Below are 72089 nucleotides of genomic sequence, written 5' to 3' on the forward strand. Positions count from 1 at the left end.
GATATAGGGTGTTATTCTGGTTCACACGCAAAGAGGTGTAATACTAGTCCCTTGATTCTGAGTTAGACTGTCTCAGTCTTCTCGAGTTTCTCTTAGAGACCATCGTAAGGTTTTCCAATTGTTACATGAGCACCAACTGTTGATTTATCACCCTCAGTTAGGGACTACATGTTCTTTTCTCCTCCCCACTCCATGTACTCTCGCATTAATTGTTTCCCAACAGTCCAGGGGTGTAACTAGCCTGAGGCAACCCCCGCGGCCGCTTGGGGGAGCGGGGGCAGCGGGGGCGCCTGCACCCTCATACCCCACAGTGCAGTGCAGGGACTGGGTCGGGACGCGCTGTCAGTCAGCAGCGCCGGCAGCAGGAACTCTCTCTCCCCTCTGACGGCAGCTAAGCTCCGAGTGTCATAGAGACAGGCTGCCGCTGGCTGCAGATAGAGGGAGCTAGTGTGCACTGCAGATCCTCTAAGCTCCAGCCTCCAGCGTGTCCTGTGACTGTCCTGTACGAGAGAAGGCCTGCCCTGGAATCTTGTGGCCAGCAGCTGAGTAGGTACAGTACTACTGTAGGTAGTGGTACACTTTGCTGAAGTTTGAGGGAGTGGGGGAGGACTTGGAGGTGGTATGTTTGTGTGTATATGCTGTGTGTGTGCTTGTATGCATGTGTGTATGTATTCTATGTGTGTGTGTGACTGTGTACATGCTGTGTTTATGTATTCTGTGTGTATGTTTGCTATGTGTGTCTTCTGTACATGCTGTGTATCTTTTTTGTGTGTATGCTATGTGTTTGAAGTTATGCTGTGCTTGTGTGTGTGTGTGTGTGTGTGTGTGTGTGTGTGTGTATCTGATGTGTGTGTGTATCTATGTTATGTTGGTGTCTGTACATGGTGTGAGTGTGTGTGTGTGTGAATGTATGCTACAGTATGTGTGTGAATGTATGCTATGTGTGTGAATGTGTGCTATGTGTGTGAATGCCCCTGCTCTCCCCTCAGACCATTTGCACTACTAGCAGTAATGGAAGCTGAAGCTGCAGTCATACATATATTTACACAGCAGCTACAGTTAGTAAAGAGTAGACACAGCAGAAACTGAGGTATGTAGTGGGAATAAAGGGGGGGGGGGGACTTGTGTGCAGGGTGTGCATCATGTAAAGAGTGAATAAGATATTGTAGGTATAATGGCTAAGAGGGGTGGGAAATGGAATGTCATAAAATTCTGATGACAAATGATTGGCAAGGAGGAAATGTGCTAACATTATGATGAAAAATGTGAATGGTGGGAGGTGGGGGCATGTTATTAAAAATATGGACAGGTAACACAAATATCATGAGCAGGGGGCATGTGGGGACAATTGAGGATAATTGTGATGGGCAGGGGAGACATGTGAAGAAAAATGTGGGAATAGGGAAATTAAATGAAAAATGTAGTAGTGGGCCGTGAAGGAAAATTGAATAGGCAGGGTGTGTGCATGGATGAGAAGTTGATGAGCATGCAAGACTTTCAATATATTTTGTAAGGTCTTTGGTACTTTCTACAAATGGGCAACGGAGCCTGCCTTCGGTCCCCGCCCCCGTTGCCCTCAAACCCCCCACCCCGAGCGTCCCCCTAACCCTGCCCATCTCCCTGAAGTGGAGAGGGGCAGGGACATGCAGTGTCCCCGCCGAGAGACTGGGACGTGTGCGCGTGTGAAACGCACGCGCGTCCCAGTTCAGTGTAGCCCCTGCCGCCAGCGCTCGCCAGCGGGGAGGGTCTGGCGAGCCCCGGCCAAGGATGGCAGGGGCTCCATCTGTATATCCATGCCTCTTTCATTTCTTTACCTCTGCCACAATCTACATTTGTCCCTCTAGGCACCCCTCTCCCCACTCGTCCTTCCTCATCTGTACATCTGCTACCTCCTCATCCTCATGTGTGCCTGCGCCTCCCCCATCCATGGCTGGTGGCTGCCATTAAAAGTGACCAACAGAAACAAGAATTATGGCAGGTAAGCACAATTTACATAACACACATGTTGTTTGTGTGTGTGTGTGTGTGATATATATATATATATATATATATATATATACACACACACACACATACGTGAGATATGTCGTTACACATTGTGTCATATTGTGAAAGGGGGTCCTAAGGTAAGTCGCATATAGTGTAGGTGCACTATTTGGGGGGGGGGGGGCGCCAGAAAGTTTTTTGGCAGGGGGGAGCAAAATTTATAGTTACGCCACTGCAACAGTCATATAGGCCAAATGATGTGGTCTGACCATGCTCCATTTTATGCTTTGGTAGGATTTGCTAATGCACCTCCCAGGCCATGGACATGGCGTTTTAATGAATTCCTGCTGCAAGATCCCTGAATGAAAAATACCCTCCTTTAGACCATCACCGACTATATTTCCTCTAATAATATACCAGACACGTATATACGTTTAAAATGGTAGCTCTCTGGTATAGATGCCCAGTACAAATACATAAAATGTTTCCAAATGTATCTTCCTCATGCTGGAGATGTGACCAAGAGATTGGCACCCGGTCCATATCTGGTGGACTTGCCCAATACTGATTTTTTGGCAGATTGTTTGGGAAGTGACTAACACCATTATTGGTCTTTCCTCGCTGAATTTTGGCTATTTAATTTAATAGACATACCTATTTTGATATATAAAAAGGCTACTTCACCGATTGATGAATGCTGCAAGAGCGACTATACCCTGCTATTGGAGATAGTTTATTTGACCTCCTGTCTCTTGGTGGATCCAGACGATAAATACTTATATTTTAACGGAAGATTTGACCTCATTCATGAGATCACCCTCATCTGACTTTGTATCCATCTAGCAGAGCTGGCTAACCTGTAAAGGGACACCTGATTATCATTCTTAGTAGTGTAAATACACAGTGATTCCCTTCCCACTTCTATGCCCTTCCCTCCACCTTTGTATCTACTTCATTACTTTTCTTTTTTATTTGCTATTGAAATATTGATATTATATTGTATTAGATATGAAAGACCCTTGATTATTGTTCTGCACTAACCTAAAGTGTATATCTACTGTATTTTTCTATTTAATTGCTATATTTTAATTTGCACTGTTATGGGCCTATATTTGGCCATTTCTAAGAATTTTCCCAATAAAAACAGATTAAAAAAAAAATAATAGTAACAAAAGGAAAATATTAATAGTGAGGATAATTTCAACAGTTAAAAGGATCACTCAAAGTTAGTGCTAGAAGAATTGAAAATAAAGCCAATTTTGATCCACAAATGGTTAAGAACAAATGATATTACCCAGAATAATAACCAGCTATGAAAAAATGTTTCCAGCTTGATGAATGACAGTCCATCCTAGATAAGCAAGGAGTCCTGCATTGTTGTTACAAGGATGGCGGAGAAGGTAGCTATAGAATACCCAATCCAATTATGCTGGGTCTGAGGAATCAAAGAATCCAGTAAATACTGGAAGAAAAATGCATGATATAGCTCATTTTAGCTCTGCTGAGTGTTATCGTTCATTTTATCACCCACTGCGCACGCTGAACACAACCAGGGGCGGATTGGCCCACCGGGAAACCGGGCCATTTCCCGGTGTGCCGTCCCAAATCTCCGTAAAAACAGCCATCTGTGCGCCCTCCCTGGACTGTCTGGCCATGGGAGAGCTGCTACACATGCGCTATAGCGCACAGCACCACCCATGGGCCTTCATGACCCAACATTACATATGACCCCGCCTACCCCCCCAATTACATACCCCTGCCGCCAGCACCCCCCCAGGCCTGCCGCCACCGCCAGTACCAGCTCCCCCTCCACCCGGGCTGCTGCCAGAGTTTTTTCCCGGGCTGGATTGCAGTCCCAAACCGCCCCTTAACACAACGTACGATGTGTGCTCCTGTGGGTCATTAATAATATATTACTCCTATTTGATGCAATATTATTAGTTTATGCTGCAGGATTTCGGTATTAGGTTATCAAGCAGGAGCATATTTGGATGAAAAATCAGCTTGGGATGTTTCATTAAGACATGGTCTGTTAAATCTTGGGGTCTGTTGAAGGGGCGGGATCCATCCACAAAGGGACTAATTTTGAGTTGGATACAGTCGCAGCAGTTTTTGTGTCTTTTCCTGCAGTTGTGTCTGCTAATTCTACTAAAATGACCTTATGCCCTTTCCTGGTGTCATGGGCAGATTGAGAATGTAGTATCGCAAAAATGTTACTTAAATTAATTCTAAATTGCCTTTTAGACTTTTTCTTTTAATATACTGTAATGGCCTTTTTTTGTTATAATTATTGATCTGAGGTTTAAAAGAAAAAAATACACTTAAAGTCAGATTTTAACGTGTTAAGCCAAGCAGAAGTTATGTAACTATTTTTCATTTTCTCTCTCTATCAAGAAATATCAGAACACAAAAGGTTAACCCAATATGGAGTTTTTGCTTTGCTTAAAGGGCATTTGCATCAAAGCATCCGTGAATGCAATTCTCTAGTTTAATGAATTTTTTATGCTTATTTAATGAATTTCACCAAGGCTTCATGTTTTGTTTTTTTGTGCTTTTTTTTCTTCATAAAATGGATAAGGACTTCCAGTTTTATTAAATGATAAAAATGGCAATGAATTTATGAAGTGAACATACTCATTAGGTGTGATACATCCTTATAAAAATCTTCACAACCGGAAATATTACAAAGGAGCTTTGCAAATCTGCCACTCTTTATAAATACTGTTCTAAACTAAATATTCTGTCAGTTAACGTATCAAAAGATTACTGAATTAAATTACAATGAGCAGAGTTTAATTATTATCCAATTAAATGCTATTTTAATAAGCTCGTTTGGCATAGGTTTTAGTGTGTATGGTATATTATATTTAGATAGGTTAAATGTTTGAAACTTGTGTTTGGTCACCATTTTATATGGAAGGAGTTATTTGGGTTAAGAAATATCCCATGATATTTTGCTTATTATATATTTAGAGTTAGAATTGTTATATCTTTTAAGTTATCATTTTTTTTAATAAAACGATGTAATGATGAAGAATGAGAAGATAAGAAACAGTATAAATATTGAACACTTCTAAATTTAGCATGATTTGTGAGTTCAATTTGTTCAATTTTATTAAATATATTACAATACATATTTATCTTAATTTCTTCTTGCAAAGAAATAGAAGTATAACACTGGTGTGCAATCCGGATGCGGTCAATTTCCCGGCAGACGGAATCCCGGTGGTCAAAATCCCGACGCCGGAATCCCGACCATCGAAATCCCGAAACTTTCTCCCTCCGTAGGTGTCCACGACACCCATAGAGGGAGAATATATTAGGGTGCCTGTTAGGAGTCCCTTTGGACAGCACGATAGGTATAATTGCTGGAGGCACAGACAGACAGAGGCAGGATGGATGGAACTCACTGCTTTATCGTAGATCAGGAACAGGTACACGGTACAGGATACAATTACAGGAACAGATGCAAAAACACAATTACAGGACTCAGGATACAAGACAAAAACACGATTACAGGACTCAGGATACAGGACTCAGGATACAGGACTCAGGACTCAGGATACAGGACATGGCATAAGAAAGCTCTCAGCAAACTAACAGGAAGCTAACAAACAGAGAACTAACAGAGAACTATCAAAGGCCCTGAGCTCAGAGCCAATGCCTCTTTTAAAGGAAGCCCAGACCAATGGCTGCAGCACATAGAGACAAACCCACAATTATTCACATGTGCTGCAGCTGGGGATGGCACTCTGAGAACAGCCCAGCCCAGCTGATTACACCAGCTGGGACTGTCCTCAGAAACCACAACCCTGCATGCAGGGCCAAACAGCAGCACCCCTGGCCACACAGAGGCACTGCAGGATGCAAATAATAACAGCAGCACCTCTGAGTAACCAGAGGCACTGCAGACCACACAAGACCCAAATGGCAGTGCTGACATAACAGTGCCGAGCGTAGCGAGGCACCAGGACCGCTGCGTGGCCCGCAGGGGGGGCGATCCACGTCCCCCCTTGTCAGGATATCGGCGGTCGGGATTCCGGCGTCTGGATTTTGGCCGCCGGGATTCCGACCACCGGGATTCCATACCGAATTCGTGCAATCAGCTATTATAGTCTAAATACCAATGTGAAGGATTCTTTCCCCTTCACCAACAATGCAATACACAAAAAGAGGAACTGATGTACAAATGGCACAGGAGAGATGGATGAAATAGAGCGTCCTTATGTTAACCGAGTTTGCAGTGTTAACTGGGGCAAGGGGTGAACAGAAGAAGTGGCAGGGTGTGTATAGGGGAAAGGCACTGGGATAGTATAAGACAGAGGTGTAAAGAAGGGTGTGTGTATGTAATGATTCAGCTTTCAGATGGTGTGAAACTTATCTCTTATCTAATTTCTATGAACATTTTTAATCTGCCCTCAACTGCAGTGCAATATGGATGTTCCCATGGTTCATTTCTTTTTTGTTTTATTGCAGAACTTGTGCCAGAAATGTGAATGTTTGCATGCACCATACATAATAAACCCGAATTGCATAGTTCTTGAACTTTTAGGAATTTGGGGCCTGATTCAGACTTGATTGCTGATCTGCAAATTTGCAGTTCACTGCGAGTACATAGCCATCGCCCAGACAAAAAGAAATCCATATTCCTGAGCCATCTAATCATTTCGTAGAGTGGAGGTTCTTTTTTATATATAATCTTTATTTTTGCATGATTAAACATAGAATTGCTCGCTTTGGGGCCTCTCATAAAACATTTTTAATAACATTTTACATTTGCATTTCATGTAGTTACATCAAAAATATACAATCCCCCCTCGACCCCACCTCCCACCCACCCCGCACCCACCAACCCACCCACCCCCCCCCCCACCCCCGCTTGATAGAACTGGCATTGCAGAGTACCTTAATAAAAAGTTTCTATCTTTAATTGTGGATTCCTAGATTTCCCTACATAGTTGCCTATATATTCGCTGATCTACTGGGCTATAATGGTTATAACTAATTTGGCCACTTTACTTTCCCAGGATTATTGTCTACTCAACCCTTTTGGGGTCTTCTCCACTTCTAAACTGTGCAAATCTATTTTATACTTTGTGGATACATATCCTTAGTAGTTTATTTAGTGTAAAATTACATTTAGTGCTAACTTTCGTCTCAAGGACTAATTAATGGTGGTAGGAATGCTTATCCTTAGTGCTATAATTAGTGTAGGGTTACTTTTAGTGGAGGTTGCTGAAGGGGGGAGTGCTGTGAGAGAGCAACATCTGAACTGGCTCTTGCAAGACATCAGGAATCAGAGTAAACCTTCTAATTTCTTCCATATATGTTCCACACCTCCCCAATCGAGGGTGACATACTAAGAAATGACTAGAAGTATCATCACTATAAAGATACCTTTATAAGAGGACCACAGTGATTGGCTGTGTGAGTATGGTATGCACCTTAAAAGGAGAATTTTATATTGGTGATTACACTCCTGCTATTTCCTCATGAGGTGACCCTTAGGATTTCTAAAGAAACCTTTACAGACATATTACTACTCTTGTCTGTGTGAGTAGGATACGCTCAGTATATAGCTAGCAAAACCCTGCTTTTATTATTAATGAATTTTGAGTGCCCTGGCACCTATAGACTTTTTTTATGGTACTTGTGTAGTTTCACGGTGGCAGCTTACGCTACGTTTGAAGGTACATTATTAACGTAGCCCAACGGCTGCCTTACTTGTGTAGTTTCACGGCGGCAGCCTAAGCTACGTTGTCTGCGTAGCCCAAAGCCTGCCTAGCGTAGTAAGCATAGTGTCTCCACGGCAGCCCTGCGTAATTAGCCGTCACCGTACTGTCCCTGGGAGCTGCAGCTCTGTTCCTGGCATCCCTATCAAGCCTAGCGAGCACCTCTCACACAGCGCCAGTGCCCGCATAATCCCCTCTCAAAATAGAGAGGAAATAACATTTCCTCTCTATTTTGACAATCTTACAACTAACTGAACCAATATTGGCCAAAGGCTGGTTAACTAAACTTAGAAACAAAGCAGCAGCACAAACACACAACATTTGTTGTGTTCTGTTCAAAAAATCATTGCAATTAGTAATGTAAAGAATTTCTCCAATGCCCCCCCCCCCCCCCCCCCCAAAAAAAATATAGCCTATTATAAAAACAAAGTGGTACAAGATTCAATTGCCCTTCAATTCAATTGCACTATGTTAGATATTAAAAAGTAGGACATGTACAGTTTAATAATAAAGTAGCACATGAGCAACAGGGACTGCCACTTTTGGGGCTGAAGTGCTTGGTTTGTTTGGGCTCCCACAATCCTTTTTTTGGAAGGGCTTTCTCCGATTACTTATGAGGAGGGTATAAATTACATTATATCTTATAAAATTAATTTCATTAACTTGCTGCAAATTACAATACTTACAATAGGTTCCTAGATGGTTAACATTTAAGATTTGTGTAGAAATAATTCCTTAACCAATCGCTTTCTTTTTTTTCATAATGGGCAAGAACTTATGCAACTGGTAGCTGACTTACACAAACAAAATCATCAACATCATCCTCATTAGAGTCATATAGTAATAAAACCTAAAAAAACTAAACGAGGATAGACAGCATTTGATTGGTTACTATGGGAAACATCACCTCATTTCAATTTTAGAAGCTTTTCGACTATCCATATTTAGAACAAGATAGGAAAGAAAGTACTCTCTCTTTGTGGGGGCACGCTTTTTGTTAAATTTAAAACTTAGCTTTTAATTATTATTAGATAAGAAAAAGAAATGTCACAAAACTACATAACAGACAGCACAACGAAGAACATATAAGCCGATTGCGGCAGTGACTGAGAAACCATACCATACCACCATATCTCTTACACACTGTACGATATAGTACCTTTATCTATATACTTTCAAATTGTAACATCACTATATCTTTCTGTTGAAAATCTACAGGAACAGAATTCAACAGCCAAGTGTGTTTAAAGTTGTTGTGTAGTAACATAGTCTCTCTTTGATACAGTAGGAATTAAATGTTTTGTGAGACATGTACTGATTGAGGGTCATATTACAGATCTTGTCAATACACTGTATCATTTTTTTAGACTCTTTTTTGAGTGGTGGCTTTCAAATTATTATATTAGTCACACCTTAGCCGATTGCGGCAGCTACTGAGAACCATACCACACTACTGTATCTCCTACACACTGTACGATATAGTGCTTTGGATATAGTACTTTTTCCTATATATTTTTCGCGTGTTGTTAAACTTTTAGTGACATCGTATCACTAATTTAGAAAGGTTAAACTGTGCAAATTTGCACGTATATGTTCTTCGTTGTGCTGTCTGTTATGTAGTTTTGTGACATTTCTTTTTCTTATCTAATAATAATTAAAAGCTAAGTTTTAAATTTAACAAAAAGCGTGCCCCCACAAAGAGAGAGTACTTTCTTTCCTATCTTGTTCTAACTAACCATTACTCTCTGGGGAGCACCTCCACTACAGTGATACCGATATTAAAATCATAATTCATCAGTACAGTGGATCACAATAATATAATTCTGTACATGTCTGTTTTCTATTATATTTGCTACCTGTGCGGCAGTCACTTCCCACCTTCCCCCCTTTTCCCTTTTACGACTATCCATATTTATCTTGTCCATATTTTGACTATTAGTTTCTACTACAATACGACTCGCCCAATATGCAGAACAACAAGAGTCTAGAGTACATACAATAGAGGCAAGCAGGCAGTCTCCGCAAGTGCCAAATATGCTGAGGTCAGCTGCCACTTTATCAAATGATGCAAAGTAACTTATAGGTCAGGGCCAGGTCACAATATTTGTTTAGCGAACTGTAAATGTCTTAAGGTGATTCAAGAAGATGCATTGATTTATTTGCTTTTCTGAATATACATATATACAAATACAGGATATTCATGTGCATTGTGAATGATCTAAAGTATGTTTATATCTCTGTAAAAATTAAAACTTCCACATGAAGTGTCATTGGTAATAGATGGGTGGAGACAGTAAATGTAGACCAAGGGACAAATGAATAGATTTAACAGGGCCCTCTGGTGGGGCAGAACACACCATCATTTCCATTTGGCTCAATTAATATACTAGCCAGGGCCAATACAAGCAAGATCAATTAGTGAAGAAGGAAACTAAATATTTAATGCTAGTTGAGCTGTCATCTTTAATATTTGATGGGCATTAAGACATCTTGTGTAAAACATTAGCATACCATTTCAATTGTAGGTTGATTGTGGCCTTACTACAAACAACTCATCAACCTATAATAATGTGGTTCTAAGCCTTTGCCCTCTGGGATTGTTAAATTCTAATTCACAATATTGTAAATACTGTAATTTGGCACTGCCTGGGTGTTGTAGTTTAAGTTGCCAAGGCTCGCAGTGACAGAATAATAGCAGGGAAATATTTAGTTGAACAACACATTTGTTGAAAATCAGGGAATAGAGTTTTGCAATAGTAAATTGAAATTAATATTCTGTTCTCTCACCATGGTTGATGATTGTGGGTAAAGAAACCAGTGGCGTAGCTATAGCTCCGCAGCCCCCGCGGTGGCGGGGAGGCACAGAGAACAAATGAGCGCCGGGGGTCTGCGGGGCTATAGTTAACACTTACCCGCTGCTGTTTGGTGCCCTGCCGTCACGGTCCCGTCTCTCCCTGGCGCCGGCTCCTGCTGCTATAATGAAAACGGATACTTAGAAAATGGCTGCCCCCATACTGCAGACAGTTTTCTGTCTGCAGTATGGGGGCAGCCATTTTCTAAGAGCGAGGAGAGGGGACGGAGGGGAGGGGAGGGAGGGGAGGTGGGCGCCAAAAAATCTGTGGTGGGGGGCGAAAATTAGGTAGTTACGCCACTGAAAGAAACAAATACTTTACAGAAATGTGCTTAGAAAATATGCATATATATATATATATATATATATATATATATATATATATATATATATGCACCTATATGTACTTTAGATGCAAATACTTGTACAGTGGAGGTGATTCATGATGGATCAGTAAGCAGTGAAAATCGCTGTTTACCAAGTGATGAAACGCCCACTGAAATAGTTAAAATAGTTAAGTTAATGGGTGTGTGTTTGTATGAGTGTATGTAGAAGTGTCTTAAAACAATAAATAACAAAACAATTAAAACAATAAACTAACAAAAAAGTCAATCAATTAAAAAATGTTTTGTTAGAAATGATCTCTAGTGTTTTATTTTAATAAATGTGTAAAATATCAAACTGGTTTGTATGTTGTGATAATTGATAAATAGTAAGAGCTCACTTGGTCATTGGCAAAATTTACCAAATTTAAAACAGCAATAGAAATAAATTCTAAACAAGTCTTATTTACTTATCAATTATTCCTATTGCCATAATTAACACATACGTTGGGGGCAATGTTATAGTAGCACAATGACTTTACTCTACTACAGTATATCAACACAAGTTCTACAGTAGAAAGACTTGATTTAGTCTAGAAATTGATCAATGGGAGCTGTCTATATATATGTGAGTACCATACCTCCCAACTCTTGAGCTGATGGAGGCGGGACGGTGCTGCTGCGCGCCGAAGGCGCGCCGAAAATTCCGGAGGCGTGGCCTAATTCCGGGGGCGTGGCCTATACGCACTGCTCCCCGTGAGGCCACGCCCCCATTTTGCCGCTATGGGGGCATGACCCAGAGGCTCTGTGAGCCTCTAGCCATGCCCCCAGCCCCCTGGCTGCGGGAATAGACGCTGTGCGCATGCGCACAGCGTTCATTCCCCGCTGCTTAGCAGCTGACAGGGGGGACTCCCAACAGCCCCCCTCACCGCGGGACACTGCCGGCCACGGGAGGGACAGCGGGACAGGCCCTGATAATCGGGACTGTCCCTCTGAAATCGGGACTGTTGGGAGGTATGGAGTACTCGTGGTTGCTTATGTTATTTTAGAAGGTATTATGGGCTCAGTCTGTAGTACGGACATTCACCTCAAGGTGTTTCTTAGGTATCCTAAACAGATGTCCAGGATTGTAATACTGAGAAAGTTGTCAGCACACAATTCACCACATACTGTATAGTCATCCAGGGGGAGATGTATCAATCATTGCAGGAACATAAAGTGGAAACATTGCCCAAAGCAACCAAACAAGATCTGTAATCTAAATAATGGATGTGTACTGCGCTTAAAAATGAAAAAGCTGCTCTATTTAGGGAAAGGACACATGTATAATATAAAAAGTATTATTGTGGTAATGTTTACACTCCTTTTTAGGAGAAAGTGAGAGAGGCCTTCATCTGGATGCTGTCACTACCTTACCCTAACCCAGGGGTGGGGAACCTTCTTTGTTACCCAGGCCATTTTAAATGGATGAAATCCTTCCGGGGCCAGTACCTTGATTCCCTCATTGCATGATCCGGATGCCGCAGACTAACTGCTACGACTGCTCCTGCCGGACGTCTGTCGCGCTCCCGCCCACGTCACCACCTCACACAAGGCTCCCTTATTTGTCTCCCATGTAGATCGCTCGGTGGGGGGGTGGGCTACTAACAGAGCCTACGGGGGTCCTAACCAATGTAGTCAGTGATATTCCTCAGTGTGAAGTATTGTTTTTATACATATAAAGAGATATCGGCACTCACTCCTTATAATAAACACGGGCTCTGGGTGCCTTCCTAGGTATGCAGATAAATACTTTGGAGGAGATAGCGGCTCTCACTCCTCATAATAAACACAGGCTCCAGGTGCCTTCCTAGGTATGCAGATAAATACTTTGGAGGAGATAGCGGCACTCAGTACTTATAATAAACACGGGCTCCGGGTGCCTTCCTTGGTATGCAGATAAATACTTTGGAGGAGATGGCGGCACTCACTCCTTATAATAAACATGGGCTCCGGGTGCCTTCCTAGGTATGCAGATAAATACTTTGGAGGAGATGGCAGCACTCAGTACTTATAATAAACATGGGCTCCGGAGCCTTTCTAGGTATGCAGATAAATACTTTGGAGGAGATGGCAGCACTCAGTACTTATAATAAACACGAGCTCCGGAGCCTTCCTAGGTATGCAGATAAAAACTTTGGAGGAGATGGCGGCACTCAGTACTTATAATAAACACGGGCTCTGGAGCCTTTCTAGGTATGCAGATAAATACTTTGGAGGAGATGGCGGCACTCAGTACTTATAATAAACACGGGCTCCGGGTGCCTTCCTAGGTATGCAGATAAATACTTTGGAGGAGATGGCGGCACTCACTACTTATAATAAACATGGGCTCCGGTGCCTTCCTAGGTATGCAGATAAATACTTTGGAGGAGATGGCAGCACTCACTCCTTATAATAAACACGGGCTCCGGGTGCCTTCCTAGGTATGCAGATAAATACTTTGGAGGAGATAGCGGCACTCACTCCTTATAATAAACACAGGCTCCGGAGCCTTCCTAGGTCTGCAGATAAATACTTTGGAGGAGATGGCGGCACTCAGTACTTATAATAAACATGGGCTCCGGAGCCTTTCTAGGTATGCAGATAAATGCTTTGGAGGAGATGGCAGCACTCAGTACTTATAATAAACACGGGCTCCGGGTGCCTTCCTAGGTATGCAGATAAATACTTTGGAGGAGATGGCGGCACTCACTACTTATAATAAACATGGGCTCCGGTGCCTTCCTAGGTATGCAGATAAATACTTTGGAGGAGATGGCGGCACTCAGTACTTATAATAAACACGGGCTCTGGAGCCTTTCTAGGTATGCAGATAAATACTTTGGAGGAGATGGCGGCACTCAGTACTTATAATAAACACGGGCTCCGGGTGCCTTCCTAGGTATGCAGATAAATACTTTGGAGGAGATGGCGGCACTCACTACTTATAATAAACATGGGCTCCGGTGCCTTCCTAGGTATGCAGATAAATACTTTGGAGGAGATGGCAGCACTCACTCCTTATAATAAACACGGGCTCCGGGTGCCTTCCTAGGTATGCAGATAAATACTTTGGAGGAGATAGCGGCACTCACTCCTTATAATAAACACAGGCTCCGGAGCCTTCCTAGGTCTGCAGATAAATACTTTGGAGGAGATGGCAGCACTCAGTACTTATAATAAACATGGGCTCCGGAGCCTTTCTAGGTATGCAGATAAATGCTTTGGAGGAGATGGCAGCACTCAGTACTTATAATAAACACGGGCTCCGGAGCCTTTCTAGGTATGCAGATAAATACTTTGGAGGAGATGGCGGCACTCAGTACTTATAATAAACACGGGCTCCGGGTGCCTTCCTAGGTATGCAGATAAATACTTTGGAGGAGATGGCGGCACTCACTACTTATAATAAACATGGGCTCCGGTGCCTTCCTAGGTATGCAGATAAATACTTTGGAGGAGATGGCAGCACTCACTCCTTATAATAAACACGGGCTCCGGGTGCCTTCCTAGGTATGCAGATAAATACTTTGGAGGAGATAGCGGTACTCACTCCTTATAATAAACACAGGCTCCGGTGCCTTCCTAGGTATGCAGATAAAAACTTTGGAGGAGATAGCGGCACTCACTCCTTATAATAAACACAGGCTCCGGGTGCCTTCCTAGGTACACAGATAAATACTTTGGAGGAGATAACAGCACTCACTCCTTATAATAAACATGGGCTCCGGGTGCCTTCCTAGGTATGCAGATAAATACTTTGGAGGAGATGGCGGCACTCACTCCTTATAATAAACATGGGCTCCGGAGCCTTTCTAGGTATGCAGATAAATACTTTGGAGGAGATGGCGGCACTCACTACTTATAATAAAAACGGGCTCCAGGTGCCTTCCTAGGTATGCAGATAAATATTTTGGAGGAGATGGCAGCACTCACTCCTTATAATAAACACGGGCTCCGGGTGCCTTCATACTGTAGGTATGCAGATAAATACTTTGGAGGAGATGGCGGCTCTCACGGATAAGAAAGACACTGAAGCAGCTTGCTGCGCTTAACTTTTCAATTCATTTGTGAATTTTCATCAGAAGCAAATCAATATACAAAAGACATACCTTATATACCTTCACCAAGAAGAGTGTACAGCTGCCAGTCCCACCCTCCCGCTTCCGCCAACGTCCACGAGTGCAGGTAACATCACCGGCATCTGCCAGTTGCTAGGAAATGGCAAGCTGAAAAAGACAAAGAAAACAAAAGATATACAGCGCACCAAATGGCATACATAATTGCATATTTCTCACAGTGCAGCTAAGCAGGCAATGATATTAAATATAACAATAAAATAAGCAAAGGAGATCAAAGAGGCATAGGGAATCAAAAGAAGCAATTCAGAACCAGTTGTTAATTTAGTCTGTGTGGATTAACGGTATCCAACATGTTGTTATAAATCCTCGGGATGGAATTCGGCATTCCATCTATGGTGTTCACCCTCGATGTTGTGAAAGCTCTGATTGAAGGATTGACTGAGGGTGGATTCAGCAGAACACAGGATTTTAATACAGGTCTAGGGATATCAGTATCTTGGGATGTAATGTTCTCTTATTTGCCATAGAATTCCTTGAGTCGCAGCATTGCAAAAACAGAAGGCAAAGGACAGAGGCAAAAAGTAATTTACAATTTATTATAACCTCACCAACAGTAAATTGGCAGTGCTTGGACATGGCCTTGGTTTTGTCCCCACAAGTACACATGATCCCTTCCAAAGTAGAGTTGATCTTTGTTTTAATTGCCAACTGCGACTCAAGGAATTCTACGGCAACCAAGAGAACATTACATCCCAAGATACTGATATCCCAAAGAGAATGTTGTGGGGGCAAGACAAATGCCGTTTTCTTGAAAATGCAGGCATGTCCAGGCCACTTCGGGGGAGGTCTGCGGCAGCTGTGTGACATCAAATGTAGTCACTGCAACCCCAAACATGGCCACAAATTTTGCAGGTAAATTTTTGGGTGGCACCCACCATGCTTGGCAGCCTTGCCAGTGTTGGGCGGCCCCCCAAAAACTATCACTGGAGGTTGCAATTTTGCTAAATTTTGCAAAACTGTAACCAGGCCTGAATCAGACCCTATATCCACTGAATGTTCTTCTACAGAAAAATGCACATTGTAAGAGAATGTGAAAAAGCTTCCTAGAAATAAAATAAGTGATTGCATCTGATAAACTATTCACCCATTTTTATCCAAAACTGCCCATCACAAATAGGATGCCTCATCATATGGCATTGGATGTGTCACATCACAGTCCTTGATAGTAGCATAGATAGGATGCCTTATGTTTTATATGGGGAGTAAATACATTTCACCAATATTGTATGGACAAAAAGTTCACATTGATAACTGAAAATCAATCTTCAACCCTCAAAATGGTGTTCAAGCCATGACTGCAGCTGTTCAGCATCTGTCATTGTTTCTGGGTACACACACATTGCATTTAACTCAAATAAACTGCATGGTAATGCTGATGGTCTCTCATGCCACACTTGACCTAGTGAGGAGAGGGGTAGATATCAAGATATTGAGAAGGGCGCTATGATGTGTAATAAGAAAAGGGATAGTCACTCCCAATGATAAACATGCAAATACGGGAAGGTAGGAAACTGCGCTAGATGTATGACAACAGATGCAATCTTAAAATGGCTAATTTAATAGTACAGTACAGTTTCCGTGGCTCAGAAATTCTCTGGAGGAACGCCACCTCCCGGTTCCATTTCCAAAGAAGTGAGAGAAATTCCATTCCGCAAACAACTGGAATAATCGAACCATACATCCACAAAACTTGGACGGATTTCCCCAGTACTGGTGGCCAAAAGGGTGACTATCCAAGCATTCAGGTCATTGTACCTAATTCATTTCATTATTGACATTTTAACCATTCTTTTTATTATTGTTTTTTTATGTGTATTGTCTTTGTCTAATGTCACAATATATGTAATATTAAATTAGCCATTTTAAGACTGCACCTGTTGTCATACATCTGGCGCAGTTACCTACCTTCCTGTATTTCCTAGTGAGGAGAGCAATGGTAAAGACCACTGAAAGTGTGCCATCAATTACTGATTTACCAATGACATGCGGAATGACCCTGTGCAAAAGTAATGGACTTGACAATCAAAGGTTGGTGTTAAATAATAATAATAATATTAATAATAATAATAATAATAGAAGTAATACAGGTTGAGTATCCTGTATCCGTGCATCCATTATCCGAATTATTCCAAAAACCGTGTTTTTTGGAATCATTCGATTTTTTTTTTTTTTTTTTTACCCCCCAACCCTCTTTTCATACTTACCAAGTCCCAGGGCGTCCACAGCAGGCCTCCGGCATCTTCTCCAGGGTCTCCAGCGGTCCCAGGAATGCATTGCGCGAGGGTGACGTCAGAGACCCAGAGAAGATGCCGGAGGCCTGCTGTGGACGCCCGGGGACTGCGTGGACGCTGAGGGACCACCGGACACCATCTGGGGACAGGTAAGTATGGCAAAAAAAATTATTCCAAAAACCGAAAAATTCCCCTATCCGGAATGCTCGTGGTCCCGAGCATTTCGGATAGGGGATACTCAACCTGTAATACCAAATCTGCAAAACAGAGTTCTGGGAATTTTTCGTGAATGTTACCTGGGCATGGTGAAATAAAGAGTCTTGCTAGAAGCTACGTGTGGTGGCCATACCATCCAACCATTAATGGTTTGGCTGAGAGACATGTGCAATTGCAATACAAGTTTGGCAACTTCTTGTTTATGGTAGAACTACCATTCAGCCACTTGATGTGCTTTATGAAACAGAACTTGTGGTTTAAATGGGACTTAATAAGACCAAATTTTATACTAATAATAATAATACTATTTTTATTTACATAGTGTTCTTTCTCCAATAGCGCACATGACAATTTAGGCATTAAAATTAAAGCACATAGTACAAAGTTTAAGACAGTAATACAGAAATCCGCTCAGAGGTACAAGAGGTACTTTTCTATGATTGCAGGATAGACAAATGGCACAAGGAAGTTTCTTCCTAAGCAGGTCCTCTTATGTACATAATTGAAGTGATAGAAAAATTGGAAATGCCACTTTGACCAAATAATAGAGGCCAGGGCATAAACAGACTGCAAGTTGACACCTGAATATAGCAAGTCAAATGATGTGGGGGTTTATGTGTATGCAGTACTATTTTTCTGGAAAAATAGGTCCAGGAACTCCAGGTCTGGGGGTGGCTCAATTAAATAAAAAATCTATATATATAATAAAGAGAGGGAGAGATAGATGTTTACAAGGGCATAACTACCATAGGTGCAAGGGGTGCAGCTGCTATGGGGCCCAGAGCTGAAGGGGGCCCATCTTTGCTGTATAAGTGATATGTTTTACATACATTTATCATACATACATATATTGCTAAATAGGGGGCCCTTACAAATGTTTGCTATGGGGCCTACAAATATCTAGGTACGCCTCTGGATGTATATATTTTATTTAGAAACAAAGGCTCTCATAGGTGACTTTAAAATAAAACTTATCTTATGGAAAGTACATTTTCAGTTCCTGATGATGTCATATTTAATTAGAGGTTTAGGAACTGAGTTCCTGCTGGTTCCTGCTGAAAAATAGCACTGTGTACACCCATCTGTGTTTCCTACAGAAGCTGGGTAATGAAAAATATGTATTCCCATCTGCTACTAAAACCATTTCTGAGTCTTTTTTAAAGTCATCTCAGCATGAGTTGCCAAAGGTGACAATTGGCCTGAATCACTGCGATCACATAGCCACCGCTGCACCAGAATGAAATCCCAACTTGTGAAATGGGCTTGTGAAAATCACACCGATCACGCACCTATCTGCAAATCCATACACAACTCACCATCTAATGACTTCCCCAGTCTGTGCACAACCACAAACCCACTCTGCATGTCCAATGGCAACAGGCTGATCACGGCCGGAGCTGACGTCATACGCCCTTCCAGAAAATGCTTGGACACGCCTCTCTGACACTCCAAGATAATGGCCGGTTACCACCCCAAACGCCACGGACGAGTGGGCTACTGCTGAGCGGGTGGGCGCTCATCAATTTCTGTGGGTGCTTGGCCCCTCAAGCACCAACAGAATCGTACCTATGACCCCTACCCAATTCCCTTATCACTACCACCATCACTTCCATAACCTCCCCCGGCTTCTATGCTTTTCTACTACTAAACAAGGGCATTCACAGGTGACTTTAAAATAAAACTTAGCAATTGTACAATACATTTTGGCCCAGAACAGGTTCAGGAACTCAATTCATGATGATGTCATATTTAATTAGAGGTTCAGGAACTAAGTTGCTGGTTCCTGCTGAAAATTAGAACTGGCTTTACCGCAGTTTACAAGGGATGGATGAAAACAAACAAGCGAAAAAAATCCTGTAAAACAGGTATTAATCACAGTTTGAAGCCAACGTCAAGCATCCATCAATATAATACCCCATCCCCACGCCTGTATAACCTCACCCGACCCCTTTAGGCAATTTTTCACATTTCCATGGAGTTGTGTCTTTAATAACCATGAGCCAAAGTAGCATATTTATTTCACTCATTCTCTCATATAATTACTAGATTGAGCTTAATTGTCTAGAAAATGAATGATTTGCTTATGCAGCATGCACAAATAGTGCATCAGGGGTTAAGCGACAGGAAAAAAGCTTCCATTTAAAGGGATCATAATAAATAGTTTCATCTCAGAATTTAGCTGTTCCCTCTAATGCAGACATGGATGTTACAGTGGTTCTCCTTGTGATAGGGTTACGGGGTAATGAAATGTATTTTTTTGTTGATTATTTTGCTCTCTTCTGCGCTGAGTGATAAGTAGCTAACCAACGAAGCTTGTAATTACAGTCTTACAGAAATGGCTCTGATCTGTATATAAATCTCACCATCCAATTACAAGATGTAATAATTTTGCACTCAAGCTGGTAATGAGGTCTAATACGCGAGCATTTGATAATCCTCTCTGGATGCTGCCTTGATCAGATGTTGGCTTTGTAATTAGACTGGCAGAAAATCATTATTTCATGTTCAGAAAAAAAATTAGGTTTGTGGGAAGTTAATTTTCTCTCTGGTCTCTGAAGCGTATACACCAATTTAATGATTTTAATCGTGATTGTTAGCTCTTTTGCAATCGATTTGTAATGACGGTGTATAGGGAGCTCCATCATCCAATGTGCAAATAATTGTGTATGATGGATGGTAGGAGGATGTCATGTGATTAGAAAAATCATTAGTATAATAATCAGACCATTAGAATATATTTGCATTTGTTTAACTTATGTTATGACATGCCACTTCCCTTTAACTATTTGTATTAACTGCTCAATGGACCCTGCAGAGGGCTTCTCCCAGTCTACAAATCAGGCTTACCTTGGCTCAATACTCATGAGTTGAAATTCTAAAATACATGTTAGGCAGGGGAGGTACAGCAACTAAAAATGACTTTAAAGCAGTTTCACTGTTGCCCAACTTTGCTTTCTGAGGATATTTTTTGGACTGATTTATCAAGTGATAAAGTAATGGTATAGTGGCTGTGCAGCATCAGTTGTTCACTCACCAATGACATTGTTACGATCTAGGGTGTGAACCAAGCAGCTGTGACTGCTGTTTAGAGAGGCCACAGTGAAACCCAAATTAGGTCCGCCTCCACTTCGGTGCCACCAGGTCTTACATGGAGGATCTGGTGGAGAAATATTTTCAGTTGGTCATTTTTTAATTAATGTTTTGCCCAAGTTTATTTAGTGCCAGTGTGCCAACGTGTTAGTATTGGTATGAAGTAACACTGCTACAGACATCTTTTGCTTCACTTTAAGCCAAAAACAGGCGGAATGTCCATGAGCAGAGAGCTACAGGGTTTACAGATATATAATAGTTAATAGTAATACAGATATACAATAGTAAATCATCCACACAATCGTAGAGTTGTAGTTTGAGTTGTATCAACAAATACTGATGAAATGAAGAACTACTGTATTGGATCTTTGTTAATGTATCCAAAGCTAAATACGGTACATAGTGGATATCCATGTCTTGTCCCTAAAGTCATATCAATCTATTATACAGGCCCAACTGATGAGAGGTTAAAAGATAAAATGAATTGTTTGTAGCCTATTGACCATAACGTTATCCAGAATTGTATAATCCTGGTTAAGTAATGTGATTAGGAAGATACCAGGTGCATAGACTTATTATGTTTAAAAAGCGGCATTGCATTTTTCTAAATGGATTGTGAGAAGGGAAGCCAATATCAGGGCATTTATTTAACTTCTGTGATTCAGGATTGAAAAATAATCAATCCCGGGAGCCAGACGGTGCAGAGGTGAGCAAGATGGACGGTAATTTGGGGGCGGGCTGGTGGCACAGCTATGTGGTCTGTGCAGTGTGACCTCTGACCAGGTCATGCTGCACAGAGCTACACAGTCGGGGACGCTCGAAGCCTGGCATATGCAGTCTTCACAGGATTGGCCATCCTAGTTGTTAATATTTGGGTTGGTCAATATGACAGTTTTGGCAAAGTTTGGTAAGAAGGGGATTATATTGTAATGCAGGATTTAGTAAAATTTTGATATTTTAAAGCCCCATACACACTGGAAGATATTGTGCAAGATATCATTCATAAAACACTTTCTAAATTATATCTTACACAATATCACTTAGTGTATGATCAATTCTATTCTCAATATAATTTAAAATGTGTTCTACTGCATATTGTTAACAATATTGGTATCTTTCGGACATTCAGTTCAATTTGACCAATATCACTCATGCCGTTTGTACACATTGATCAGTGTGGATGGGTCAAATGACATGACATCTATATTGTGCTGCCACTCACTGCACCCATGCCCTTACCTCAACTCTGGCACCCACCGCTCACTCCATCCCCAGCACCCGCCGTTCACTCCATCCCCGGCATCTGCCGTTCACTCCATCCCTGGCACCCGCCACTTACTCTGCCCTCGGAACTCATTCCTCCCTTCACCCCTGGAGCAGCAGAATTCAGCCAGCCAGAAAGTATGATGGCCACTTGGTCACCAATATTAATAATAGTAAATTAATGGCCACCAATGTTTAAATTAGTACTAGGGATGCCAATCTTGGGGTATCCTTTCAATCTTGAGAATCTCAAGATACCCAAGGATTGACCTCCCTAAACCCCCAAAACTGGCCTCCCCACACATTTACTCACTTGGGTGGGCAGTGTGGCCCAGCATTAAAGGCCAACCTTACACTATGCAACTTCTCCTGAGGGGAGAACTCACAACTGATCCCAAACGAGCCACCTGGGACCCTCCCAGTTGGCAGGATCAAATGCGATATATTGTATGTAGTGCTTCTGTATGTGATGCATCGCATGCAATCCCCATTCCCATGCTGCCAGCAGGGGGGCCGGTTTGGAGGGTCGGACAGGCAGCCCATCAGACCTATGACTCCGATCCAATGTGCACGGGACCGGCCATTATTTAAATATACAGTAGCATCCAGATAATTTGCCAACATCTTTCTATTACATAGCTTTCATAAAATTGTTCAGTGAATGCACAAAACCTATGATCAGATCAAGGGAAATTGTTCACCAATATCTTTCTTTGATATCTTCTAGTTTGTATTTGGGCTTAAAGGTCCATAAACACTGGGCAATTTTGAGATAAAAGCAGCTCACTTTAACTGTTTGAGCTTCTTTTAGCTCAAACTACGCCCAATCTATATGGAACGGCAATGAGCGGTAAGCATCATCACCGGCCATGGAGCAGATGAGTGGCAGGGTGGACAGCTTTCCATAGCATCCTTCTATGCTCTAGAACTGGGGTAGCCAACCCTAGTCCTCGAGAGCTACCAACAGTGCATGTTTTGCAGGTCTCCTCACAGAATCACAAGTGAGCTAATTAGCTCCATCTGTGTATCTTTTAAAATGTGTCAGTGATTAATGACTGCAGCTGTGCAGCAGCTAGGTTGTCTGGAAAATGTGAACTGTTGGTAGCTCTCGAGGGCTAGGGCTGGCTACCACTGCTATAGAAGGATATTCTAGAAGGTAGATAACTAAGAAGTAGATTCTGATTAGTTGTTCAAAGCAACATCCCATGTTAAACAGAACTGCCATCTTGGTAAATTTCCCCCCATTATCTCATACTTTTGATTTAATAAATGATTTAGGCATACTGTATTTAGTATTTTATCTGTTTTACCATCATTGACCATCATTATCTTTCTCTTTTTGCAGTTGATATTATTAGTTAATAGTAAATTCGATTTTTCCTTAGACATCTGCTTTTTGGTTTAATACAGCAGGGACCATGGGGTGTTCTTTTTTATCCATTTGTGTACTTTTGGCTTTCAATGTATGAGTTGTTTTACATGATTTGATGATCATATCAATAGGACACAGAGGTATTGGTACTAAATCCCGGCGGTCGGAATCCCGGCATTCAAAATCCTGACGCCGGAATCCTGACAAGAGGGGGGGGAGTGGATTGCCCCCCCCTTGCGGGCTCGCTGCGCTCGCCACGCAGCGGGCCCGGTGCCTCGTTACGCTCAGCACACTAATTGTTTCTCCCTCTATGGGTGTTGTGGACACCCATAGAGGGAGAAAGTGTCGGGATTTCGGCGGGCGGGATTCCGGCATCGGGATTTTGAATGCCGGGATTACGACCGCCGGGATTGTAACTGCATCCCGACACAGATACATACTAATTCTGAAGAAATCCCAAATCCGACTAGTGTCAAATGTAGCAAAAAGAGATATAGTAACAAAATTTAAAAAAATCTGTTAAATAGTGAATACAAACCATGGTGGATTGGGATTAATGTACAAAAATAAACGTACAAAATGGCCCTACAAGCCTTATCTAGTTTAAAATAATAAATACGTAATCTGTACGTCATTAATAACACTATTAATGTAATTTTAAAGTAAAGGGGTACAGTAAGTGTGCAGTTACAAACATGGAACATCTAATTGTGTTTATATCCAGAATTTAAAAAATATAATTTGCTAGAAATCTATATATCTAGTGAAAGCATTGCCCTTTAAGATTTCAGGTGGAATTGCTGGATTTTATAACCAAATACTTAGTAAATGAATCCCAAAGAGTCTGAGGTGTTTTTTTATTAAGTTGAAGAGTAAGAAACCCAATTGTTCAGTATTTTAAATACAATATTAAAAATGGTTGTTGTAATAAATTTCAAGACGGAATCTTTTGAGAAGCAGTTCATTACTATAAAAACAAATTCCAGTGATATTCAGTTTATCATCAACAAGATAAATAAGGGTCTTCATAGGAAAAAATAACACCTCCCACATTCAAAGTAAAACATAATACTATTACATGAAATCTGCTATATAGAAGTAACAATATATCTAATACAGAAAGAGGCAGTAAATATTACTCTATAAATTATTACTTGTATAATAGAAACAGGGTTTACGTGAAAGAAAAACTTCCTCAAAAAGTAATTAATTTGATATACATTACAAAATTAGCGCCCCCCCACTGTAATTTCAGCCAACAGACAGGCAGTCCACCCCACCCCGAATTTCATCAGGCAGCCCCCCCGGTCCGGCTTTCCCCCTTCGCTTGCCAATGCAGCCGCCGCCAGGTCTGTGGCCTGGATCCGCAGATCTACTTTTCTGTGATCCCGACGCTCCTCCTGGACTGGCTCCTAATGAAAAATGACCTTCACAAAATGGCTTCCCCCAATAGAAGACTGATATTAAGGTGTCTGCTGTAAGGGGGCAGACATTTTGTGAAGGTCATTTTTCATTAAGAAGCAGAGCAGAAGCCACTTGGAGTGCCATGACTAGTGCAGACAAGTTGATCTGCGGGTCCCGGTGATAGCGATGTGGGGGTAAGGCAGGTCCTAGCTGATCCCCGGTGCTCTCAATAACCCTGTGCCTCCCCACCACCATGGGGGTGTGCATGGCTATTGTTTCACCACTGTGTGTTACTACATTTGTGGAAAGGAAATCACACAAGAAATTATTTTGGAGGAAAGGAGAGGAAAGAGATATAGTATAGTAAAGGATTGATGAACAGAAAAGATGTTTTAATGTTTTCAAACAGGAACTGAATTTAGCTCAGAGATAGCAAATCTATAAACCTGCAGCAGAAACTAATATGTTTGATCTTTTTATCAAATGAAATAGGCACATAAGACACAACCGTAAAAAGTAGGTTATTTCCAAGAGAGAAAAAAAATATATAGTTATACAGTGGGAGTTCTGTAGATAATGATGATCATTTAGATCTGGAGCTACAGAATTTAAAAAAATAAATAATATTGCAAGAAAATAGGGACTCACTATATATATGTATTACCTTTTTTTGTACACATTTTTTGTAATATTTTACATTTTATATAAAATGATCATTTTTATATTAAATGAGCCACTGAATATGACATTTTTAACTATCTGTTGGATAGGGCCTTTGTTGGTGTGGTCTTCTCCAAGGATTAGAGGAGGTTCCTGTACAGTTCCTTTCTGATCACTCCTATTTTTTACAAACTAAACAAGATTCACCCATGAATTAACACATCTCCTGAGGATCCTATTATTTATAATGTAGAACCCTCCACCTCAAATTGTCTTGTCAATTTCTATGTTAATTTCTATAATCCTACGTTGTTTGTCTAATATCCTACAAATAATTTTTTATTTAAATTAGTAAATTAGTTAGTAAATTAGTTGTCCAGTCACTATTCACTAATATACTGTGACCCATAGGTTTTGCACTAAATCTATTAAGTTTATGTATATTTATGTGTTAAAGGTAGGATCTCAACACTGTTGTAATATCAATGGTTTTATATTATTTATAATTACAATTATTTATTGTTTTATGGAACAGTGTATTTTCACTTGATTGGAAATGGGATGGGAGCAAGGTTTGCCCTAGTTATGCCAATGATCCAGACAAATGTAATGTTATAGAATTTACAAAACTCAGCAGTCCAAAACAGTCCACACTAGAATCAGGCCAGTTTCTACACACTTTGGCTCCCTGTACGAACAGTACAAAAAAATTGCCCCATAGACTTTCTAAAATGTAAACATAATGTAAGTGTGCATTCAAGGCACGAATGCTCAAAAGTAGACATGGCCTTGATACAATTAGCATGTCCTTGCAGGAAAAAAACTACCTTACATCCCAGTTTTTGACTCTGTATTCCTTGGCACTGGCAACCAAGGAAAAATAATGATGCTCTACACAGTAATGCCCAGGGACGTGCGGTGAGGTAAATGGCTCAAGAGTCCCTGGCAAGTACCAGAGCCAGATATGCCCACAATATATGAACCATGGGGTACATACCAGCATTATACACATGTGCCACAGTATATACTACTGGAGATTCACTGAGTTTTGATAAGAGATGTGCAGAAAAGGTAGCCGGGTGAGGCACTGCCTCACCTGCCATAGACTTTTTCCTACAGAGTTTTGACTATAAAAATTTATAGAGTTATAAAAATAAGATTTTTTTTATATATTATTTGTCATTTTGACATATTTTATAAATTAAAAACTCTGGCACATATGCTAGTATAACAGGAAAGAAATGGAAATTTGTGATAGACACCAACAGGTATCTGTCACTTTAAGAAGAGCAGTAAATTGAATATCCTGAACAATGGTTTTGGCAAAATGGAAATATTTTTTTAAAAATATATATACATACAATATTTCATACAAGTATAACAATTGTGCACAATGATTTAACAAACAGACAGGACACACAACACATAACATGTATAAAGTGTAAAAGATTGCAGCTTTTTAGATCCAGTCATTAGAGGCTATATTTGAAGTTCTATTCAAGGATATGGATATATGTATAGTTACCAGTCCTGCACTTGGATTTTCAACCCTAACATGGGTATTGCGCTTGTGGGATAAATGGAACAAAGATAAGTCTCTCCAATTACCAGATCTTTCATCCGGAGGTTCTTGTGTTAGGAAAGCTTGCTCCTGTTAGCAGCACCCAATTGGGTATTTGTAATCCACATGAAGCGCTATGCAGCTACATTATCCTAGCATTCTGACACCATCCTGCTAAACCGGTGACCAGTCCGATTCACCCACAGATGTCCCTCGCCACCGAACTGGACCATTCGCATTTGGGATAACAGCTTGATCCCTAATTATTTTCCAGCTAACTAAGAGGAATCTGCACAAGTGGGAACTGTGAGTCCTTGAAAATACAGGACAATTCAGGACATTTTCAGTCACCCATCTGGACATTCTCAAGACCAGACCACCCAGGATGGTAACATTCATTGTCAGTATCTAAATGCCACCCAGCCCTAATATCCCGGTGATATACTTTTTTAACTTATAATTGGACATTTAACCAATTGATTCACACCCTTTCTTTTTTATCATATATGTTTTATTGTTTTATATGTCATTAAATTTGTTATATTTTTGAGAACCGTCTGATCCCATTATTGGAATAGCCAGCGCTGACACAATCTTTTTTCCTAAACTTTTATACCCATTGGGGCCTGACAACCCCGTGTCAGCTGCTGTTTGGTTGCGCACCACGCACACACTCTCTTCACTCCAAAACACGTTTCTCCGCCTTTAGCAGTACTCGGGGGCTTCCTCAGTCAGATGACAGGAAAGGCTGTGCCTCACCTGCCTCACCCCACCGCACGTCACTGGTAATGCCCCTTGCATCATATGCCCCACACAGTAATACCCCTTGCATGATATGCACCACACAATAATGCCTCTTGCACCATATTAAGCCCCACAGTTATGCCTCTGACACAATTACTGTATATATGCCTTACATAGTAATGCCCTGCTTCTACCTGTTCATTGTCTGCAGTTTTATGCTGCTGCCCTCATCTAGCAGCACCCCTGATTTGCACCCCTGTGTGTCAGCAGCCCCAGCACTTTTGGTGACCAAAGCCTCTAGTAAGCATCCCTCCGAAAATGTTTACTGTCTCTACTCTTCACAACTGTCTCCTGGCGCAGTTGCCATTTTAGGAGGGTAATTTTCAACAGCATTCCATATGGAAGGCCAGACTGCATGGAATGCTATGTAGACACTGGCTGCAGGCTCCCTGTGCAATTGCACAACTCACCTAACCCTAAAAAAGTCCCTGAGTAGAATCAAACTTTGTATACAAAATGGTCAGACTCTTGTATGAAATGATTAATGCTTTAAAATGGTAAATACATGAAATTAGGTTTTTTTATTCTTTTGAAATTAGCATTTGATGTGCTTAAGCATTATTTACATTCTGATACGTACTTGTCTTATTGTCTAATGGTTTGCTTGCGGCCAATCCCTGACTTTTTTGCTACCAACCATATCGTATTGCCTCAACGATGGCCTTATATTGACCATGAATCCTGTCTTCTTCCACTTTAAAGTTTGTCTAGTTCTGAGCTAGTTCTGACTGCAGTGACCTCAGAGTTCCCCACAACAAATACCATCACTTATAAATAAGATAGAACTGTAAAATTAATTAGTTCCCTCAGGTTTTAAACCGCATTGAAATGACACTACCAGTCTCCATTTCAAATGGAATAGCAGGAAACTTAAAATAAGGCATGCCTTGCAATGTCTGTCTAGCTGATACATTTAAGACTTAATTGGTTTATCATGCTAAGGTCTCAGTGCTTTTTCCACTTTCTGTACCCATTAAACAACATAGAACAGCACATTAAAGAAAGTAAGAATGGTATACTGTATAAAAATTAAATGTCATATAAATGAAAAATTTTAACATTTATGTTTAAAAATTGTATTTACAGATTTAATAGTCAATCTATAAAAAAGGGGAAAAAAGCACATAGCAGTCCATATAAATATATTTTTTAAATCTTCCATGAAAAGCTCCACATTTACTAATTGATAGTCTCAACGCCTTTGAAAGACTATAGAGTATCAAGAATTTGTAACATACAGTAGTCATATACTTATGAGATATTGTATCGATATGGTAATAAGAGAATGAGGGGAACAAACAGCGAAGGTCTTATGTAACTTGATTATTCCATCCTCAGTATTAGTATACAATATGTACAAGCATTGGCCCTTATTCTGGTTGGTGCGGTCGAGCCGCATATGCGGCTCCGACCGCACCAGACGAATCCCCGCCTACAAGACGGATCGGCACGGCCGTCCGTACACGGACGGCTGCCGATCCGCATGAAAATGGCGGGGCGTACGCCTCCACCATGTTGGGAGCTGCCCCCTGCATTCGATGGTCGTCGACCATCGAAGGCAGGTCCGCACGCCCCGGCAGCTCCCGCAAGCTGAGACCACACGGACAATCGTCCGTGTGGTAGCTTGTATGGGGGCTGAAAGCTGACATCCGGCGACGTCAGCTTTCCGCCCCCATGAGTTGCGTCATGCCCTCATTAGCATGCGTACGCCCCGCGTTTGCATGGGAACGCCCATGAAACGCGGGGCGTATACATAGGGAAATGAGGGCATGAAGCCCCTCACTCCCCTATACGCCCCCTTTGCGGCGTAGTAACGTTATGTGCGGCGAATTCGCCTGCACATGCGCAGATTGACCTCTGCGCATGTGCAGACGGAAAACATCGGCGGTACGGCCGCACGCGGGCCGTACCGCACGAATCAGAATAAGGGCCATTGTCTAGATCATTGTTGTTCTCCAAGTTCTTGCTCTCTTATTGGGTGATTCATCACCCTTCGCATCCTTAGATGTGGATGTGGGGCCTTAATCAGACTTGATCGATTATTGAACGACTGTGCGCGTCGGCAACATAGTGAATGCGAGGCCACAGCAAATATAGTCACAGTTTGATTGCAGTATAATTGAAAGAAAGCCATGCGTTTGGGAGTGGAAACCTGCTGTTTTCTGGGCGTGTGAAAAAACGTAGGTGTGCCCAGGTGTTTTTGAGAAGGGTTTTTTATGCCAGACTCACAATTGTACAGAAGGCAAAAACTGTTCGGTGAAAACACAACAATATATGATCAGCGCTTATGCTGCACTGAGCTGAATAAAAAGTGATGTATAATACCGCTAGATTAATAAAAATTAACATATCAAATTAACTTAAAAGCCTTGATAAATTATATATATTGATTCAGGATAATACCACACCTAATGGACTTAATCAAAGGTAAGTAGAGTCAATGTCCCGGGCAAATGCCCAGCTTGGAAGTATCCAGGAATGCTTGATAGCCAATCTATCCATTTGAAAGGATCTACTTGATATTAGGCAAGGTCATCACAGTAGTGGAAAAGTCTTGTCCTTACCGTATGCATAGCCAACGGTACCTGGAGAAGTCTCCTCTAAAAAAAAACATCCAGGGTGAAAAGGCAATGGTCCTGGGTGTAAAATGAAGGCAACTGGAAAAAGGCTCAACGCATTAAATGTTGAAGCACCCACAACGTTTCTTCTTGGGTATTTAGGTACTTGCGGAGAGGGTTAGGGTTAGACTGCTCGTGGGGGCTTTTAGTGTTAGGCTGCAGAAAAGGAGGTTTGGGGGAGAAGTTGTTTGGTTATTTTTCTCACCAGACCCCTGCCGGGATTCCCTTTTACTGGATTCCAGCATCGCTATTCTGACTGCTGGTGTCCCATCCGCCACTCATTCCTATGTATTCCCTTTACTGTATCCTTGATGCAGATATCACAATGCTTTTGGTTAAATGGCAATGTACGCACCATATTAAGCACCCATATGATTAATAATATAATGTTTGAATCATTTTTAGCAATGTAACACTGTAGATAACATAGTTCGCCTTGGCTCTTGATAACAGGTGTTGCTGGTCACATATAAACAGTCATTGTATTTTTAAAGTCAAATATAAGCCCAAATAATATATACGTTTCTGGAAAATGTTCTGTTAATAAAAATAGAACAATGAATTCACCTTGCCCTTTAGATGCATTTTAGATACAACAAGCACAGATCCTTGTTCCAAATACAATGAAACCCTCGCAACTGTAAGATATATTATTTCTGAGACCCATGAATCTCTATTAAGTCAGCTAAACTAACTTATTCAGACACAGCTGTTGAATGCATTAGCTTTTCAAGATACTAAAGCAAAATTAATGCTTCTCCTCTGCACTGAAGTGTTATTAGCTATTCATCAAACATATTACTTTTGTGCATTTTTCATTATAAGAATCAACATTAGGAACTTTAATAAAGCCGGAGTGTTAGAGCATCTCTTTCCTCTTTGCTCAGATAGAATATGTGAAGACATTGTGGCTTTGATGTTTTCTGGCCAATACAATATAAATCTAAGTAACGATGAGAGAGACTATTTTAACAATTGAGGCAGCTGGTCGTCCGGAATGAATCTCACAGCATTTGGAAATGTATAATTATTATCAATATTACCGGCTTTACGTTGCATAGTACATTTTATCCAGTTTTATGTATCTACGATGCAAAATTTTGCAACTTATTAATAATAGAATAATAAAAAAAAAAATTAAACCAGAGGGGAAAAAAATATTAAGCTACCCTCTTTAACTAAGCTCAGTTTATAAAAATACATCATTATAATACTTTATGTGTATATGGAGACGTATATACAGGGGTTCGGTATGACTGGTTGACAGTTTTCAAGTTGACATTCATTATGTCAATATGATAATGTCAACATGCTTGGCATGTCCAATGGGACCACGTTGACAGTCATCATGTCCACATAGATGATATGTTGACATGATAAACTGTTGAGTAATGGACCCTGGTGATGTAGTGATGTCTCACTGTTTTCTAGATGTTGCAGCTGTTTCTCCAGATTCCTACAGTCATGAGAGAACCAATTCCGGCAGTGATGTCTCCGCAGTAAGTATCTTCTCTGCTATCCCTAATGCAAATTCATATATTTTATCCTCCTCATAGTTTATAATCCTGTCCCCATCCTCCAACTAATGCTAATCTCTCACCGCTGCCTGTCAGCACCCTACCGTGGGTCGCATGAAGGGCTTCATGAGCCTGGAGCTGAAAACCTTCAAGAAGCGGAGGAGTGAGGCCAATGCCATGTAGGCACGTAGAATCCATACACAACATGGCACCAAATGGGATGATTGCAGCACACTAATGCTCAGAGTAGGGTCCCAAATATCTGTAAGGTCCATGTAATTTTCATCCCTCCCACAAGCATACCAGATGAGGCAGCCATGTTGGGCGCACTACGAAAGATACATTGTGGAAGGAGAGTTAAACAAGGGTCCAATGCATGTATATGGAAACCCTGATACTTGTGCAGTAGTATAATATACCTTACATTCATATATCACATGAAGAACATCTTTTCCACAGAGGATCCGTCCAAGGCAACCATCTGCAATCAGTGGAGGTACACGATTAGCACACAGTGAGGTGGAAGTACGCTGATAGAATGGAAAAACAAATTTGCCGACCTGATGGTTTTAGGCTGATGCTTACTCAGGCCGACTGCTGAATCCGAACACCTGGGTCCAAGACGTTTGCATCATAAATTGTGGACTCTGAAGCTGTCACACTTGCAAAATGTGGTAACATGTTCCCTTTAGAAGAATGGTGCCACCTCTGCTCTGCCCCCTACCCCTATCAATCATGCTGCAGCTGATGGGAAATACAGGTGACATTACGAGACCTACAGTATGCCTCTGCAGACCCCCATACTGTACATCATATTTGTATCAAAGCCATTCCCAGAAGTTGATTTTACAAACCAACTATTCAGTGACACATGCTTTCTGTCAGGAACAAATTGATGATGTAACATATTTATGAACTATTCAATAACATGCAATATGACCCATGCAAAAATTGCAGCATGATCAAGTTGTATGACTCTGTAATGAAATCCAGACAAAACAATGAGCCTGATTCAGTGGTGATCGCAAATGCAAAGGGGGGTATTCAACCCCGCCGCTATTTCCGACTGGGGAAATAGCAGCGGGCGCCTATTCAATGATGTCTTTACCAACAGCATTGAACGGCATCTCATCAGAACGGACCCGACTTTAAAAGCAGTCGGACCCGTTCTGCCGAAAGCGGCCATGGATTGTCGAAAACATGGGCGAATCTTGACAACCCACAGCCGTTTTTGTGAACACGCCCCCTTTTTTTGGCCAATCAGCGAACAGGACATTGAATCCCATCTGCCAATAAAAAGGCGAGTGGCCAGAAAACGGGCCAGGATTGAATACCCCCCAGATGAGTTATTTTGTTTCTGTGCAGGGTAAATGCTGGCATCTTTATTCTTACACTGCACAATATATTTCAGTTTGAACACACCCCACCCGTATTGCACATGTTACATCTGCCCCACCTGCAGTGCAGCATGGCCATTTTGCCCATTTGGAAAAGATTTTGCTTTTGTGATCAACTCTGCTCAGGCCCATTGTTATCTCACATACTATACTACTTCCATTTTAGATATTCTTTAAAATTTAAGATGATAATATGCTATAGATTGCAATGCATAAGCTGTGTACACACGCTTAGCTTTTTCCCTGTTTTTGATTCGATTTTGCTTATAGAAGCAAAATCGAATCCACATCGAATGGTTTTTAGGACACTTTCGATCTGCCTTCGATTCGATGCGCGCTCCGGTTTTCTCAAAATCGAAAAGAAAAATAGACTGTGCAGCCAAGGAAATATTTAATTCGATCCAGTAAATCGAATGAGTACATTGTGCCTACATTGTGAAATCGAAATCCAATCGAATGCAAAAGTACAGATCTAATGCCAAATCGAATGGGAAGATCTGATGCCAGATCTAATAGAAAATCAAATCTAACATCGAATCTAAAGCAAAACGAAGTGTGTGTACAGGGCTTTAGATAGAGCGTGTCACATTTTTATATGTTCATCACATACATATCCAAAGATAATCAAGTAATGATTTAACTTCCTTTCACATGAAATGATGAACTTTTAAGGGGCCTTATGTGTATAACTCTGGGCTGCCCCCTTTGAAGTCTGTCCATGCGGCTGCACCTACTTTTCATAGCATGTTTTATGTATGGAATAAGGTAAAACCTAACAGACTTAAAAAATAAAAATTCATAACAATTATTTTTTATTTTTGTATTCATATATGAATTGATTTCAATCTAATAGAATAATAATTAAAAAAACTACATTGTTTGAAAGAAAAAAACACCAAAGCAAACTGCTTAAAAAAAAATGTAGAACCCTCGCTAGTAATACTGAGGATTTTTGCTTTTGCAGTGAAACAATAGCAGGGTCAGTACAGGGAAATCTCCTTCCGTACGTTCTCTTCTGACATTGCCTTATCGAGGTTGGGCTCAGTCACCCTCGGGTAAAGAATAAAAACGGTTTAAAGATTAAACACATTGTTAGTCGTTGTTCAGGCTGGACTTAAGCAGATAAATCTAAGAGTACAGCAGACCAGCAAAGGCCAAATAAAGAAAATCCATGACAGAAGGCTGTTGTCAAGCGATGAAAATGTCTATGAAATTGCCATAAGGTACGAGACACAATAGGCTCTTATTTGTCAGACATGCAGTCTAACCCCGAGGTTATCATCATGGGCCCAGCAGATACAGAGAAACCTCTTAACACTATTACCTTGTAATCATATCTGCTACAGGCTGAAATCTCAGCTGGGAGCACCGTTACTTCAAGATGTGCCAGGATCTGAGTGGGAATTGTGTCTAGAAAAGCTCTTGCAAAATGGAAATTTCTGCCGAAGCAAATACATTATAGAATGACCCTGTAAGCGCTTTAAATTAAACATGTGCTCGAAATTGAGATCTCTCAGCTTTACTTATGGCAGAGGATGAGGAATTCATTCATTTTATGATTAATCATATATAAGAGTTGACACCGAAGATGTCTAATAGATCTAATTGCTTTTGTTTAGTTTTGGATGAAGAGTTGGCAAATCGGCACTGGAGGGTTTTTGGCCAAGTAATAAGATGGATAATTGACATATAAGCCAGGGATCCTACTCCGAGTGCATACAGATAGGAAGCCATATCTTTATACTCTCTTCAACAAACATGGGGGCATAAGGGTTGATTCTACCACATGGCGCACATGCAGCTAAATGGACATATTCGCCCATAAGGTATTTGTACAGTATGCATAGTTTGCAGTGACTGCCCTTTTTCACTTGTGTCGAGATGTACCAAGCCTTTAAAAGGATGGCGAGGCATATAAGAGAAGACATTTTCATCGCTTTACAATCGGCGTCTACCTGTCATTTTAAAGAATATATTATATTTAGAATTTGATTGGCTGATGCGGACAAATTCTCTCTTTTCCATATCTCTACTCTTTAGAAGCTATGATATACATTTCTCCCCAGCAGTGAGAATAATCAAAATTTGCAGAGATATAAGATACCAACCAATAAGCTTGTAGCTGTCATTTTTCAAACATGTTGTGTCAGTGGTGTAACTATAAATTTTGCTCCCCCCAGCCAAAAAAGTGTTTGGTGCCCCCGGTCCATCCCCAGATACTGTACACCCAGTCTTTAGAAGAGGTGCCAATCCCCCTCCAATTATTTAAAACAAATATTGAGGCTTAGAGGATGAAAAGGGAAACCACTCCTTATACTGTGTCCACTATTTGCAGAGTTTTTACCAGAAGGTGTTAACGGGAGGGGGGGCAGATTGATACAGTGAAAGGGCCAACAGAGTTTCTGAACGATATCACTTAACGATAGCTCAGTGTGTACGCACATATATTTTGCCTGGGAGATCAAGAGAGATACTTGATGATAGCATCCATGGCAGGAATTGTCAAGTGTGTACGGGGCTTTAGAATCACACACAGCTTGTGTTACATGGCTTTGACGCTACCACAAGACAGGGTGATACCATGCGACCAACAAATCCATGTCCCGTAATAGGTTATTTCATGGAAAGACAGATCCATCCAAGTTGTATCTGAATTAGACAGACGTGCAAAAATGTGTAGAATTGCTTTGCAAAAACTCACCATCTGCCTCCACGAAGAGAGATTGGTGTCATAATCAGCCCATTTGGTTAGTTATTGATTGTTTGTGGTGGTTCTCTGGAGAACACAGTAATGGATTTTTCAGTTGATTATTATTAATCTTAAAACTAGATCCAGTAAACTCGAGTGCATTTATTTTAGAAATGAACAAAATAAGTACAGTATCTGCAAACATATCCCAAGTGAAAGTGACTTTTCCCATAGATTCTGGTAACTTTTCCCATGTACTATGGTAGATAAAATTAGGTTTTATATTCAGAAAAATATTTTTAAAAACAAATTATAATTTATCTAAATGTTGTACTTTATTATTATTATTATTATTATTATTATTATTATTATTATTATTATTATTATTATTATTTTATTCATTTTGTAGTTCTTCAATGTCATTCTCTGTAATGCTGTGATAGTAATATAGGTCAAGTCTATTTCTGGTTGTCTGATAATTGCACGAGCTGCGAATTTGCAGCACAGTGAACGGGTCTGAATTGGGCCCTTTGCACATGTGCAGGACCCATTCTGAAATAAGAATGGGTCCTGCAGGAAGGGAGCAGACGGTCAGTGATTGACATTCTGCTGCCAATCAGGGTGTTAGGAGTCCCAGAGGACTATAGTAATACCTGCTGGAGGAACAGACAATGGAGGCAGGATGGATGTGAAATAACTTGTATTTAGCATGACCAGAAACCAGGAATCAAATACAAGTTCAAGGCTTCAGGTTCAGTGAGCAGGTGCAGGTACAGGTATCAGGCATCGGGTATCAGATACAGGTATCAGGCATCGGGTATCAGGTACAGGTATCAGGCATCGGGTATCAGATACAGGTATCAGGCATCGGGTATCAGGTACAGGTATCAGGCATCGGGTATCAGGTACAGGTATCAGGCATCGGGTATCAGGTACAGGTATCAGGCATCGGGTATCAGGTACAGGTATCAGGCATTGGGTATCAGGTACAGGTATCAGGCATCGGGTATCAGGTACAGGTATCAGGCATCGTGTATCTCAGGTACAGGTATCAGGCATCGGGTATCAGGTACAGGTATCGGGTATTAGGTACAGGTATCAGGCATCGGGTATCAGGTACAGGTATCAGGCATCGGGTATCAGGTACAGGTATCAGGCACTGGGTATCAGGTACAGGTATCAGGCATCAGGTACAGGTATCAGGCATCGGGTATCAGGTACAGGTATCAGGCATCGGGTATCAGGTACAGGTATCAGGCATCGGGTATCAGGTACAGGCATCGGGTATCAGGTACAGGTATCAGGCATCGGGTATCAGGTACAGGTATCAGGCATCGTGTATCTCAGGTACAGGTATCAGGCATCGGGTATCAGGTACAGGTATCGGGTATTAGGTACAGGTATCAGGCATCGGGTATCAGGTACAGGTATCAGGCATCGGGTATCAGGTACAGGTATCAGGCACTGGGTATCAGGTACAGGTATCAGGCATCAGGTACAGGTATCAGGCATCGGGTATCAGGTACAGGTATCAGGCATCGGGTATCAGGTACAGGTATCAGGCATCGGGTATCAGGTACAGGTATCAGGCATCGGGTATCAGGTACAGGTATCAGGCTTCGGGTATCAGGTACAGGTATCAGGCATCGGGTATCAGGTACAGGTATCAGGCATCGGGTATCAGGTACAGGTATCAGGCATCGGGTATCAGGTACAGGTATCAGGCATTGGGTATCAGGTACAGGTATCAGGCATCGGGTATCAGGTATCGGGTATCAGGTACAGGTATCAGGCATCGGGTATCAGGTACAGGTATCAGGCATCGGGTATCAGGTACAGGTATCAGGCATCGTGTATCTCAGGTACAGGTATCAGGCATTGGGTATCAGGTACAGGTATCGGGTATTAGGTACAGGTATCAGGCATCGGGTATCAGGTACAGGTATCAGGCATCGGGTATCAGGTACAGGTATCAGGCATCAGGTATCAGGTACAGGTATCAGGCATCGGGTATCAGGTACAGGTATAGGGTATCAGGTACAGGTATCAGGCATCGGGTATCAGGTACAGATATCAGGCATCGGGTATCAGGTACAGGTATCAGGCATCGGGTATCAGGTACAGGTATCAGGCATCGGGTATCAGGTACAGGTATCAGGCATCGGGTATCAGGTACAGGTATCAGGCATCAGGTATCAGGTACAGGTATCGGGTATCAGGTACAGGTATCAGGCATCAGGTATCAGGTACAGGTATCGGGTATCAGGTACAGGTACAGGTATCAGGCATCGGGTATCAGGTACAGGTATCGGGTATCAGGTACAGGTATCAGGCATCGGGTATCAGGTACAGGTATCGGGTATCAGGTACAGGTACAGGTATCAGGCATCGGGTATCAGGTACAGGTACAGGTATCTGGTATCAGGTACAGGTATCAGGCATCGGGTATCAGGTACAGGTATCAGGCATCGGGTATCAGGTACAGGTATCAGGCATCGGGTATCAGGTACAGGTATCAGGCATCGGGTATCAGGTACAGGTATCAGGCATCGGGTATCAGGTACAGGTATCAGGCATCGGGTATCAGGTACAGGTATCAGGCATTGGGTATCAGGTACAGGTATCAGGCATCGGGTATCAGGTATCGGGTATCAGGTACAGGTATCAGGCATCGGGTATCAGGTACAGGTATCAGGCATCGGGTATCAGGTACAGGTATCAGGCATCGTGTATCTCAGGTACAGGTATCAGGCATTGGGTATCAGGTACAGGTATCGGGTATTAGGTACAGGTATCAGGCATCGGGTATCAGGTACAGGTATCAGGCATCGGGTATCAGGTACAGGTATCAGGCACTGGGTATCAGGTACAGGTATCAGGCATCAGGTACAGGTATCAGGCATCGGGTATCAGGTACAGGTATCAGGCATCGGGTATCAGGTACAGGTATCAGGCATCGGGTATCAGGTACAGGTATCAGGCATCGGGTATCAGGTACAGGTATCAGGCTTCGGGTATCAGGTACAGGTATCAGGCATCGGGTATCAGGTACAGGTATCAGGAATCGGGTATCAGGTACAGGTATCAGGCATCGGGTATCAGGTACAGGTATCAGGCATCAGGTATCAGGTACAGGTATCAGGCATCGGGTATCAGGTACAGGTATAGGGTATCAGGTACAGGTATCAGGCATCGGGTATCAGGTACAGATATCAGGCATCGGGTATCAGGTACAGGTATCAGGCATCGGGTATCAGGTACAGGTATCAGGCATCGGGTATCAGGTACAGGTATCAGGCATCGGGTATCAGGTACAGGTATCAGGCATCAGGTATCAGGTACAGGTATCGGGTATCAGGTACAGGTATCAGGCATCAGGTATCAGGTACAGGTATCGGGTATCAGGTACAGGTACAGGTATCAGGCATCAGGTATCAGGTACAGGTATCGGGTATCAGGTACAGGCATCGGGTATCAGGTACAGGTATCGGGTATCAGGTACAGGTACAGGTATCAGGCATCGGGTATCAGGTACAGGTACAGGTATCTGGTATCAGGTACAGGTATCAGGCATCGGGTATCAGGTACAGGTATCAGGCATCGGGTATCAGGTACAGGTATCAGGCATCGGGTATCAGGTACAGGTATCAGGCATCGGGTATCAGGTACAGGTATCAGGCATCGGGTATCAGGTACAGGTATCAGGCATCGGGTATCAGGTACAGGTATCAGGCATCGGGTATCAGGTACAGGTATCAGGCATTGGGTATCAGGTACAGGTATCAGGCATCGGGTATCAGGTATCGGGTATCAGGTACAGGTATCAGGCATCGGGTATCAGGTACAGGTATCAGGCATCGGGTATCAGGTACAGGTATCAGGCATCGTGTATCTCAGGTACAGGTATCAGGCATTGGGTATCAGGTACAGGTATCGGTTATTAGGTACAGGTATCAGGCATCGGGTATCAGGTACAGGTATCAGGCATCGGGTATCAGGTACAGGTATCAGGCACTGGGTATCAGGTACAGGTATCAGGCATCAGGTACAGGTATCAGGCATCGGGTATCAGGTACAGGTATCAGGCATCGGGTATCAGGTACAGGTATCAGGCATCGGGTATCAGGTACAGGTATCAGGCATCGGGTATCAGGTACAGGTATCAGGCTTCGGGTATCAGGTACAGGTATCAGGCATCGGGTATCAGGTACAGGTATCAGGCATCGGGTATCAGGTACAGGTATCAGGCATCGGGTATCAGGTACAGGTATCAGGCTTCGGGTATCAGGTACAGGTATCAGGCATCGGGTATCAGGTACAGGTATCAGGCATCAGGTACAGGTATCAGGCATCGGGTATCAGGTACAGGTATCAGGCATCAGGTATCAGGCATCGGGTATCAGGTACAGGTATAGGGTATCAGGTACAGGTATCAGGCATCGGGTATCAGGTACAGATATCAGGTATAGGGTATCAGGTACAGGTATCAGGCATCGGGTATCAGGTACAGGTATCAGGCATCGGGTATCAGGTACAGGTATCAGGCATCAGGTATCAGGTACAGGTATCAGGCATCGGGTATCAGGTACAGGTATCGGGTATCAGGTACAGGTATCAGGCATCGGGTATCAGGTACAGGTATCGGGTATCAGGTACAGGTATCAGGCATCGGGTGTCAGGTATCAGGCATCGGGTATCAGGTACAGGTATCAGGCATCGGGTATCAGGTACAGGTATCAGGCATCGGGTATCAGGTACAGGTATCAAGCATCGGGTATCATGTACAGGTATCAGGCATCGGGTATCAGGTACAGGTATCAGGCATCGGGTATCAGGTACAGGTATCAGGCATCGGGTATCAGGTACAGGTATCAAGCATCGGGTATCATGTACAGGTATCAGGCATCGGGTATCAGGTACAGGTATCAGGCATCGGGTATCAGGTACAGGTATCAGGCAAGGTACAAATACATGCAAGACAAGACCCCTGACAGGCAAGGCTAGGAAGGCTATAACTGGCCCTGAAGCTCAGGGCAAACACAGCTTTAAAGTAAGAGCAGGCCAATCCCAGCAGCACACAGAGACAGGCCCCTCAATCCTCAATATAGTATGTGCTGCAGCTGGGAATGGTATTCTGAGAACAGCCTGACCCAGCTGATTACACCAGCTGGGACTGCTCTCAGAAACCACACCTCTGGCCATTCCGTGGTACTGCGGGCAGAATATAGCAACAGCACCTCTGGCCACACATAGGTACTGCAAGCCAAACATAACAGCAGCACCCCTGGCCATCAAGAGGTTCTACAGATAGAACATGACAGCAGCACCTCTGACCACACAGAGGTACTGCAAACCGCACATAACAGCAGCACTTCTGGTAAACCAGAGTTACAGCATGCCAGAATGATATAAATGGTTGTCCTCACATTGGGAACATGAAAGGGGTAGTAACGGGCGGCCTCTATTTGTGAAAATGGAGGTGTGATGCTGCTGTTTAGAGGTGGGAAGAGACTAGGGATCTCCATGGTAGAAAATGCAGAAATGTATCGCTGTGCGCTGGATATACCCTATGTGTGTAGACATATTTTACTATTTCGAGCTGCAGTGAGATGTGGCTACTTATCCACACATGAAAAATTGGCCAGACACTGCACTAAACTAGTAAAGAACAGTTTAATAATTAATGCATAAGAATATAATACTGTAATAATAATAATAATAATAATAATAACAACAGTTACATACAACAAAAATAAATAACAAAAACAGGAGAAATATTCTGTAGATGCTGAGGGGAGACCCCCTGATGATGATAATGCTGCTAATTAAAGCAGCTATAGTCCCAAAGGGTGAGGTTATTTGCATTAGAGAAATAATGTGTAAGATGCAGTTCAGGCAGAGGCTCCAAAAGGTTTTAAGCAAGCAGAAAGGAGAGTTGTTAGTTTGTTAGCCTAGCCTGCTTAGGCTGGAATAATTGCAGCATTAAGCAAATATGAGCAGATGAATTAGGTGTTATAGTTAACACTCCTTTACATGATATTTGTGGTTATAGTAACGTTAGCACCATTATAAAATGAATACAGTTGGCCACCTGTTGTTTGGAGATAATAGTAGGCTCCTGGCTCCCGGCTTTCACTGGTTAGCACTCCAGACTGGCCATATCAGGGTCCGCCTACCGGAACATGGTCTCCAACAAGATTTCCAACAACTGGTACCAGAAAGAAAATGACCCAACATGTTTGACCGCCTCCTAGACCGCAGCGGCTTCCTCAGGGATAGGGTGGAGATTTCCTGGCTTCTGCGTCAGTCGACTTGTGCAGCACCATGGGAGCCGCAAGCCACGGTGGAAATGTGATCCGTTGATGCATCTTATTATTAATGTCCTGTATTTATATGGTGCCACAAGGGATGGGCAGCGCCCAATTACAGAGTACATAAACTATAAAAGCAAAACAGGAAACAGTGACTTATAAATGAATAAAACAAAAGACAAGTAAAAGTACAGGTCAAGTCTCCCTTGTCCGTGTATTCCAGAACCCAAAATATTACGAAAACCGTGTTTTTTTTTGAATATTTTGCCCACTAGTGCAATGCACCCCTGGGACTGGAGATGCCGCTGAAGAGGATCCTGAAAGCCGCCGTGGACGCCAGTGGACGCCGTGGATGTCGGGAGACCAGGTAAGTATGGAATTTTTTTTTTCAAAAATCCGCAAATATCCCTTATCCAAAATGCTTGGTCCCGAGCATTTCGGAAAATGGATACTCAACCTGTACTGGGTACAAAACAGAGCAGCATCAGCATACAACACTGAAATAGGTACATGACTGACCCCCAGAGTCACTCGTAGAATTATACACCTGCAATGGTTTTTTATTTACTGCTCACTCTGTATGATTCTCTTCATCATAATTCCTCTGGTCTACCACATGGTCCCTTGTTACAGTTCTTCACATAACTTCTGGATTACATTTACAAAGACAAAATAACAGCTACTCCTAAGAACATGTATCAACTTTGGGCCCAACGTAATTTTTACAGATGCAACTTCCTTTGGAGCAGTCGCGGTTCCAGAGGTCCGGCTGCATTCCAAACTTCACATAGGGTAACTACAGCCACTGGCAGTGAGTCCTGGCCAGCAGTGTTTGGCAGTGTCTGGACTGGCAGTTGGTGTGGCTCTCCTATTTGAATTTTGGACTGTGCTGCATCCCTACCTATGGAGCCACCGCTCTCTTAAGGTGCCCATACACGGTACAATTGCCAGGTGCGATGAGATGCGCGCTCCCGCACACAGCTTAAGAAAGTATGTGCTGCACATACTTTTTGTACTAGATTGCATCTCATTGCATCGCAAAATGTATGTGATGCGATGAGACCTAGTCCAACTTGTATACAATAACTGTACAGTGTATGGGCTCCTTTCATGTGTAAAAGGTTGTATAACAAGGCTTTCCACAGCTTGCACAGACAGAGGTGCAGTGTAAATACATTCCTAGTAAAGTACAAACTACGATGAAACTTTTTTGAACAGTAGTGAAGAAACAAACAGTCATGCTGGCAATTCTAGAAGATCTATGTAGCAGGAGTCGGCAATTCTGAGTTGGTAGGCAAAATATGGTATTTAATTTCAATGAAGAGGAGAAGGAATATATTTTTTTATTATTTATACAATAAACTGGTGACTGAAGTCTTTGATTAAAATAAATGCAATTAAATAAATGTCCCCAATGTTTCTATTATTAGTAGTAGGAGATTTCAGTTTTATAGTTCTAATAGAATGAATAAACTTTTTCTGATTATTAAAAATAACCTTTAATAAAAAGTATATGTCTACGGATGCATGGAGATTAGAACATTGAAATTTCCATTCTACTCCTGTACTAATCAAACCATTCTAAACTCGAATTTTTATATATCCATACCACTTTTGACATTTTGAGAACAAAATTGATATCATCATAACGTGTCCCTATAGAGCTTCACGTTAGACCATTTTCATGAATTAAGATCTTTTTTAAAACTTGTGTAATATATTCAGATAAAATTTTGTGGAAGATCCAACGTTCTTATACGAGGATGCTTAATAGACATAGTTTCCCTTAATAAAAAATAATGCAGAAAGACAAAAAAAGGTGCAAATAAAATAACAAATTTTAGCACAATCAAAGTATTACCATCTTTGCTTACCACTTTATTTAAACTGCTCATTTCTAGTTAAAACATGGATTCGGCCCTTCAGCTGTTGTTGAACTACACATCCCAGCATGTCCTGCTACACTTTTGCTAGTTGGCCATGCTGGAGCGACAAAGGTTCCCCATCCCTGGGTTAAATCATTTGTAACTTAGAAAATATACTTAATATAATCCCACATTTTAACCCAACCATGTTACAACCAAATAACTCTAAAAATAGATTTGAGTAGTGGAAATATTCTAGGAAATACCTATTTATTTCAAATAACTACAATCAATCCTCCATTAACCTCCCACAAGGCCTAGAAACAAAACTAGAAGCATGTAATTTATTTGTCTCTTTTTTCAATAAAATTAAAAAACTTCCAAGATTTATAATTTTTTCGAACAATAAAGTGTCAATGCCTGCAAGGGATTAAAAACTGCTCCAACTGAATCTTTTTCTTATTTATTCAGAGATATAAGAAGAAAATGTGTGCGCCGACCCCCATGTTATGGTTATGTATCGGTAACTTTATTTTGGTTGTGGTCTTGCTAAAACTGCTTTCCGTATTTTGAATTTTTTTATAAAAACTGCTAAAATCACAGAAATTGGGCATTTTCTATTACTACAGTTTTATTAAACCGAATAACATTAATTTCCAGTGTTTCATATCACAGCTCAAAATATTGTTTTCATCCAGTTTAGGAAAAAGACTGCACTTAGCGTATCTACATATAAAACATTGGGGCAGATGTACTAAGCCTTGAAAATAGATAATTGCAAGGGTGATGTAGAGAGATAAACGTCCAGCCAATCAGCTCCTTACTGATGTTTTTCAAACACAGCCTGTAACATGGCAGTTAGCAGGTGATTGGCTGGACGTTTATCTCTCTTTATCACCCTTGGATTTATCTCTTTTGAAGGCTTAATATTGTACATCTGCCCCATTGCCAAAGAATAGTGGCAGAAAAGGGTAATGGTGCTATATGGTATTGTCCTTGGGTGCTCCCACCCACCCTTATATTGATATTAAAAAGCACAAGAACAGTTTAACAAACTAAGAACTTCATCCTTAGGGACTGTCACTTTTGTTTGCTTGGTCCATTACAAACCAATTTTTGGAAGGCTACCTCAAATCAAAGCCATCTTCTCTTCACATGTCACTCACAGCTCTCTTATACTCAAACACTCAGTGACCATCTTCGTCGGCATAATCATCTCCATCATTGGCATCTAGCCTCTAGTTGTATGTTGATTGAGTCCTCACCACTTATATTTAAGCTGTAATGTGTATTGAACTGTGGCTCTCTTTATTTGTACTTATTTTTGGTATTTATTCAATGTTATGCCAAGTTTTATCTCCATGTACTGTTCCTTTGTATGGTGCTGCGAAACACTTGTGGCGCCTTATAAATAAAATTATAATAATAATAATAATAATACATCCCTAATAAGGCGGTTGGAAATGAGGGTGTTCAATACATTATAATTTAGTAAAATAAATTTCATGAACTAGACCCAAATGATATTACATGAAGGAGGTGCCTAGATGTTTAATGTCTCTACTGCTACTAACTTTGGCCTCACAAAATAAGCAGATGCCTTCAAAAATGTTGTCAGGTCAGGATGTGAGTAAAAATAATCCCAAATACAAGAGGTGGCTTTTTTTTTGGTCATATGCCTAGGCATCATATGGCATTCTTTTTTTTATCACGGGCATGCTGTCCACTGGTGACTGACTTAGACAAACAACATCGTCAGCATCCTTATCCTCATCATCCTCAATTACGTGCCTACAAACTGGGTGTCCACCCCTGAGAAAATTGCTAAAATAGGACAAATATTGCTCAGTGTGTATGCACTGCGATTTAAGCCCAGCTTTTTTCACCATCATCGGTGTCCATACATGATGTGCAAAATTTCCCAGTGTGTATGGACCTTTAGTGTCGAAGAGTAGTAGTACAGAAATATCACACTCATCCTGTTCTACTTCCAATCAGTCATCCTCATTTTCTATTATGTCCTCATCACTATCTTTATTTGTACTGCTTGCCACATGTGCAGATAGTACAGAAATGGTAGAAGGAGGCTAAATAGGCTTCTCTACAAGGACAGCTTCTGAAATCTCAATCACACATATAGCTTACATAGACACCACTGACTCAAGGATTTGTCTTTGATGGTGTTTGCAAAAACAGTTGTATTTTCCATCTTGGTAAGTTACTAAACACAAAACACTGAAGTGTTTGCTTAAATAGAACTGGGAAACATGATAAAACATGATAGAATGGTCATGTACGAACAAATATACCATCCGGCAAACTTGGAAAGACTTTCCATAGGCACATCTACACCACTAATTGGTGGACGTAGATCACCTTTTGGGAAGCGTGTTTGGAGAATCATTCATGGCTCAGTCAGATCTGCGCAGTGCTTCTTTGTGCAAAAGCTATTTAAAGAGTTCAATACAAAATACAAAGAACACTGCTTAGCCATCCCCAGAATCTATGGGCCGATTCTGGTTCTAAGAATAAAGGGGGAAACTTGTGCATGGATCCCCACACTCTTTGTTTTTTTTTTAAATATAACTCTTTAATTAGCCTATACCTAAATAAACACTGCCACTGCATGGATCTGATTGACTCATGTGGACTTCCTGTTTGTCAGTGTTTGGCTGCTGGCAAACCTGGCAGCCAAACATGAATGCATAAACCATTGGAAAATCTGAATCAAGCAAACATAGGAGCCTGTAAGATTATCAGAACTGTGTAAAAATATACCCGTGTACATTCATAACCAGCCAAGTTTAAACTCGACCAAAACACAAATCTTAGTAAATTTACCCAAATTTATATGCTCATGGAGAGATGGGTAGACAGTGTATGCGTCTCTCACCTGCATGACTGTTGTCTCTGGAGACGGGTGCTGGACAGCTCCGCAGCGGTGTTTGTGGCTTGTCTATATGCTCATGGAGAGATGGGTGGACAGTGTATGCGTCTCTCACCTGCATGACCATTGTCTCTGGAGACGGGTGCTGGACAGCTCCGCAGCGGTGTTTGTGGCTTGTCTATATGCTCATGGAGAGATGGGTGGACAGTGCATGCGTCTCTCACCTGCTTGACCATTGTCTCCGGAGACGGGTGCTGGATGGCTCCGAGCTGGAATTTGTGGCTGGTCTATATGCTCATGGAGAGATGGATGGACAGTGCATTCGTCTCTCACCTGCATGACCATGGTCTCCGGAGACGGGTGCTGGACGGCTCCGCAGCGGTGTTTGTGGCTTGTCTATATGCTCATGGAGAGATGGGTGGACAGTGCATGCGTCTCTCACCTGCATGACCGTTGTCTCCGGAGACGGGTGCTGGACGGCTCCGCAGCGGTGTTTGTGGCTTGTCTATATGCTCATGGAAAGATGGGTGGACAGTGCATGCATCTCTCACCTGCATGACAGTTGTCTCCGGAGACGGGTACTGGACGGCTCCGCAGTGGTGTTTGTGGCTTGTCTATATGCTCATGGAGAGATGGGTGGACCGTGCATGCGTCTCTCACCTGCATGACCGTTGTCTCAAGAGATGGGTGCTGGACAGCTCTGCAGCGGTGTTTGTGGCTTGTCTATATGCTTATGGAGAGATGGGTGGACAGTGCATGCGTCTCTCACCTGCATGACCGTTGTCTCCAGAGGCGGGTGCTGGACAGCTCCGAAGTGGTGTTTGTGGCTTGTCTATATGCTCATGGAGAGATGGGTGGACAGTGTATGCATCTCTCACTTGCATGACCGTTGTCTCTGGAGATGGGTGCTGGAAGGCTCCACAGTGGTGTTTGTGGCTTGACTATATGCTCATGGAGAGGTGGGTGGACATTGCAAGCGTCTCTCACCTGCATGACCGTTGTCTCCAAAGACAGGTGCTGGACAGCTCCGCAGCGGTGTTTGTGGCTTGTCTATATGCTCATGGAGAGATGGGTGGACAGTGCATGCGTCTCTCACCTGCATGACCGTTGTCTCCGGAGACGGGTGCTGGACGGCTCCACAGTGGTGTTTGTGGCTTGTATATATGCTCATGGAGAGGTGGGTGGACAGTGCATGCATCTCTCACCTGTATGACCATTGTCTCCGAAAACGGGTGCTGGACAGCTCCACAGTGGTGTTTGTGGCTTGTATATATGCTCATGGAGAGATGGGTGGACAGTGCATGCATCTCTCACCTGCATGACCGTTGTCTCCGGAGACGGGTGCTGGACGGCTCCACAGTGGTGTTTGTGGCTTGTATATATGCTCATGGAGAGGTGGGTGGACAGTGCATGCATCTCTCACCTGCATGACCATTGTCTCCGGAGACAGGTGCTGGATGGCTCCACAGTGGTGTTTGTGGCTTGTCTATATGCTCATGGAGAGGTGGGTGGACAGTGCATGCGTCTCTCACCTGCATGACCGTTGTCTCCGGAGACGGGTGCTGGATGGCTCCGCAGCGGTGTTTGTGGCTTGTCTATATGCTCATGGAGAGATGGGTGGACAGTGCATGCATCTCTCACCTGTATGACCGTTGTCTCCGGAGACGGGTGCTGGATGGCTCCACAGTGGTGTTTGTGGCTTTTATATATGCTCATGGAGAGGTAGGTGGACAGTGCATGCATCTCTCACCTGTATGACCGTTGTCTCCGGAGACGGGTGCTGGACGGCTCCACAGTGGTGTTTGTGGCTTGTCTATATGATCATGGAGAGATGGTTGGACAGTGTATGCGTCTCTTACCTGCATGACCGCTGTCTCCGGAGACGGGAGCTGGACAGCTCCGCAGCGGTGTTTGTGGCTTTTCTATATGATCATGGAGAGGTGGGTGGACAGTGTATGCGTCTCTCACCTGCATGACCGTTGTCTCCGGAGACGGGTGCTGGACAGCTCAGCAGCGGTGTTTGTGGCTTGTCTATATGATCATGGAGAGGTGGGTGGACAGTGCATGCATCTCTCACCTGTATGACTGTTGTTTCTGGAGACGGGTGCTGGACGGCTCCACAGCGGTGTTTGTGGCTTGTCTATATGCTCATGGAGAGGTCGGTGGACAGTGCATGCATCTCTCACCTGCATGACCATTGTATCCAGAGAAGGGTGCTGGACGACTCCACAGTAGTGTTTGTGGCTTGTCTATATGCTCATGGAGAGATGGGTGGACAGTGCATGCGTCTCTCACCTGCATGACCATTGACTCCGGAGACGGGTGCTGGACGGCTCCGCAGCGGTATTTGTGGCTGGTCTATATGCTCATGGAGAGATGGATGGACAGTGCATGCGTCTCTCACCTGCATGACCATGGTCTCCGGAGACGGGTGCTGGATGGCTCCGCAGTGCTGTTTGTGGCTTGTCTATATGCTCATGGTGAGATGGGTAGACAGTGCATGCATCTCTCACCTGCATGACCGTTGTCTCCGGAGACGGGTGCTGGACAGCTCCACAGTGGTGTTTGTGGCTTGTCTATATGATCATGGAGAGATGGGTGGACAGTGCATGCGTCTCTCACCTGCATGACCGTTGTCTCCGGAGACGGGTGCTGGACAGCTCCACAGTGGTGTTTGTGGCTTGTCTATATGCTCATGGAGAGGTGGGTGGACAGTGCATGCGTCTCTCACCTGCATGACCGTTGTCTTTTGAGACGGGTGCTGGACGGCTCCGCATCGGTGTTTGTGGCTTGTCTATATGCTCATGGTGAGATGGGTGGACAGTGCATGCATCTCTCACCTGCATGACCATTGTCTCCGGCGACGGGTGCTGGACGGCTCTGCAGCGGTGTTTGTGGCTTGTCTATATGCTCATGGAGAGATGGGTGGACAGTGCATGCGTCTCTCACCTGCATGACCGTTGTCTCCAGAGGCGGGTGCTGGAAGGCTCCGCAGCGGTGTTTGTGGCTGGTCTATATGCTCATGGAGAGATGGATGGACAGTGCATGCGTCTCTCACCTGCATGACCATGGTCTCCGGAGACGGGTGCTGGATGGCTCCGCAGTGCTGTTTGTGGCTTGTCTATATGCTCATGGTGAGATGGGTAGACAGTGCATGCATCTCTCACCTGCATGACCGTTGTCTCCGGAGACGGGTGCTGGACAGCTCCACAGTGGTGTTTGTGGCTTGTCTATATGATCATGGAGAGATGGGTGGACAGTGCATGCGTCTCTCACCTGCATGACCGTTGTCTCCGGAGACGGGTGCTGGACAGCTCCACAGTGGTGTTTGTGGCTTGTCTATATGCTCATGGAGAGGTGGGTGGACAGTGCATGCGTCTCTCACCTGCATGACCGTTGTCTTTTGAGACGGGTGCTGGACGGCTCCGCATCGGTGTTTGTGGCTTGTCTATATGCTCATGGTGAGATGGGTGGACAGTGCATGCATCTCTCACCTGCATGACCATTGTCTCCGGCGACGGGTGCTGGACGGCTCTGCAGCGGTGTTTGTGGCTTGTCTATATGCTCATGGAGAGATGGGTGGACAGTGCATGCGTCTCTCACCTGCATGACCGTTGTCTCCAGAGGCGGGTGCTGGACGGCTCGGCAGCGGTGTTTGTGGCTTGTCTATATGCTCATGGTGAGATGGGTGGACAGTGCATGCGTCTCTCACCTGCATGACCATTGTCTCCAGAGACGGGTGCTGGAAGGCTCCGCAGCGGTGTTTGTGGCTGGTCTATATGCTCATGGAGCGATGGGTGGACAGTGCATGCATCTCTCACCTGCATGACCGTTGTCTCCGGAGACGGGTGCTGGACGGCTCCACAGTGGTGTTTGTGGCTTGTCTATATGCTCATGGTGAGATGGGTGGACAGTGCATGCATCTCTCACCTGCATGACCGTTGTCTCCGGAGACGGGTGCTGGACGGCTCCGCAGCGGTGTTTGTGGCTTGTATATATGCTCATGGAGAGATGGGTGGATAGTGCATGCGTCTCTCACCTGCATGACCTTTGTCTCCGGAGATGGGTGCTGGACGGCTCCGCAGCGGTGTTTGTGGCTTGTCTATATGCTCATGGTGAGATGGGTGGACAGTGCATGCATCTATCACCTGCATGACCTTTGTCTCCGGAGATGGGTGCTGGACGGCTCTGCAGCGGTGTTTGTGGCTTGTCTATATGCTCATGGTGAGATGGGTGGACAGTGCATGCATCTCTCACCTGCATGACCATTGTCTCTGGAGACGGGTGCTGGACGGCTCTCTTCCTGATGGTTCTCCAGCACTTCACTGTCGACATGAACACTAAAATAGTGCGCCACTGCGCTCGCCATGCTTTAGCTTGGTGCCTTGCTACGCTCGGCAAACTATTTGATTCTCCCACCATGCCCTTGTGGATGGTAGGGCAAGAAATACTGAATGTTGGCTAAAAAAATGGGAAAAACCCCATGTCGACCTTACCCATGTCAACCTAATGACCCTGTCGACCTTCAGTCATGTCAATCTTCATGCATGTCGACCTAGGAGTGTCGACCTAATGCTTGTCTATCCAGTGACCGTACCCTGGCTATGGTAGTTGCATAACTCATAACCTAGAACAAATCTCCTAACGTACCAAAGCCTGTAACCAATGTTATTAATTTAGCAACTGTCTTCGGGAGATAGATAGATAGATAGATAGATAGATAGATAGATAGATAGATAGATAGATAGATAGCAAAACGAGGCACCTTGGTACAAAGCTGTGCCCAGATGAAATGAGCATGTGGAGACCTTTGGTAATGGAAAGCAGCACAGCAGTGGAAAAGTTCCTGACACAATTATTGTGGGAGCTGGTACTCACCAACCTAATGAAGTTGAATTGAGGATTTTCAGCCTTTGGCAGTGCCTGCAGGCAGCTTGGGATCCGTTTCTATGGAAGAACAGAAGGCTGAATAACAGTGTGCAGGAGGGGGAATGGCAGACAATGAGAGCCCCAGCAGATAATAAGATGATATTCAAAATCAGTAGCAGTCCTATATTATTCCCATTTATTCCTGAGAAGCTGACATATTTCAAAGGTATGACACTTTCATGCAAACATTCATATCCACGTTAAAGTAAATGCAATATATGGTAACAGCTGTAATAAAACGGAAACTTCGAAAACTGTTCCTCTTTCATTTAAAAACGAAAGTGCTTCTTCACAGCAAAATCATCAACATTTTCATTTGTACACTGTCAGTAATCTTTCTAAAAACTATTCCAAAAATAGATAGGCAAGTGTACAATTGTCCATTGTGAGTAAAACCAAACTGCAAAATTGTCAAACACCCTGAAAATATTAATAAAATGCCAATTTTGTAAAAAGAAACGAAATTCTCTCAAAATAGTTTGAGCCTCAAAATATAATAAAACTATTTATATATTATCAGTTTTCAGCAGGAAAGTTCAGAATATATTATAGAAGATTATATAGGCACATTCCTAACAACTGACAACGAAACGAGTTTTATAAGACCAATTGAACCCCTTAACAAAGACGTAACTCTGGGAGGCAATGGAGTCATCTGCCGCCGGGCTCCTGCTCCCAGTTAATTGAAAGCCACTCATATCACTTCTGTGGCTGACTCCCCCTCCTAACAGGGCCATAGACTCACACTCTCTTTATTTTAAACATAATTTCCATAACATACTTACATATTTTGCATATACATGCTTACATATTTTTACATAAGATGGAGTGTGTGTGTGTGTGTGTGTGTGGGGGGGGGGGGGGGGGGACCTATATCTTGCCTATGGACAACTGGGATGAACTAATGCTACTGCCCCTTAAAACAATGGTTTATCCCATCTATATCTTTATTTAATCATAGCAATGGTATATCCAAGTAACACGTCCAGTTAGGAACCTATACACATATATTTGAACACTGAGACTAACTTTTGAGCTTAGGAAAAATAATTTATTTGCATGAGGGGGTTTCCAGAGAGACTGATGTGACCCATTGTATATAGGGGCCATTAATCTACTGTAGAAACATAGGGTGACATTTAATGAGATGCGAAAATTTGATTTTTGAGATTTTTTTTGCCAAAAACAGCCGAAATCGCACTTTTTCCAGAATTCGCATATGTAATGAGATGCGAAAAACTGCAAAAAACGCTGATTTTGCTACAAATTCTCACTTTCTAAAAGTGCGATTTTTAGTTGTGCCGGAACTCGCATCCAGATGTTTTACCATTGAAAAGTATACAATTTACATATTTAATGAGATGCGAATTCAGGAAAATGTGTCTAAAAATCCCCAAACATTTAGCACAGGTTCTGATATGCGAATTGGCCAGAACCCTGCACAGATAATTAAGATCTGTGCATGGTCTTGTGTTAAAAAATGTGTTAAAGTGTTTTTTTTTTTTTTTTGCGGCGTGGGGTCCCCCATCCTGAGCATAACCAGCCCAGGGCTCCTTGAGCCGGACCTGTTTACAAAATACGGGGGTCAAAAAGCGTAGGGGTTCCCCGTATTTCTGAAACCAGTCCCGGACTCTTGGACCGGTCCTGGTTCCAAAAATACAGGGGACAAAAAATCTGGGGGTCACTCGCATTTTGAAACCAGCACCGGGCTCCAACAGCCCACAGTGTCATGCCACAGCCGGGGGACACTTTTTACATAAGGTCCCCCGGCCATACTATGAGCACCGTGGTTGGTCAGCCTTGGACAGGGTACCTGGAGGAGTGGGGACCCCCCAATAAAGCCCCCCCCAGGCTTCACTTGTCCAGGGCTGAAGCCCGGGTCTGTCACCGGCGTCCATGGCCAGTGGACCCAGGCCTGATAGGGTTAATTCACACATACGTAACATTGCTTTATGCAGGAGAACTACAAGTGCCAGCAGACCTCCCCCGCATGCTGGGACTTGTAGTCCACCTGTAAAAAGAATGTTAAAAGAAAACACACAGAGAAGTATAACTTTATTTCACACACATACACACACCTCACTTTTACACCAAAATACTTACCAATCCAGGATCCAGCGCTGGTCTGTCTCCTGCATAACCAGCTCACCCCGCACTGACACGCGGCTTTCTCCGACGCAGCTATCACCTTCTGTTCCAGCGCTAAAGAGGCTGATAGCGTGATTCGCCGATGCGTCTCCATGGAGACGCATAGCTCTCCCTGATATGTCATTAACGCTCAAGGTGTCCAGTATCTGGATGTACATATTAAAATTGAGGATGGCTTGATTAGCACATTCCTATATAAAAAATCAACACACAGAAATAATATTCTGTTATCATCCAGCCATCATCCTGAGCCCCTAAAGAGAGGGTTGCCTTTCTCTCAAATGTTGCGAGTTAGGCACATCTCATTGGTCACGACAGACCCTACACTGCCATCCTTGCACCATAATTCTCTGAAGTGCGCATACAAGCGAGGTAAAAATATAAAGACCACCTAGTTAAAATTTATGTCAGATATCCACCTATATCTTCCACATTTCTAGGCATGCCCAAATTGGGCTGTCATAGGTGCTGTGGCTGTGCGACTTGCATCTACCTAGTACAGGGTGATACATTTTGTCACATCTAGCTCAGGAATTTTTTTTAAATCAGACATTGTGCATGACTAAATTCGTCATCTACCTCATAAGTTGTCTGTGTGACCGACATTATGTCGGAAAGACGTACAGAGTTTAAAGAACGTGCCACAACACATAGGTCTTCTATCAAACTATCTAATGCAGCCGGGAACAGTGACCAACTTGTGGCCCGTCACTTTGTAGAGGCCGGACATTCTCTTACCTCACTGCGCTACAGGAGTGGTGGAGATAGGTCAAAAGTTCTTCTTCAACCAGAAAGCCGGTAGATCTATCAGTTAGATACACTCAAACAGAGAGGCCTTAATGATAGTTGGGTCTTTCGTGTTTTTTATAAGCCATGGTGTATAAACTGTATATATTTAGTTAACATTATGTGCTATAGTTAGTGTACTGCTGCCACTGTTGATTTGATATAAATGAAGAACCATTTTCCATTTCAATAACAATGGTAATTTCCTTGTCTGGTATAGTATAGCATTGTGCACTGTTGTCTTACATCTAGCGACATTATATGTAGCGATATTTTTACATATTTATGTATTCACTGTAATTCTGTTGTTTGTTATATGTCTCCATAGCAACTTTTTTCAGCACTGATTGGCCGCACTGGTCAGATGCAGCAGCTCCCTCCACACCTCCCAGCAAGCACCAGTGTGATTGACGTCATCAGTAGACGCACCCACCGTGGTGGTGCCGGGATGCATGAACGGAACCCAGCAGCAGTCTATTTAGGTACCATATATACTTGAGTATAAGCCTACTTTTTCAGAACATTTTTTTATGCTGAAAAAGCCCCCCTCGGCTTATACCCGAGTGAGGGTCCCACTTGAGTCAATAGGTTTTCCCTCGGCTTATATTCGGGTCGACTTATACTCGAGTATATACAGTGTTTGCACATTGATAAAAAAGCCGCAGGAGCTTTGCAACGTCGGCAATGCGACGTTTCAAACACAAACACACACGCAGCCTGATACAGACACTATTACACCATTTAATATATAAAAGCGAAAATTTGACCTTGTGTCCTGTCTTTCTATACAAATCCACAGTTTACAAGCACAGATTGTGACATTTTACATATGTGCGTATTAAAACACTGTGGCGGTAACACACACCTAGCACTCATAGAGGTGAGGCAGCATAATTCTTGAATGGCTGGAGCAATTTACAACTAACTTGGTACACATATGGGGGGAAATGTAATAGGATGAGAGATTCAGAAAGTGAGAGATTTGGTAAGAAATCTCCAGTTTTTTTTAAAGCGGCAATCATTTACACTGCAAAACCAGTTTGATTTTGCAGTGTAAATGATTGCCGCTTTAAAAAAAACTGGAGATTTCTTACCAAATCTCTCACTTTCTGAATCTCTTATCCTATTAAATCTCACCCATGACTTCTTATCTGGGAAAAAACACTGCAGGGGTAAGAAACCCCTAACACCCCTTGGGGCTTAGAATGACTGGAGCAATTTACACTAAATTTGGTACACATATCAATTACAATCTGTGAACAAATAATGTTACACACACCTAGCACCCCTATAGGTGGGGCAGCAGCACTGACTATATCAGAACATGCATGATATGTCAATGATGACAGGGATTTATGTGACAGGGGAGACGGGCGTGTGTCCCCTTACAACGGAGCTCCCCCCGCCACTCCGCTGCCTCGCCGCCGGTCCCCGCCACGTTCCCCCACCTCCCCGCTCCCCCCTAACCTTGCCCGTCTCCCTGAAGCGCGTACCAGTCAGATGTAGCGTCCACTCGCCAGCGGGGGCGTTCTGGCGGGCCTCGGCGCTGGATGAGTGGCGCTACATCTGTAAAATATGGAACTTCTTATCCTTCCTGTAATGCCGTACCTATTATTTAATTGAGGTTGTGGTAATGGCCTCGTTGAGGACTGGGTGGGCTCAAAAAGTTGTTTAAGGCTGGTTTAGCAATCTTTAGGGATAAAATTGCAGGTAAACAAATATAGTCTGTGCAGATCCATTATGTTCAAAGGGCAGTGTCTCCTCCTGTAGATGTGCTCTTGTGTGCTGCTCTGCAAGAGTATAGTGTGTACATACATTCAATAGATCTGCTTAGCTGAAATGCCGATCTTTTTTTCATGAAGTTCAAGGTGAGTTTCGAATAGTTAGAATTTCTATGCATGGTCATATACTGTAGCTCATGCAAAGTTGTCGGATTGCAATGCCACAGGTGATGGGTTCAAATCCTGGGTGTGTCAGCGTCTTGAAATATAATAAAGGACAGTGTGACTGAATAAAAAAAAGACTCAAGTTAAGTCCATAATTGTTGTATAGGTTTTAGCAATGGAAGGTGTGGGGGAAGGAGATGGGCACTTAGGGCTTCAAAGAGGTGAGAAGCTACAATTAAAGAATATATAACTCAGATAACTAACAAGTTCAGCCAACAGCACCCCCTATCCGCCAACACTGTGTACAGTGGCCCAATATACTTCACCCTAGCTACTGCCCTGTATGGTGCTGCAGCGCAAATGTTGGTACTTATTAACAATGATGTACAATGTCATATGTATACCTACAACAAGATCTCATTACACTTGGCCAAACTACATTCTGTCAGAGAACTTTAGGTGTAGAAAATCTGTGAAAAGCTACAGTTATATATAAATTCACACTATCCGTGGAAATAGACCCTGCTAGAGGAAATTACATTGAACATATAATAGGAGAAAAGATGGGAAGCTCCCTGCAGCTCACACGTATGTTCTGACTAATTTTCTGAATTCCAAAGAGAATTTAACTTCTTTTGCAAGTCCCACTTCCCACTGACAGCCTACGGCAAGCATCGTTCTGGCTTGTACTTAATTGCTTCTTAAAGTTAACAGTGCATCACATTATGTGATTTCATTGTGACTCAAGACTGGGAAGGGGACAGGCAATGCAACGGGAGTCCCTTACCTCTGATTCATTGCCTGTGAGCAGAGTTCTCATCGAGTAATCCTGCAGTGGCCTCTCTTTGAAGAGGAACAGATGTGGATTTACATATCGCGTGGTTCCTTGTCTCACATGAGATTAGTTGCTGATTTTGTAAACCCTATTGGTAGGTGCATGTTTAATGAACACCTACAGCATGTCAGTAGGAGCTGCCGATCTCAAGAAGAGACAACAAGAGACAAAGTAAGTTTACGATTCACAGGTGAAGACAGTCAGCATAAAATAAATCACCACGACTGTATTTGTTATACATTGTATGTATGTGAACGTGTTTGTGTTCTATTTTATTGCTTATTTCTGGACAGGGTAACTTTTGCCCCATCCTTGAAAAGTAGGGATGGCCATTGCCATTGCCTTTGCCATCGATGGTTGCCATCGATGGAAAAAGTGCAACTGGCAATTGATAGTGTATAACAATTCAATAGCTGACCATCAATGTTTTTGTATATCGATGGTCTTCCATTTTCTGTGATTGAGTGGCCTGTGGGCCAATCAAAATGCGCAGGTGGGGCTTTGCGGGTGTTATGCTCGGTGTCCTGGGACTTTAGGGAAAAAGCAAAAACGAAACTATTCGTTTAAGCTTTACATCGATGGTGGGAAACCATCTGGTTCTCCCCCATCGATGGCAAAACTATTCAACATCGACCATAAACCATCAATGATTTCTAATCATCGATGGTCGATGGCATCCCTAAAAAATAGTATTGTACAGGTATCTTTGACATTTTTATATTCCCCATAAAGCATTCATTTAATGTTAACAAATGTGCAGAATATGCCTAGTGACTGGGGTGAATTTACTCAGATGGGAGTACTATTGAAGATGGGACGTTGCAGATAGCAACCAATCAGATTCTACTTCTTATTTATTTATCACCTTCTAGTAGATAATACAATTGGTTGATATGGACAGCGTCTCATCTTCAATAGAACCTTCATCTTAATAAATAAACCCCACTGTGTCCAGCAACTCAATATAACCAGCAATGATCACATACACAGTGGCCCTTATTCAGATCGGATCGCAGTACGAATTTATTCTCAAAATGGGCAAAATCAATTTGCCGTTTCATATTGTCTGCTATTTAGTAACAGTTTCTTATATAGCACATACATAGTCCGCATCGCTTTACAGAGTATATTGTGAACATACAAATCACTCATGATTTCCATATACAGTACGTGCTCTTTTTCTAATATTTAGTGTATTTTATCATTTCTACCATAAATTGTTTAACTTTCATTTATTATCCTTCCACTGTTACATATACATGTTACTTACCAGGTGTATTCCTTTGACATATGAATATAACTATGTTGTGCAATATGTACCTAGATCCCTTCCCTCATTATCATGTGTACGTGGAGGTCACTGGTAAGACTCTATACATTACATACATTTTACTCCATCCCCCCATTATCCCTCCCTTCTTAGGTTATCGGTCATTCCCCCTCTCTCTTTTAACACTTTCCTTCACTTGTCCTTATCTCAGTCTAATTTGGGATTTATCCATCTGTTCCAAACTTACCACACACTCTAGTAAATACAAACACAGGGGGCCCAGCACTCACTCAGTGGCGTAACTATCGTCCCGCAGCCCCCGCGGTGGCGGGGAGGCGCTGAGGGTATGTGGGCGCCGGGGGGGCTGCGGGACGATAGTTACTCACTGTTTGCCTTCTGCCGCCGGTGGTTTTATTTGCACCGGGTCCCAGCTCTCCCGATTCCCGGCAGCCGCAGCGCTTCTAATACAAAAAGGTGACACTTGGAAAATGGCTGCCCCCATACCGCAGACAGTTTTTCGTCTGCAGTATGGGGGCAGCCATTTTCCAAGTGTCACTTTTTTTCATTAGCAGCAGTAAACGGGAGAGCCGCCCGGGACCCGGCGCAGACGGATGCGGCCACGCCGGCCAGAGGTAACACACACAAACACATACACACAAACACGTCACACATACATGCAAACACACACAAACAAACACAATCCCCCCCCTCCCCTCCGCTCCGTTTTTTCTTACCGGGGGGGCGCCTCCTGCATTGTCGGCAGGGGGGCGCAGAAAATCTAGTTACGCCGCTGCACTCACTACAACAAACTGACTCACCTTAACATTCAAATAATCAATTAAATAAATAATGGAGTTTTAGTTCATGAATTGATCAATGCACTTAAGCTTGCAGCCCATCGCCAAGGGACCCCACCTCACTGCAAGTCCTACACTAACAACTGGTTTTCTTAGGAACCTGGCAACTACTGGCACATCATAGCTAAAATGAACATGTGTTTTTTACTGCGTTAAAGCTCAACTGCCAAGTATCTTATGGCTTTTAAAGGTGAGACAATCCCAAACACAGCACCAGAATTAGTATATATATATAAATATAGTGAGGGCACCCAGAACAGTATACCAGCTTAAGCCACAGTGGAAGTTGCCGGTACGTTACGGAGTTAACACCACATCATCAGGGACACTGGGCGGGTTGTTGTAACATCCGCAGCCCTGTTCGGACCCCCTTTGCCGGCCACCGCATTATTAATAACGGCATATGTTCTAACATATGCGGTTATTAACGCAAGGACAGCTCTTGCGATAAGAGCTGTACCTTGCGATGTGGTGCCGGCGCTGGACTTGCCAGGCTAGCCAGAAAGCTACCAGGTCTGTCTCCATTTGCATACCTGGCTTGTCCTATGAACAGATCCCTATACATTACCTTCTCGGATAAGCACCTATGCCATGCCTCTTGAGCCTCCTTTCATGCCCCTCTTCTCTCCTCTAAATTATCTTGCAAGTATTTTTGTTCTTGAGCTTGGCATGTTGTCTACAGCTTCCTTTTTTCTTCCCTATAAGATGCCTTTAACCCTGCAATCTCTTTTATTGTTGAACCCCTTAAACTGGCTTTTAATGCCTCATATATAACTTCTACCAGTGCTCTCCCTTCATTACACTAACAAAATTGCTGCCATAAGTATTCTAAGTGGTGAGGGATCTTATATACCTTTTGTCATGTAGTTTATTGCCTGCATTCAAGGCAACCAATCATCATTAACCAAGGCCAAATCAATTCTAGAGAATGAGGCATACGCAGTGGAGAAGCATGAAAACTGCTGTTCCCCTGGGTGTCCCACCCTCCAGGCATCCCTCAAGCCCATTTATTTAACCATGTTAGAGAACACAGTTCTCTTTGCTCCTCCACCTGAACCAACTATACTCCGCTTATCCACCAAAGGATCCAATATATTATTTAAAACTCTCACTACAATTGTGAGTGTATGCGGAGATGATGCCATTAACTCTGACGCCTTTTTCAAAACGTCATAATTAAAGGGTGGCGGTATATATACAACCATTAATAACACTACAAAAGAGCTCAGCCTACACTTTATAAAGAAGTACCTTCCCCGCCGGTCTGTCTGAACAAAGTTGGCAACAAATTGTGTACCCTTCTGAACCAGCACAGTGACACCCCTAGATGCAGAAGTAAAAGTGGAGTGGTATGCCCACCCTGTCCAAGCTTTTTAAGGATAGCAATTTGCCCCCTACCAGATGCGTTTCTTGCAGGCATATAATATCTGCCATACTTTGCCTAATTTGTCCCATAACTAGAGAGCACTTGAATTCATTGTTCATCCCCCTCACATTCCATGTGAGAAATTTATATTTTATAGCCGCCATTCCTTCCAGTGCCAGGGGGCCGTATCCACCTCCATACAATGGGTCCCACTTAAGTATACCATAATCTGGTATTTGACCTATATTAACCTAACTGCCTTCCTTACCCCATCCTCTTCCTCCCCCCCACCCTGCATGCCACCCCACCCTGCTGACACGCTTCACCCCAACATCCCCCTTCCCTCCTCCCCCATAACTATCTATCTATAACATTTCTAAACTATCTCTAAAAGTACAGTAGATAGAGGTGAAAAGTAACCTATTGAAATTATTTGTTCATGACTCATTCATACACATGCCCTTGGTCCCATGTTCATTTCAGCAGAGTTGTGTTTTCTTGTAACCGTTTAATAGTATCAGTTTATACCTAATATAGCACTAAAATATTAAGGTTTGAACTACAGTTCCATTGTAAGCTCATCATTCCAGTGCTTAATTACTGTAACCAAAAATTACTGATCTGCCTTAAATTTGTCATTTTGGTTCATACTGACAAGTGTGAGCTGAATTACATAGCAATTTTATTGACAGAAAGAAGATTAAGATTAAGAGATTAAAAACTAATATTTGTCATGTTCTTTCTTCTTAGGCCACCGGCTTTAGTGCTACTGCAGGTCAAACTGACTAGAGAGTGATTCCTCAATTATTTCTAGTATGGAAATTGGGGTCATTTATTTCTGCTCTTTTCACACTGTACATCATTTAATGCAGTTGGAATGATTTTTATCATAGGCCTGCGAGGGGGTAGCAGGCCACGGAACCCGCCATCAGACCCGGGTAAACAGTCGCTTCCCTCTCAGCACTGCTCACTTACATTATACACTCGTGGATAGAATGAATAATGGAATTCATCTAAGTTTTGTTGGGACACTACCCCTTCCTACATAGTGGCCCCTAGATGGCTGCCTCACATGGTAACTCTCTAGGGTGGAAAGTATAACCCATAGAAGATATTACCCAGACTGTGTGCATCAACCCTCTAGGTCTAGACTGACCTAGACTTGCGGCATCCGGGTCAGAGAACTGGGTGGGTGGCTGACATCCTGTGGCGTCAGCCCCTGAACCCCGGAGGCAACTGCCTGCCTGCTTCCGCATGGGGAAGCCCGGCATTTTCCTGGCTGCACCCACCATTTTTGTGAGTATGCCCAGGAAACATCCAAGAGTTGGAGAGAGATAAAGTACCAACAAATCGGTTTCTAGGTGTACTTTAAAAGCTTGTAATGTACCTGGAGCTGATTGGTATGTATTTTATCTCTCCCCACTGTATCTCTCTATAAGTTTGGAGATATGCCCCTTAATGACAGTGACTGCTGGCATAAACGACATCCCATCTTGGGCAACATCCTATCTTTAATAGAATTGCCATTTTGGTAAATTTACCCCTAAATGTCATCTGACAGCTCACTGCAGCCTTTGGCTGATATTGATGAAATGTTTAAAACTTTATTGTGAGATGTGAGTTGGTCAAAATTGACTAGCCCAAATGATGTGACTTTAGCTTTTTTGTACATTTAAAAAAAAAATCTTAATCCAACTCCAAAACCAGTCGACGAATCAGAGCCAGATTTAAATTCAGCAAAAATTCTCCAGTGCTCCAACAGTGACCCCATGCAAAGTGTTGTGTACTGTACTGTCCATCATGTTTTTTTATGCATTTAATAAAGATTATTAAAAAAAAAAAAATTAGGAAAAAAATATCCATGTAATTACATATTACTTAATAATGACGTATTAATAACACAAATTAATTCAAATTAGGGCAAAATATTCTGTCTTCACTACTCAGTGGGTTACATAAAAGTCCAAAGAACTAAAAAAGGAATTTACAACAGAGATACAGTATATGAAATCAGTTGTTAGCTTTCATGGAATTCTGTTACTTTAAACCTGTGCGTTTCTGCTACCTTTCCTCTTTCATGTAAGAACATGGGCCAAGTGTTTTGCATCAAACCTGACTGTCAGAAGCTTTTACTGTTTGGTTGTTGCGCTCTCTGGAAGAAAAGGAATAGGTCAGTGTGTGTGTGTGATCTGTGCAAAGCAGGACCTGCAAAGCTCTGTCTGTATGAATTTATCATGTTGTCGACCAGAGAAATCACAACTTGTGTCCGGATGAATTATCCTTTGTCTGGGCAGCCGGTCTCAGGAGCTATGCCTGTGTATCTGTGGAAGAATCCTAGTGGACAACCGTAATAAATCATTATTAAAAATTCAGTGTGTATCTTTTTTGTTTTGTTGGAATGCAGTCTTGAATCCTTAACCCTAAAACGTCAACTGGACGATATTAACAGCAAAGTAAAGCAAGAAACTTTGTCATCTTCTAAATAATTGACATTGCATGTACCTCGACATGTCATCCTACAGCTCGTGGAGCAGCGCTCATTGAGGCCCTGTGCTGCTTCCCCTTGTGAACATGTGATGACATTCAGGGGTAGGTCCATCCTCAGCAGAAGGTGTAGAGCTGCCCGAATGTTCCTGCAGGGTGTGTGATTGGAATGTTCTTTGGGTATACTACTCAGCACTGCAGCAGCACCACTCACTGCAGGGTGCCCTGTGTGCCCAGGAGCCGATATTTGTCAGATGAAAATGCAAATGTGGTTGGAGCCTGTGAATATCTGTAAATATTGGGACTATGTAAAAACCGGACCGGACAAGGGAGGGGGTGTGGCCACAACTCTCTGCATTGGCCATGCCCCTCCGGGGTCTGGCTAAGTTGTCGGCACCCCTGCCCTTCCCTGCAATCGTTTTGTTGCTTCTAGCTTTGGCAAGTGTGTATGCCGACGCCGGCTCCACTGCTAGATCCAGTTTCTAATGAGTTTGTGCTGGGTACATATCGTCAAATGTGTACCCAGCATTAGACTCAAGAAACCCATGCTACCTTTGAAAAAGCTTAACAGTGAAACGCGTTAGCTGGAACCTACTCTCTAATAGAAGTGGACTAACAGCTCCAGCTCAACTCAGACTCCTTCAATCTCCTCGAACCAGCCTGAACAGACCGGAAAATCTATTTATACCCGCCAACACCACTGGTGCCTTCCACATTTACAAAGGACTGTGGACCAAAAAGGATCCATTACCCGATAAATCCAGCAAGGTGGACGGTAATTATACATACTCTGAATACACAGAGTTGGTCCAAATCTTTCCAGGTGTTCATAGGAATGGACAGTAAGGACAGAGCTTCAACACCCTGCCATAATTGCTTGTATGAGCTTCATTTTAAATTAATTGTATTGTACAGTATTAGTATGTTTAGCACTATGGCTTATTAAATTGTTGTTGGATTTTTAATGATATAAAACTCTGTATAGTCAATCCAACAGTCTAAAGAATATTTATTATCATTATTTAGCGCTGCATACTTTGTTTCTCTCCATCTGCAATTAACTTTCCTCAGGTCTGACACACCTGTTAATTTGCAGCTGCTACTGGGCAAAGCAGTCCAGCTCACTGCGCCCCTTAGGGTTCCCCTCCCTATTTTATAGGTAGAAGGGATACCCCAAATCTCCAATTAGACTCAAGAAACATTGATTCTTTTGTCAAAATAATGTTTCACTTTATTGAACTACATAAACATTTAAAGGTGTTCATAACACTATGCAATGGAGAATGCTTTAAATTAATACATGAGTTATTGCAGGGTAATTATAAAAAAAACATAAACATTAAAAATAACGGTACTCTTTACCTAGAAGGGCGCACGTCGCGGGCATCGCGGGTACATTTATGTCTGGCCGCGACGCGACCGACGCGATGCCCGCGATTTCCCATTGAAACCCATGTTAAACATGGAAATCGTGTCGGTCGCGTCGCGGCCGGCCATAAATGTACCCGCGATGCCCGCGACGCGATGCTCCCGATTTCCCATAGGAATCAATGTTAAAAGGCGCGATGGACCCGATTTTACTGTTAAATGGCTCAATGGACCCAATTTGGCCATAGAAATCAATGTTAAATGGGCCACAGAGCCCATTAACCCTTAAATGTCCCCCCCAATTTTTAACGCCACCCCACGATCCACGCGAACCCGAAGCGTGGCGAGCGCAGCGAGCCCGCGAGGGGCGGCGGTACGCGTCCTCCGACCTTTTCATGCCCTACTATCCACTAGGGCGTGGAGTGAGAATATAATAGTGTGGCGAGCGCAGCGAGCCACCGAGCCCGAAGCGTGGCGAGCGCAGCGAGCCCCGCGAGGGGACGCGGATACCTTCACAGTTATACGCGTCCCCTCGCGGGCTTCACAGGTGTCCGTGGCGACGCCGACACCTGTGAAGCCCGCGAGGGGACGCGTCTACCTGTGAAGGTATCCGCGTCCCCTCGCGGGGCTCGCTGCGCTCGCCACGCTTCGGGCTCGGTGGCTCGCTGCGCTCGCCACACTATTATATTCTCACTCCACGCCCTAGTGGATAGTAGGGCATGAAAAGGTCGGAGGACGCGTACCGCCGCCCCTCGCGGGCTCGCTGCGCTCGCCACGCTTCGGGTTCGCGTGGATCGTGGGGTGGCGTTAAAAATTGGGGGGGACATTTAAGGGTTAATTGTGCTTATTTGGGCTCTGTGGCCCATTTAACATTGATTCCTAGGGCCAAATCGGGTCCATTGAGGCATTTAACAGTCAAATCGCGGTCAATCAGCCTTTTTAACATTGTTTCCTATGGCAAAATCGCGGTCATCGCGGGCATCGCGGCCATCCCGATTTACCCGCGATGCCCGCGATGACCGCGATGACCGCGATTTTTACCCACGACGACCGCGATTTCAATCGCTGGCGCCCTTCTAGGTAAAGAGTACCAAAATAACTAAGTAATAGCTTTTCTGATATTAATTATTGCAATAAAGTTACCCAAAAATATATTTTTCTATCAAAAATTTGATCATGTATTATTTTGGGGCAGGAGGAAAGCTGCAAGGAAGAGGAAGCCAGTCCTTAAGTAAGCTCTTTACATTGACACTATAACTACAGTAGACTTCAGAATCAGGCATTCAGACTGCTCCAGGGCCATGTTTCTATATACTTCTCATGGCTTCTCATCGCTTCTGCTGTGCAGGAAGCCTTCTCAGGGAAAAGCACAGCATGCAAAATTAAAATGTTCTCTATCAGCAATTGGAGGAACCCTATTTACTTTCCTTATTGCAAAGTGCAGCAGGCATACAGTATGTAGTAAAGTAAAATAATAAAATAGCAGAACCTGTTGATACAATTCATTTATTATATTGTTATACAGTTATCACTGACTTTCTTTAATAAAATGTAGATCAATTATATACCATGCAGAGTCGATACACAGGTGCCAGAATAGCTAGTCAAACAGAAAAGGCTGTCAGCCTGCCAGAGCCGGTGCAATATTTTTCGGAACCCTAGGCAAAACTTAAGCTTACGTCTCCCGCCACTACCCACACAACAATACAGACTCTTCATAATCTCAGTGTGGAAGTGGAGTCTTAGAAGTTCAACGAGGGGTAATTTACCAAGGAGGGAGTTCTTTTGCCCATTGAAATCAAGTTCGATGTATTATCTTCTAGAAAGTGCAAAATAAATAAGAAGTGGAATACGATTGGTTGCTAAGGGCCCCTTTTCAACTGTGACTTGAGAAGTCTGCCTTCAGATCTACCTCCAGTGGGTATAAGAGATCTGCACTGCCAGCACGATTTTACTATCTAGTCATTCCCTGAGCTCTATTTGCCTCTCAGATGGCTGCCATGAACATCTCACTGCTCCCGAAGGCTCTATTCCTCAACATACCCTTATGCCTCTTACTCAGCCTGCTGATGCCCCCATTCCAGCCACAACACTTACTGTATGAACCAAACCCTCTCCCTGCTGCAAGTTTACCATTGTCTACCCAAGGCTACATTTTGTAGGGGAAGGGGCACAACAGTCCATGACAGCTCTAATGGGTTACTGCATACACTCCCACTATGATTATGCATATCTTCAGATATTTTAGACCATATCAACTATTGAAAACATCTATTATAACATACAGTATGTATATTCTCAGAATTATTTACATACATTTACAGTAAGTAGATTCTTCCACTGCATAGAAGATATCAGTTACAATGACTAGGAAAATCTAGAGAACTTTACCATCTTGCTGTAGTGTACAAATGGACCTTTCTGTTGACTTAAGTTCATTAAAAAAATGTACCAACGAGGCTATAAAGGAAACGTTAGTGATAGATAAAGCGGCTGGAGAAAAAGCAACCAACCAGCTCATGATATTTTTCAAACACAGCTTTTATCATTGCAGTTAGGAGCTGATTGGCTGGTACTTTATCTCTGTCCAATTTATTGCTCTCCAAGGATAATTATCTAGACCCCAAAGTTCCTTATAAGTTACGTTCTTTTGAACAGTCTATTGTTGGAATCTAATGGGTGGAAAATGCCTCTGTGCCTCTTTCCTGATTATCTCAATGCCTGCTGCATAATAACAGCTGTATCTCTATCTGTGCAATGCCACTCTGCAAAAATATACACCATAGCCTATTAAGCCTATTCATCTACACTAGGGCAGAGACATTAGATTCTGACTTTGACATAACTGAATCTAGGCAATTGGTTTTAATGGGACTTAATCCCTCTGCCATGGTCCTGCAAATCACTCCCTCAGTGCCTTTTTCCCAGTCAGCAGCACTGGAATATACTTGCTTGGGGTAGGCCATATTGTAATTGGTGTCCTCCATTCAGGACAGTGGCGTAACTATAAATTTTGCCAACCCCCCCAGCCAATTTTTTTTTTTTAAAGGGTGGAGGTCTGTTATATTGGAGTTATCCAATAATAGTGTGCCATTTAAGTAGATAGAGGAATCTTTGGCATATCACAAGAGGAGTCTGCTGGGTGAGCGCTGTGATAAAAATCTGAATCTCTGAAACTGAGTTTCTCTCGTCGGCAGCCTCTGTCATACATTGGGTGCCTTACCTGTCTCCTGGCCTGAGTCAGCCCCTGCAATCTCTATTGCAACTCTCTCCTGTAGTTCTTGGCCACCTCCATGCTCTCCCTGGCCTCCAGGAGGAGGTTATCTAGCTCAGCCTCCTCCATCGCTCCCTCCGAACTCAGCGAATCAAGTTTTTCATGTTTTTCTAAGGACTCATTCAAACTATACCAGCCCAGTGGACATACTGTATAGGAAGGATATTATAGTGTGTTGAGTGCAGTGAGGCACCATCTCCGAAGCATGGCAATTATACCAAGCCATGCGAGGGGACAAGGTAAACTTATACGGGGATTCCTGCTCCAGACTCAGAGACAGCTGGTTCTAGAGATCAAGGTCAATTTCTGAGCCCTGCTTTTAGTTCATTATTTTATTCTTGATATACCTTTTGGAGCACTAAGAGGGACTTTATGTACATTTATCATCATCCTAAAGATGCGTCCGCTTATAAACATCTTACAATAAGAACTTTTGTTTGAGAAACAATTACCCCTGCTGAAGTCCAACTACGGATGAAACGCGTTGGTTACTTCTGAATAAAACATTGAAGAATGTGTTGACATGTGCAAGCTGACATCTAATAACTTTTTAATAAAACTTTTTGGATAAGACTTTTTCCCTTGATTCAAACCTTGGGAAAACTACAGCTCTGCTAAAAGCCGAAATACCCATTTGTGGGCTTGAGAACAGCGCTGATTCACTGTTGTCGTATACACTGTCTTCTCTATTTCCCATCCTTCAGGGAAATTAAGTGTATGGGCTGCTATAAATACTTATTAATCTACACTCTATGTAAATAGCGCGTTATATATATATATAGTAAGAATCTGCACAAAATCAAGGTTTTAAAGAATTTAAGGTTTTGAGAATTGATGGGTTGTTCTAATAATTATTCTCTTCTTCTTGTTTTCTCTTTATATCCATTAAGTAACAGCTGTTAAACGTTGAGGCTAAACAGCCAGCTATATATACCTTACCATAATTACCTTTGACACGCCTCCTGACAAAGTCCCATGATGAAAGGCATTGGGGCGTGGTCTTCTGATGTATCAAATCTGCATTCTCCTGTCTGTCTCATGGCTGTTGTTTGGAGAAAGCCACCGCCGTTACCTCCGTGCGGGTTCCATTAGAGTTACTTCCAGGTCCCTTGTACTGTGTGTCGTGTGAGTGGTGAATATCCTTCATGCCGTTTGTTGTTTACTAACATGTATGTGAGCTTATACACCTTTTAGTAAATTGGTTTTACATTTTGCTAATTTTGCGCTCCTTCTTATTCTTCTGTTATATAAATATATATATATATATATATATATATATATAGATAGATACTTAGACAGGGTCCGGCACTCCAAAGTAAAATGCTATAATTGCTGCGGTGCCCTAATCAGCGGCACTTCAACAGACTTTCTTGCAAGTAAAATAACTTTTTTATTCCGGTCCTACGCCGTTACGAGGTGGACACCTCGTCATCAGGGACATAACAATACAAGTAAAGTGCACACATATAAATACCGTACAATTTTCTTGCCGCTGATTATTCTAGTATCTATATATATATATATATATATATATATAAATATAAACGTACGCACACATTTACCACTTTCATTATTTCAGTAGCACCGATACTATGCTGCCACCTCTTCCCCTTTTTGTCTTCACATAATCACTGCATGGTCTATGGAATTCACTGGGCATTCTTATGAGGTAACAGGGGTTGGCTAGCTAGAGGGGTTGGCTAGCTAGACGCGGGCATTTTGCTGACAGCACCTGCATATAAAGACACAGAACCTCTCACACTGGAGGCCATCGTCAGAATGAAAAATGGCAAAGGCTGGAGCAAATTTTCATTGTACGATCAGTGGTGCGTCTACATACCAAGACAGATTAGTGTTGCCAGTGGGTGTCTCAGTAGAGAGGCCATTGGCTGTGCAAGTAGCATAAAGATGCAGAAGCCGTTGTGGTTGCTACGGAGTCAGACTTAGAATCAACCCCTATATCAAGGAAACGCTTCTTCTGTTCTTTCCATGAGCACCACCTGCAATTTTCCCTCCATGTGAACAAATAATTAAGTAATCTTCACATGTCCATAACTAACTATAAGTAAAGTACAGTTACGGTACATTCATTTCAAATAACCTCGAAAACATATTTTAGTTCCACTATAAGTTCAGTTGAATTTTATATAAATATGTTATCTTACAGGATACAAAATACTATCAAAGAGAATATAATATTGTAAAGAAACTTCTCAACATGATCTGTCTCAATGTTTCAATATTTTGTGTCATTTTATCTAGAAACAATATGAAATTTTGTGTTGGGAAGAAGTATAAAGCGCTCTCCATGAAGCTTTCGGACACACAAGAGAACATGCTCGTCTTCATGCACTATACGTTCATGCCTCAGGACATGCATATGGATGACAAATTGAGGAGCAGCATGCACACCACCGCCTGCCCACAAGGAGAAAGCCATGCTTAATTTACATTAGCTGAGAATAAAGAAACTGTAAAGAAATTTGTTGAAATTTAATATTCAGCAAACATCAGTGATTCCCATCTTTCAAGACATTTAGGGGAAATAAGTTTTACAAATCAGTTTATAAAGGACAGCTCAACCAGTCAAGTGTTCTGCATTCATTATATTGTCTGAAACTTTTATAACTTCTCCTTTTTCCAGTTTAGTATATATTAGTGACAGGATATTTGGGGGGGTTTCAACACAATTGCGCTGCTGGGTACATATGATATGATAAGAACTCCAAGTCTAGTTAGGGTATGGCCAGAAAGAAATGATACTGGACACGCTAGTAAATAATATTATTTTATAAATGTAAAAAAGATATAAGCACATATACATACATAATAACACTAAGACATGAATATAAAAACATATAGGGTTAAATCCTGAGTAGTAAAGGGTGTCTCCAAGGAAAAATATGGAAGGGTCCCAGTAATTGGGTTTTGCTCAGTTCAGAGAATGAATTTAACGGGGTATCCTGCAGTCATGAATTAATATTGCCAATTTAGCATGTAGGCAAACATGCACTAGATGGTAAGGCAGTTCATATGGTTAAAGTAGGGTAAATTAAGGATTTCTCTCACCCAGATGAATTGACGGTAGCGGGGAGCCAAATAGATGTATGTTTAGCTCGACCCTCACGTAGGTGTCCCTCCAAGAGGCAGGGATAGATAGCCGAATAGAACTGTAGAAATGACAGCAGTGATGTGGGCGCTCAACAGCACTAGCAGCCGGCGTCCCCAATATGTTGATCCGGGGGACTAGTCGGGTGGCAGCGTGCGCTCGTCAGAGCTGGTAATGCGACAGCTGAAGCGGGAGTTAGCCGGTGGCCGCGTGGAAAACCAATGTCGGGTTTGCGGCAGACAATGAAGGTTAGCTGTGCGGCTGGAGACTGAGGCTGAAGGCGGGACCTTGGAGACACGTCAGGAGGTGTAGGTATTGCGTCAACGCGTTTCGTACCCTCTAAGGACGGGAACTTTTTCAAGACAAGTACTGAACCTCTATGAGGGTGCTTTATTTAAAGGGCTAACTTCATAAGGAATAATCAATATATTTAACGTATAACTTAAAAAACAAGCGCGTCCAGTAAATTATAATCCAATGGTGTATAAATACATTTACACTTCATAGTACAATCTATTAAAAAACATAATGATCAAGTATGGTTGTCATTATAAAAACATCCTTTTAGTATGTGGCAGAGTTAATTAGCTATTTTCATTTAATTAGAGAGCAATTTAGATACCACCATGGTGAGATATCACTCAGTTGTTTCAAAGTATAGAGAGAGAGAATCTTGAATAAACATTTACATATATCAAAATTATTCTATATTAGAAAGAGCAGTTATAATTTTCTTACATATAGTAAATAAAGTAATTAACGCTAGTATTACTTATATATATCTCAATCAGTGAAGATAAAGCATAAAAATAAATATAAAAACAATAATAAAGATGA

The 72089-nt window shown here is 42.6% G+C and overlaps 1 long non-coding RNA gene across 1 annotated transcript; it reads left to right on the forward strand.

Annotated features, from left to right (window-relative positions):
• Positions 1-393: 393 nt before the first annotated feature.
• On the forward strand, positions 394-33923 carry LOC146045343 (uncharacterized). Its single transcript, XR_014465419.1, has 4 exons — positions 394-550; positions 1845-1978; positions 31706-31773; positions 32251-33923. It is a non-coding gene; the product is annotated as an uncharacterized LOC146045343 (long non-coding RNA).
• Positions 33924-72089: the final 38166 nt, after the last annotated feature.

This window comes from Crinia signifera, chromosome 11 (assembly GCF_055691185.1).
Source record: "Crinia signifera chromosome 11, ASM5569118v1, whole genome shotgun sequence".
Taxonomy (NCBI): domain Eukaryota; kingdom Metazoa; phylum Chordata; class Amphibia; order Anura; family Myobatrachidae; genus Crinia; species Crinia signifera.